The sequence below is a fragment of the Lycium ferocissimum genome, chromosome 8 (assembly GCF_029784015.1).
Source record: "Lycium ferocissimum isolate CSIRO_LF1 chromosome 8, AGI_CSIRO_Lferr_CH_V1, whole genome shotgun sequence".
NCBI classification, from domain to species: Eukaryota; Viridiplantae; Streptophyta; class Magnoliopsida; order Solanales; family Solanaceae; genus Lycium; species Lycium ferocissimum.
Genome location: NC_081349.1, coordinates 11,625,569 through 11,697,657, shown reverse-complemented (window position 1 = coordinate 11,697,657; position 72,089 = coordinate 11,625,569). Strand labels below are relative to the sequence as shown.

General features: G+C 36.1%; 4 protein-coding genes across 5 annotated transcripts; 2 read left to right on the top strand and 2 right to left on the bottom strand.

The window, feature by feature from the left end:
• The first annotated feature begins 5,870 nt into the window (after window positions 1-5,870).
• Window positions 5,871-9,863, top strand: LOC132066020 (uncharacterized). Its single transcript, XM_059459426.1, has 2 exons — window positions 5,871-5,995; window positions 9,497-9,863. The coding sequence occupies exons 1-2, from the start codon at window positions 5,871-5,873 to the stop codon at window positions 9,861-9,863; spliced, it is 492 nt and encodes a 163-aa protein (XP_059315409.1).
• Window positions 9,864-28,575: 18,712 nt separating this feature from the next.
• Window positions 28,576-38,735, top strand: LOC132067237 (serine/threonine protein phosphatase 2A 57 kDa regulatory subunit B' theta isoform-like). 2 transcript variants are annotated; one of them, XR_009417094.1, is made up of 3 exons: window positions 28,576-30,610; window positions 32,754-32,904; window positions 38,160-38,297. XR_009417094.1 is itself a non-coding variant. In XM_059460399.1 (2 exons), the coding sequence occupies exons 1-2, from the start codon at window positions 29,417-29,419 to the stop codon at window positions 38,508-38,510; spliced, it is 1,545 nt and encodes a 514-aa protein (XP_059316382.1). In that variant the 5' UTR covers window positions 28,591-29,416; the 3' UTR covers window positions 38,511-38,735. The 2 variants fall into 2 exon arrangements, 1 of the variants encoding a protein (XP_059316382.1); XM_059460399.1 differs by lacking the exon at window positions 32,754-32,904 and having other exon boundaries at window positions 28,591-30,610; window positions 38,160-38,735.
• A 1,615-nt stretch (window positions 38,736-40,350) lies between these two features.
• On the bottom strand, window positions 40,351-41,885 carry LOC132066618 (stemmadenine O-acetyltransferase-like). Its single transcript, XM_059459890.1, has one exon. It carries the CDS (start codon window positions 41,741-41,743, stop codon window positions 40,454-40,456), a length of 1,290 nt encoding a protein of 429 aa, XP_059315873.1. The 5' UTR covers window positions 41,744-41,885; the 3' UTR covers window positions 40,351-40,453.
• Window positions 41,886-67,140: 25,255 nt separating this feature from the next.
• On the bottom strand, window positions 67,141-68,578 carry LOC132066617 (small heat shock protein, chloroplastic-like). The gene is made up of 3 exons (XM_059459889.1): window positions 68,230-68,578; window positions 67,686-67,790; window positions 67,141-67,511 (listed from the first exon to the last, which is right to left on the bottom strand). Exons 1-3 carry the CDS (start codon window positions 68,462-68,464, stop codon window positions 67,156-67,158), a joined length of 696 nt encoding a protein of 231 aa, XP_059315872.1. The 5' UTR covers window positions 68,465-68,578; the 3' UTR covers window positions 67,141-67,155.
• Between the last annotated feature and the right edge of the window lie 3,511 nt (window positions 68,579-72,089).

The following is a 72,089-nucleotide window of genomic DNA, read 5'->3' as shown; positions in this document are numbered from 1 at the left end:
CGGCCATGGGGTAATGACTAAATGAGGTGGTTCTGCAGGCTAATGTATTGCAGATGCATATGCTTGACATTCTTTGCATCGCCGTACAAAGTTTTGTGAATCTTTACCCATTGTGTTCCAATAATAACCTGTACGCTGCAAACATCAAGCTAATGATCTCCTACCGGAGTGGTTTCCACAATATCCACTATGCACTTGTTGCATAGCGGGTTCTGTGTCTGTTGGGCCTAAATACTTGGCGAGTAGCCCTCCAAAGGTTCTCCGATATAGCTTTCCGTAAACCAAGCAATATCTAGCCGCTTTTACTCATGATTTTTGTGTTTCTTTCTTATTTGCGGGTAGAGTCCCTTGTTGCAAATAATCAAGTATCTCATCTCCAATCATGTGTTGATCTCGTTTCACGTACTTCAATTTTGCAACCAATTGGATGTAATAAATGGATCACATTTGTGCTTCCTGGTTCAGCGGGATCAGCAGTTGATGCTAATTTTTCTAAATCGTCGGCCTCGGCGTTGCTTTCCCTTGGAACCTGCTCTAATCCCCAATCTTTGAATTTTGCAAAGAGGTCTGATATCTACGTTTGATATTTTTGCATTCGTGTTTCTTTTATACTGAAAGTTCCATTCACTTGGTTAACTACCAATTGCGAATCACAATGTACCTTGATGCTTTCTGCTCCATATTCCAAGGCAAGCTTTAAACCTGCAACAACAACCTCATACTCGGCTTCATTGTTAGCAATTTTTAGGCATTTAATGGCTTGGCGGACAATTTCTCCCCTAGGTACTTTTAACACTAATCCTAATCCCGACCCACCTTCATTAGATGCCCCATCAGTGTATAGGGTCCATATCCCGGAGGATGACCCTGAAGTTGCGATGGTTCTTTTTCCACTTCTAAAGTTAATTTTGAACTGAAGTCTGCTACAAAATCGGCAAGAATTTGTGATTTTACAGCATTTCTAGGTTGATAAGTAATATCAAATTCACTAAGTTCAATCGCCCATTCGGTCAATCTGCCTGACAATTCTGGCCTACGGAGAATACTCCGCAGGGGGAATGTCATTACCACGACAATTGGATGGCTTTGAAACTAATGCTTTAATTTTCTAGCAGCATGTATTAAAGCTAGAGCCAATTTTCTAAATGTGGATATCTTGTTTCGGCATCTAAAAGTGTTTTACTAACATAATAAATCGGTGACTGTTTACCTTCTTCTTCCCGTACCAGAATTGCGCTTATCGATACCTCTAAAACAGCAAGGTATAGAAATAGCTTCTCCTCGGGGTTAGGTTTTGACAGCAACGACGGACTTGAAAGATACCTTTTGAGCTCTTGCAATGCTTGTTTACATTCTGGCGTCCACTCAAAATCTTGCTGCTTTTTTAGTACAGTGAAGAATTTGTGGCACCTCTCCGATGATCTTGAAATAAATCGAGATAGTTCTGCTACTTGACCAGTCAAACTTTGAACCTCCTTTTTGCTGTTGAGATCATCGAGAATGTTTTTTATCGCCTTTATCTAGTCTAGATTTATCTCTATTCCTCGCTTTGAGACCATGAATGCCAAGAATTTTCTGGATGACACGCCAAATGCGCATTTTTCGGGATTCAGCTTTATGTTGAATTGCCTTAATATTGCAAAGGCTTCTTTTAAATGAATCAAGTGATCCTCAGCTTTTTCTGACTTCACAACAATATCATCAATGTACACCTACATCGTTTTCAAGTTGATCTTTGAACATTGTTGTCACTAATCGCTGATATGTTGCACCGGCATTCTTGAGTCCAAAAGGCATCACATTATACAATGCAAAACCCTCGGCGTTATGAATGTTATTTTTGTTTGATCTGCAGGATTCATCTTGATTTGATTGTATCCTGAATATGCATCAAGAAAACTCAACAACTCATGACCGGCTGTTGCATCGATCATTTGATCTATATGAGGGAGTGGAAATGGGTCCTTTGGACATGCTTTGTTTAGATCTGTGAAATCTACACACATTCGCATCTTTCCATTTTTCTTTGGTACCACTACTACATTCGACACCCACTCCGTATGCTCTACCGGTCTTATGGATCCAGTGTCTAATAATCCTTGTACATCTTCTTATATGAATTTACTTCTATCATCAGGAAAACTTCTTCGGGATTGTTTTACGGGTTTGTGATAAGGATGAATATGCAATTTATGCGTTGCTACCTCTGGTGCTATTCCTATCATGTCAGCATGGCAAAAGGCAAAAATATCTATATTGTCACGTAAAAATGAAATGTACTTACTTGGTTGGTGTAATTTGCATCCAATTAATGTGCGCTTTTTTGGAGTTGCATCATCAAACGGCATTGGGTCGAGATCCTCAACTACTGTCGTTGATTGCTCCTCTATCAAAGGATCTTGTATAGTTTCTCTTTCAGCATCGTTGATGCTTGATTTTATTTATTACAGTATTCGGTAGACTTGTTTATCCTTTTTACCTTCGCTTTCCGGTTTGAAATGTTCTACCTTTGGCACGCCTTACTTTATCATCACGGCATAATAGTCCCTGGAATTCTTTGCTCTCTACGAACTTCGCCTACGCCCCACGGCATTAGAAATTTGACCACTTGGTGTTATGTTGATGGTACTGCTTTCATGGTGTGAATCTAGGGATGTCCAACTATCATGTTGTAAGCTATCGCAGAGGACATGATTGAAAAGGTAGTTTGCAGTTCCACTCCACCCGCTACTACTAGTAAAATGATTTCACCCGGAGTTCTTTTTGTTGAATTATTGAACCTAGGGAGCATGATGGATTTGTGGATTATTTTGCTCGTCAATTTCATCTCCTCTATGACCCTGATGTTTATGATGTTGGCAGCACTTCCCTGATCAACAAAAACATGTTTAATATCAGTATCTAAGATGCGCAAAGTAATTACTAACCCATCATTATGCGAAAATTGCATATTATCGGCGTCGGCTTTGTCGAAGGTGATACAATCTTCGACGAGAGCTACCCTACCCCTCTTTTCACTTCTGGTCGTTATTCTTTTGAACTTCACGCCTGAGGTGTAAGTGACTTTGTTGATGTCTAGCCCTCCTGTAATGTTGATATCTGCTCCACCTGTGATAAAATTAACTACTCGTTTTGGCTCGGGAAGTGGTGACGGCGCTCCTTGCTCCCTGTTCCGATAATATGCTTGCTTGTCTTTCTCCGAAAGCAACTCCATCAAATGTCCTTGCTCTAAGAGATCAGCAACTTCCACGCAATGCATGGCAATCCTCAGTCTTGTGACCATGCCTTTTGTGAAATTCATAAAAATGTTTTGGATTTCTTTTGCTTAGATCTGATTTCATTTTCCCGGGCCATTTGACCCTATTACCCAATTTATCCAATGCTGCAACTACTTCTGATGTCGAAACACAGAAATTATAGTTCGTGAGTTTTCGAGCTGCGATGTTGTAATTTCCTCGGGAAGTCTTTGTTGTCGGTGGTGATCTATGCCGATATTGATTATTTCTTCGTGTACCTTCATGGCTTCCTCGTGGATAATATGGATCATAACGTTCTCTTCTATGCGTTCTATCTCCATCGCTTTTTCTGGAATTGCCTCTACTTGATGTATCCCTAGTTGATGGTGATGACTTCCTCATGATCGAATTGATGATATCCTACTCTATCCGAATTTTTGAACAATATTGATAATATATATCGTCCTATGTCTTCTCTGGGTACTCAATTAAGTGTTTGGTAAGATCCTTTGTCGCCGGCGTTCCATCGGGATGTAATGCATGTTGAAATGCAATCCCAGTCCATTTGCCTTCAATTTGCAGCAAGGTGTTGCAGTGTTTCTGGAAGCGATGTACAAATTCTTGTAGGGTTTCATCCCTCCTTTGTTTGATGTTGAATATATCTTCCATTCTTTTCTCTGCTTTCGTTGCTCCAGTGTGTGCCTTTTTGAATTTATCTACCGAATCCGCAAAGGATTCAAGTGAATTTGGGGGCAATTTTGCATACCAATCCAGCGTTCCTCCTGTCAATACTTGCCTAAACCGTTTAATCATAACAGACCGAGTCATCTTTGGCCCAAGATCACAGGCCCGAATAGCGAATGTATAGGCAGTGATGTGATCTTGAGGGTCGGTAGTTTCGTCATATTTTTTGATTTTTGGTAATTTGAAACTTTCCGGAACGTGTTCGAAATCGGCAGAATCTTTCCATGGATGATATATGTAGTCACTATGATCCTTCTTTTTTATGGCTGGTGGTACCCCAGCTATTTTATTGATTCTTTCCTCATGTTCTTTGAATTTTTTCATATGCTCCTCGAACCACTGCAATAATGGAACAGGTATGATTGGGTTGATATCAGTATCGCCATGACCTGTTGCTTCTGCTGTTACGCCGAGATCATCAACATTGGTCGGCTCTCCATTTAAGTTTCTTTGCTCAAGGGGTACTAACCGACTGGAACCAGCAATCCCATTCAATGGAGGTGGTCGCGTGGGATTTTGTCGTATTTCAACCATCATTTATTTCATCACCTCCGCCATCTCTCCTTTTAGGAACTCCCGCAAATCTTCTATTGGGATTGAAGCTTGATCTTGGTCCGCCACTGATGTGTTTCCTGTTGTCCCGTTAGTTGGATCAGCCAGTGCTTCCTCATTGACATTTCTATTTCCATCAATGGGTGGTGTAGGTGTAACTCCTGTCATATCTGAATGCAAAAACAAAAGAAAATACCAAAGTAATAACGCTTGCGTAAAAGGAGACAAAATAGAGATCAAAAAGCCAACTGTAGAATTCCCACAAATGGTGCCAAACTGTTTGAGTGAAAATTCGTATTTTACCCAAATAGTTAAAATAGTTTTAAGGTTAACCATAGTTGGTAGTAATTTGATACAAATGCAAGAGTTAACACATGCAAATTATGTAAAGATCGATAATGAATAAGTAAATAAAAGGAAAAAGTAAACTTATGTCAATTGTAGATGAACAACAGTGATGGACTTCTTCGTTCCCACAGAATTAGTAAGAACTTGATGATAAAAGAACAATGATAATAGTAACAAGCAGAGAATAATCAATAATCGTCTCTCTTTTAGTCAGTCTTGGATCCTTAGATATACAAGTGAAAGTCCTATTTATAGGTATCTGGTCCTATTTGGTGCCCTTCCTGTTATATGTCTGTAACGACAATCATTAATTGCTGAATTAATGATTGTCATTAAATTCCTTGATTCTGGTTGTTAGAAACCGTTTTGCTGTTACTGTATCAATGTTATTTAATGCGCAATCAAGAGGGTTTTGTGCGTTGGTTTCGTTGACCATATTGTCGGTATCAACTACCTTTCCGTAAATGCTTTACTTGGCATTACCATCTGATTTCTCTACGTCATTGTATAAACTGACACGTGTTGACTACACGTTGATCCACGTGTTAGCTGTGATTTTTGCCCATACAGTACTAAAAGAATTTTTTTGATATAATATTAACAGCTGATGAAAGTTATTGACTGGCACAGATCAATCCATAATACTTAATAAAGTTAAGCACTTTCTTATTGGCAATTATTTTGCTTAAAAAAAAAAATACTTAAAGTTTACAATTAGTGGCTTGGAGTATATGTAGACAAGAAAATTGTAAATCATATACATTTGCACCTTGTAATTTTCAAGGCGACTAAACTCAATGATTCACGAATATCATAATTTCTTCATTGGAAAATAACAAACCAACAAAATGAAAACCAATCTTTTTTTAAAAAAAAGAATCAAAAGTAACCATTGGATTTTTTTCCCACAAATAAGAGACTTCTTTCTCCTTCGAGGCTTTTGAAAATGCAAAGGAGATACAATTAGAAGAAGAAGAAGAAGGAAAAAAAATGGAAGTATTTCGGTCTGAGGGGCTCTCTTGGGCTGATCAATGGGATCCTGAATCTCCCCCTCCTCCTCGTGAAGATGACAAGAAGAAACGCAAAGATGCTTCCAAAAACAAGTTTCTCAAATGGTTTAAGAGCCTTGGCAAGAAATCTAATAATAGTAAAAAATAGAGAAGCCAGCAATGTTTATTCTAAGAACTTCTTGAAGGTTTGAGAAATTCTCCTAAATGTCTCTTCGTCTATATAATCTCATCAAGAATAAGGCAACTTCCACAACTATGTATGTCATATGTAGACATATACATCATTTCCCTATGTTATGTATTTGTTAATCTATACTACTGCATAGATTGGTTGATTCATAAAATTAAAGGAACTGAATAATCTTTCACATGATTGTGATCATGCTTGTTATTGAATAAACTGAGTCATAGTATATTTTGTTAAAATGTCTGGATGTATTTTTATCCCATGAAGTAATGTAGATAGTAGATATGAATCGGGTCACGAATCCAAAATTCAGAGTTACATCAGTTTAATCTTTATGGTTTTAAATATTGAATTTCTTTTAATTAAAATTATGAGTCAAAATTTTAATATTTAGGATTTTTAGTAATTTTAATTCTATATTAGGTTCAACCAAACCCATGGATCCAAAGTTCCATTCGCCTCGGATATAGTTAATTGATGTAAAGGGTATGTAGATGATAAAAAGTACTTGATCATGATTCATTCGATTTGAGAAATTTACTTCTAATTTAGCTTATGATGATATATCCAACTTTAGTAATTAAGGAATATACTTTACTTCAATATCTACCCTCACCCCACCCCTAACCTCATCTCGGGTCCTTCGCCCTCGTCCTCGCCCCTGCCACACACCAACCCACCCCTAAACCTACCCCCAACTCGACGCCTTACTCCCATCCCCATTGTGTCACAAAGTACATTTGATTAGGGTGTTCATTGAAAATCGAAAATCGAACCAAACCAAAAAGCGAAAAGAAAAATAATAGATTTTTTGGTTTTTTATTTTTAGAATCGACCCGATTTGATTTTGGTTTGGTTTTAAGCAAAAAATAACTTAATATCAAACCAAACTGACTATATAAATACGTATAAAAAAAATGTAATTGCACATATATTTGTGTATTTTTAGATCAAAAATTAAATTTTTACAGTAGATAGTAATATGTTTGCCTCTTGGTTTGTAGTCTAGTTGTTTAATTTGTCTTCGGATTCTAGTTTGATCCCAACATTTTACGTTCACAAGTGGTTTCTAAGTTTTAGATGATTTGCATAGTCACTCGGTGCTAAAAAATGGCAGTAACAACCTAGCTCCAACCTAGTCAAGATATGGGCAACCCTCAAGATCACAAATTTTAAAATAGCATCGAATATCACAAAGTTAAAGTAACATAAACATGCTTAGTGTACAATTAAGCTAGTATGTCCATAAAGAAATTTGAATAATGTGTGCCTTGTACATAAGGTCGTTCAGACCATTTCTGAGCATTCTTATTCTCCTATTGTTTAGAAGGTCTGAAGACTGTAGGATTTGAGGAAATAATATCAACATCAGAGAAAAATAGAGTGAAGTCTTGCGCATAGGTTTCACTCTACTAAATTTCAGAGCACTTTAGAACTGAACAACATTCCGCTTTCAAAAATGAAGTGTAACATCAGAAGATCTGCTAAATCTCAAAGACTTCCATATCAGAGATTAGTGGATACTCCTAACAAGGGAAATTTTCAAATTTGCAGAAATTATATAAACAATACAACATTGTCTTGAGCTCTAAAATAGAACATAAGTAAAAAACAAAAAAACTCCAGTTAACCGCAAGATTTTTCAAGGGTTAGACGATCCTACATAGACATAAGTAAGGAAAACGACACATGTAAATAGAGAAGAAGCCTTTATAGATCCTCAAATTTTCAATGACAATCATCATCTGCAAAATTCCTTGACAACATAAACCATATTCTCCTTTACTTTCAAAAGCTGAAACTGAACTATTCTTCCATTCTCTACTTCTTTAGCATACTTCTTGTTGTTTCTGCAAAAGAAAGAAAGAAATATCAAGTGCTAGCAGCTAAATTAGCAACTTCAGTAATCGATAAATGATGTATTATATCCATGAAACTTATTAAGTTTAACTAAAAGATACACAAACATTTCATTGGAGAAGCAAGCAATAAAGGAAGAAAAAGGAAAGTGTCAAAACTGAACCGAGAATGCAATATCAAGAAAAAAGGTGACTTTCTGAGATAAACTATTAGTTCAGTGACCATAAGATAAATCAACCAAGGAGTGACCTAGGACCTCAATCAATCACTAACAATGTTCCTAATAAAAATTTACATATCATGAGTGGAGTTTCTGAAGAAGATTTACACATCATGAGCCCAGTTCTTCAATAGAAGAGGAATGAGATATTTATGGATGGATTAGCAAAATTTCACATTGAAATTCTGAGGACAGAGCATAAATAACATTCTTAAATATATCTTGCCTATACAGAGTTTGAAATAGTATTATACATTTAAGGAAATCTTTGAAATAGGATATGGTATGTGCTTGTATTGAAATACAAAGTGTAATTATCAATAAACAAAATAATGATGTATTTCAACAGTTTTTCTGTTAGAATACACACCAAAGGCATCACTTAATTTTAATTCTGTACTCATTCATTTATTTTGTATTGGGCTAGGCCTACAATTATTTGTATCTCAGTCGGGTCAGTATACATAGGATGGCCCATTCTATTTGTAAGGGACCAATTCATTTTTCTGAAGTACATAAGATCTTACACTTTCTCTCTCTACAAACCGACTCAAGTTCTCTTCATCTTATCAATCTTGTCACAGATTTGAGCAAGTTAACATGGTATCAGAGCCAGATCCTTATGGATTTGGTTATTATTCATCTAGCGGTGCTAACCTCGATGTGATTCATCGAAGTTTTCATCAATTTTTATGATTTTTCCACATCAAAATTGTTCGAATTTGTAATTTTGTGGTTTACATATCAATTTCTAGGATAGACTTCATTGATTCTCATAGTTTTCTTTAGTTTTGAAGTTTTAAAGTTTGAAGTTTTTGGTTTGTTTCCCCAGAAATTGGTTCGTTCTTAGCTAGGGTTTCATTGACGGCGCAATTTGGTATTTGTTCTGTGGTGTTGATTCTGTTAGGGTTTCGATTCGATATTCGTGGCTCGGCCAAAGTTTGTTCGATTGATTATGTGTTCGTGACTCGGCTAGGGTTTTGATCTTCCATCGATTTGAGGATTTCTATACTCAAGGCCGTTATTTCTTCCGATTGCGAAGAACCTGGTATTTTCGTTCCAATTTAGTTATTCTTTGTATACAAATTGTGTGATAGTTTTGGTTTTGCTACGAAAATGCCTACTGATAACAACTTGAATGAAAATACTAACCCTGCTCTTTCCACAACATCTGAGGGCACGTCTCGTACTGCCTTTCACCCAGATGACTACACTCACCCTTGTCACCTCTCTATGTCCATCCTTTTAATGTGCTTGGGGCTTCTTTGGTCCCTGTGCCCTTCGATGGAACTGGATATGGGAGTTGAAGATGAAATATCTTAGTGGCCTTGTCTGTTAGGAATAAATTGGACCTTATTGATGGAACATCTCAAAAACCTGATGAAGGTTCTCCTTTGACAAGACAATGGCAGAGGTGTAATGACTTAGTAGTGTCTTGGCTAACTAACTCACTTTCCAAAGACTTAGCTCGTACTGTTGAGTATTCTGAATTTGCTAGGGATATTTGGAGTGAATTAGAGGAGAGATATGGAAATACAAATGGTGCTAGAGTTTTTGAACTTAAGAAGGATTTAGCCCACATAGCCCAAGGTGCTCCTGATGTAGCTTCTTATTTTAACAAAATCAAACAACATTGGGATGAAATTGATGCTCTCTCTGTAACTCGTGTGAACTCTTGCACTTATGGGGCTAAATCTGAGTATTAGAAGGACAAGGATGTTCAGAGGGTCTACCAGTTCTTAATGGGCTTGAATGACACTTATGTCCAAACTAGAAGCAATATCCTCATGCTTAAACCTTTTCCATCAGTCAGCACTGTTTACAGTATATTGTTATCCGATGAAAAACAGAGACAAGTGTCTACTATATCTCAGTTTTCATCTATATCTGCATCTTTCAATGTTGGATCCTCTAGGCAGACCTTGCCATCTACAACTTTTAATGGTGGGACTTCTAGACAATCTTTCCCTTCTAAGGTAAACTTTGATAAAAAATCTGGGTTGTTCTACAAATATTGTAAGAAAACAAACCACACCATTGAAAAGTGCTACAAATTACATGGATATCCTTCTGATTATAAGTTCACAAAGGGTTCAGGACCTAGGACTAAAACAACTACTCGTGCTACCTTTGATCAGCATCCTGAATCTTCATTTGATCCTCAAAGCTCTCCAATACTCGGTCTCACCAAAGACCAACATTCCCAGCTGATGATGCTTTTCAAGCATTCTCCTCTCACTGTGGATTCATCTGGGAACCCAAGTTTCTCAGCATCCGCTAACTTTACTGGTAAGTTGATCATGGAAAGTATGTCTCATAAGTCATATATGATGTCTAAAGTAGATAGTTTTACTTGGATTATAGATTCTGGAGCAACAGACCATATGACCTCACACAGATTTACTTTTCAATCTACATACATTACCCATTCCTTGCCTTGTTTCACTTCCAAATGGCTACAAATTCCAAGTCATATATGTAGGTTCTTTAAATCTGGTTCCTAATTTTACTATTTATCATGTACTCTACATCCCTTCCTTTCAACACAATCTTATTTCTGTACATAAACTACTAGAACAGCTTGATGGATTTATTCTTTTTACCAAGATTCTTTGTACCATACAGGGCCCTTCTTTGAAGATGCCTCTGGTTCTTGGTAAACTGGATAATGGTCTATACAAGTTGTTGCTTCCTCCTGTTCCTGCAACACATGCTTCCAACTCTACATCTGTTCATCCAACTTCTGCTTATGGTTTACCTACTAGTGTTGCTCATGTGTCTGCTACTAATGCCTCTGTTCCTAGTCTAAGTAGTGATGTTGTGTAATATGTAATGCAATCTTTTGATGTTCCTACTAGTTTCTCTTCTAATTTTGACATTGTTGACAATGATACCTCTAGTTTGAATAGTGTTAATGTCACACCTTCTGTAAAATGCTTCTTTGAGTGATATAAATAAGATGGATGTGATTTGGCATTATAGACTTAGGAACATTCCATTTTCTAAAATGAAAACCATCCCTGCCCTTGCTGATCATTTCAAATTTTCCCTTAAACAGTCATTTCCTTGTCTTGTCTATCTCTTGGCTAGGCAAAATAGGTTGCCCTTCCCTGATAGTAGCATTCAGACCACCCAGCCTTTCCAGTTGATACACATTGATACCTGGGGGCCTTACCATTCCCCAACTTACATTGGTTCCAAATATTTCCTAACAATAGTTGATGATTTCTCTAGGTCCTCTTAGACTCATCTATTGGGTGCCAAAAGTAATGCTTTTGACATTCTCAAATCCTTTATTGCTATGATTGAAACTCAGCATGACTTGAAAATTCAAACCATCAGAAGTGACAATGCCTTTGAGTTAGGCTATAGTGTTGCTGGTGCTCAATTTTTTTTTCTGAAAAGGGCGTTGTACACCAAACTACTTGTTCCCACACTCCACAACATAGACATCTATTAGAAACTGCCAGGACTCTCTTTTTTCAATCCCAACTTCCTATCAAGTTTTTGGGGGATTATATTCTGATTGCTACTTACCTAATAAATAGATTTTCTTCTCCCCTTTTACACAATAAATGTCCTTATGAAATCTTAGACCACAAGCCACCTTCTTACTCACACCTTAGGGCTTTTGGTTGTTTATGTTACTCCACAGTACCTAAAACTCAGAGGGACAAGTTTTAACCCAAGGCTAACCCTTATGTCTTTATAGGATACCCTTTTGGAAAGAAGGGATACAAATTATACAACCTAGTCTCATATTCTTGTTTTGTTTCCAGAGATGTCTTTTTTCATAAGCATCTCTTTCCTTTTGATAAGAACTTTCCCTCTCAACCTTGTGTCCTTCATTTCCCTACTTCTGCCTTGTTTGATGATCCACCACTTACTCCTCCTCTATTTTCCCAGTTCTCCTCTCCTCCTCCTGCTTCTCCAGCTGACCCTTCCATTTATGCTTCTCCCTTACTACCCCCACCCTTTCCTCAACAACATTCTTCTCCAATTACTCATTCACCTTCTCCTCTTGTTCAATCACCTCCACCCATTTCTACTAAACACTCCACCAAACTCAAGAGACAACCTGTTCACCTTGATCAATACATCTGCAATTCTTTCTTAGTTTTCTCCAAGTCTGTCCATTCCTCTATTACTTCTACTTGTGGTCAGCCTACTACTTTTGAGTCTCATACTTACATCCAAGCAGCTTCACTTCCTGAATGGCAAGCTGCCATGAGGGATGAATTTACTGCCTTGGATGCCAACTAGACATGGGAAATTATTTCCTTACCTTTAGGCAAGAAACCCATTGGCTGTAAATGGGTCTACAAAATCAAGCATAAGGCTGATGGTTCCTTGGAAAGATATAAAGCTAGACTTGTAGTTAGGGGGGACACTCAGGTTGAGGGTATAGATTTTCATGAGACTTTCTCCCCGGTGGTCAAGATGTCCACTGTTAAGGCATTAATTGTTGTTGCTGTTAAGAAACAATGGCCTTTGTTCCAACTTGATGTCAACAATGCCTTTCTGCATGGGGATTTGGATGAAGAGGTTTATATGAAGCTTCCTTCTGTCCTGGTTGTTGATCCTCTTCCTTCCACCTCAGTTCCATAGCAGGCTACAAAAATCCCTTAATGGGCTGAGACAAGCTTCTAGGCAGTGGTATGCCAAGCTGTCTCAGGCCTTATGTTCAAGTGGCTACTCTTCCTCTCTTAATGACTATTCCCTTTTTACAAAGGGTTCTGGTGACTCTCTTGTTCTGCTGGTTGTGTATGTGGATGACATTATATTGACTGGGACTGATTTAGCTGAAATATCTGCACTTAAAGATTCCTTCCATTCTCAGTTCAAAATCAAAGATTTGGGTTCCCTGCACTATTTTTTGGGCATTGAGGTTTTGCATACTCCTCAGGGTGTTCTGTTGCATCAGAAAAAAATTATCCATGACTTGTTGGTTCAGTTTAACTCCTCTGATTGCTCTCCTGTTATGTGCCCTTTGGAGTTACATGAAAAGCTTTTGACTGATATGGGGGAACTCCTCCCCAACCCAGAGGAATATAAATGCTTAGTAGGAAAGTTAAACTTCCTCACACATACTAGGCCAGATCTCTATTTTGCTATTCAACATCTAAGCCAATTTATGCAAAGACCTTGCATCCCTCATATGAAGTCTGCCCTGCACCTACTTAGATACCTAAAAGGAACTTCTGATGTTGGTGTGTTCTTCAACAACTCTCCTGATTTCTCACTTGATGTGTACTGTGACAGTGATTGGGGTGCATGTCCTAATAGCAGGAAGTCAGTTACTAGTTTCTGTGTGCTTTTAGGTAGGAGTTTAGTAGGATGGAAATCTAAGAAGCAACCTGTTGTGTCTCTATCATCTGCTGAAGCTAAGTATAGGTTTATGAGCAAAGCTGTTGTTGAACTTTCTTGGCTTGTTAGACTAATATCAGATTTTGGGGTTCAAGTGTCATTACCCGTTCCCTTATTTTGTGATAACCAATCTGCTATTCACATTGCCAGGAATCCTGTCTTCCATGAAAGGACCAAGCATATTGAATTGGATTGTCATTTTGTTAGGAACAAGTTGTCTGAAAGCCTCATTGATCTTTCCCACACTGCCAGTGCTTCCCAGTTTGCTGATATGTTCACCAAGCCTATTGTTGGTGTTGTCCATCATCTTCATTTACGCAAGTTGGGAGCTGTTCCCCCTCCAACTTGAGGGGGGCTATAAGAATACACACCAAAGGCATCACTTAATTTTAATTATGTACTCATTCATTTATTTTGTATTGGGCTAGGCCCACAATTATTTGTATATCAATCGTGTCAGTACACATAGGATGGCCCATTCTATTTGTAAGGGACCAATTCATTTTTCTGAAGTAAATAAGATCTTACACTTTCTCTCTCTACAAACTGACTCAAGTTCTCTTCATCTTATCAATCTTGTCACAGATTTGAGAAAGTTAACATCTTCAGATTAAGAAGATGATGCTTCTAAGTGGACCCAATCCAATACTGATGCAAGGGCAACACATTGACATATCCTTTACATCCAAAAAACCGTAAAAAAAAATAAAAAAAATTCATAACAGTTCAACTGAGATAAAATTGGTCAAATGACTGTCAAATATTATATTTCATGATGGCTAAAAAATATTTAGGGGCTTAGGAAATCGAAATCTAGACTTCATTACGATTTTTCGTTAAAAAAATTGTGTCATACAATCTACAATTTCTTCATTTCTAAATTGCTAACTACTAGAAGTTAAACATTGAGGGCAAAAGTCAGTACTGTCATGGGAACTTTGCATGCATACCTAAGGATCTTAATAGTTGATATCTTCCCATTAGAATTAATTAGCCCCAGCAAAGCATTCATAGATATCTCTACTCATTACTCCAATGTTTCAGCCACACCTAAAAACTCCTCTTGTTGTTCTAGTTCTTTCTCAACTTTTACACCCTCAAGGGCATGTACTGCTCTTGTCTTGCATTAGTGTCTAGGAAAATACTTTTCCATACACTTGTAATATAATCCTTATTCTTTCAATGCTTCTAGGTTTAGTGGTGAGTTGTTTGGTTTGAATGGAGCTCTGGTTGGTGCTTGAACAGTAGATTAAGAAAGTTGGGATCCTTATCCTTGATACAGCATTCTGGAAAGTGAAGATAGCCTTTAATATTTTCCATATTTTGAGGACTCGCTTCCACAGCTTTTCCTAAGTATCCTTTAATTTTTGTCACTTCTATTTTTGGTCCATCTAGATTCAGTCCCTCCATTAATAGTGTCTAGTGAATGAGGCATGACATATGAAATACTATCGCAATTGAGAAGAAGGATGTCTGAGGGAGCTAGTGTCGTAAGCAGTAGTTTAGCACTAGTTCATTTTTAAAGAGGAGGAGTCCTCTCATATATGACATGCATTTTTCGTTACATATATGCTGGCTTAGCTGGATATAATAGGTAGGTTGCATATAAATTGTGTAGAGTAAGTCAGTGTTCAACGCTCATGGAATTAGGGAGTAAGTTTTATGTCCCCTCCCTCATTGTATATAGGTATTTTGGAATTATTAAAAATTTCCACCGGACATTCGAGTTTGCAAGCTGAGGCGATTCCTGATTTTGCTAAATTTTTTTCTTTTATAGAAAATATTCTCAAGGGCGGCTCATTAAAGTCCGGGACCTAAAGTCAAATTTTAGTAAAATGCTTTTTCTTCATACTTGTTATTTGTAATGTAGTATTCGTAAATGACATAAAGTATTTATCACATAATACTATTATTATTTATAATGATAACAATTAATTCAACTAATAATAAGATGTTAGCCATGTGTTTGCAATACATTAACATGGATATTTATTGTAAAAACTTTATTTACTAATATTAAGATTTAAGTAATTTAATTTAAAGATTTGAAGTATTTCTAATGTTAAAAAGTAATGAGACCTTTTTTTTTTTTCTTATGAGGATTTTTTCACCTGTTCATTATTTCTTCAAAATTTAATACTATCTAAAAAAGCTTGGGGCCTCAAATCTTTGGGGCCTTATACAAAGGCTTTACTAACCTCTTCTTTGAGCTGCTTCTCCTGATATAGAATTGGTGAAACTGATTATAAATAGTTAGTGTATTTGTTGAAAATATATTGGTAAGCACTTTTTATGTTTAAATGATTAAAAAGACAGGAAGTTATTTACCAAAAAAAATTATTTCAATCTCAAAAAATATATTATAATTTTACAAGTATTTTTACCTAAAAAGGGATGAATGACGTTTAATCTTAGTTGTCAATGGATAATCTAATTAATTATTGAATTCCCAAGATTCAATCATACTCAGAAATGAACGTCGTTCAACAAAAGTATAACTTTAAGAAATAGTCTTGCACCTATATTGTGAGCTGCCTTTGTTTGTCTCATTGTTGATTGTCATTCGTTGTTCTATTCACGAATGTTTCGTGAGCAATTTACTTATATACTTATCATTACATTATTCGTGGTATATAAGTGTATAACCATTTCATTGTAAAGAACTATTTTCCCAAATAGCATTTGTTTATTAAAAACATCAGTTAAATTTATTTGTTTGAGGTCTTTAACAACAACATTAATTCAAGTTAGTTTTGAAAATCAATGATATGGAGTTTGAACAAGAACGTATGAAAGATATTAAACAAAATAATTATAATAATAGAAATAACAAAGTAAAAGAGATAAGAAAGCTTATTCAATCTCCAAATGATGAAACTGAATGCCTTCAAGAATCAAAACAACAAATACGAAAATAATGAGCCGATCGTAATGAGAGTAAGAATATAGTGTTACTGCATTGCTTAGTTTGCCCGTGCGATGCACGGGGCCCAACATGATTAATTTGATTACTCACTTTAGTTAGTCTTTATGGTTTATATATTTTGCAAAGGATACCGCGATTCTCCTTCGTGAGTCTCCATATTTGTTTTCTTTTCCTTTTATCTTTCCCCTTAATTTCTCAATTGTTTTTAAAATTTGTCTTATTTTGGTTATGTCCGCCTCTTTTTATACTTAGTAAGCTGACAATTCAAATATCCTACATGTCATGTTTATAATCACAAGATTCAAAGGACATTTTATCATATTATACACATTTTTAATTTAGAACTACAAGACTTGAAAGTCTAGCTTTATTTCTTAAACTCCGTGTCTAGTCAATCGCAGACACTTAAATTGAGACAGAGGGAATATATGCCAAATGAAGGAAATGAAAGGGCAATTGAGACACTGTGGACCCATGGAGACTTTAAAAGTAAAGACACGAGAAGTAGAATTAATGTTCAACTTCTGAAATGTACACACGTTAGTCCCTGCTTAGAGTACAATTTTAGTTTCTTTTTGTACAACTTATTGTTGTTGTGTTCGTCCACCTTGGGCGTTTATATAATATAAGAAAAATATAGAATAGAAAAATAGACATATATTTTTGATAATGTGGCGAAGTAATATGGGACGAAAAGAGTACTTCATTTATTAATTCTTAAAGAACGTGAAAAGTCAAAAGTGAACAAGTAAAAGTGCACGGAGGAAATAAATATATGTCGGAGAATTATAATTGAAATACATACATGTATACATGAGAAGAGAATAAATATTCAGTAAGAACGTAAAAAGTCAAAAGTGAACAAGTAAAAGTGCACGGAGGAATTAAATGTGTGTCCAGAATTAAAATTGAAATGTATACGTGCATACATGAGAAGAGAATAAATATTTAGTACTATGACATATGTCCATGTGGGATTTATTAATTCTTAAAGAACGTGAAAAGTCAAAAGTGAACAAGTAAAAGTGCACGGAGGAAATAAATTTGTGTAGGAGAATTAAAATTGAACTGCATATGTCTATACATGAGAAGAGAATAAATATTCAGCAAGAACACGAAAAGTGAACAAGTAAAAGTGTACGGAGAAAATAAATGTGTCAGACAATTAAAATTGAAGTGCATACGTCTATACATGAGAAGGGAATAAATATTAAGTACTATGACATACGTAAATATTCAGCAAGAACGTGAAAAGTCAAAAGTGAACAAGTAAAAGTGCATGGAGGAAATAACTATGTGTCGGAGAATTAAAATTGAAGTGCATACGTGTATACATGAGAAGAGAATAAATATTCAGTACTATGACATATGTCCAATTGAGATTTATTAATTCTTAAAGAACGTAAAAAGTCAAAAGTGAACAAGTAAAAGTGCATGGAGGAAATAAATTTGTGTAGGAGAATTAAAATTGAACTGCATACGTCTATACATAATAAATATTCAGCAAGAGCGTGAAAAGTCAAAAGTGAACAAGTAAAAGTGCACGGAGGAAATAAATTTGTGTAGGAGAATTAAAATTGAACTGCATACGCCTATACATGAGAAGAGAATAAATATCCAGCAAGAACGTGAAAAGTCAAAAATGAACAAGTAAAAGTGCACGGAGGAAATAAATGTGTCGAAGAATTAAAATTGAAGTGCATACGTCTATACATAAGAAGGGAATAAATATAATGTACTATGACATATGTCCACGTGAGATAAAAAAGCAGTTGGTTAAAGTGTACAAGTTATATAGCTTTTGATACAAGCATTCATTGCGTGTACAATTTGTAAAGCATTGAGTACAAGTAGGTATTCTTTGTGTTGGTCTTCCTTAGCCACTTATATATAATAAAAAAAATAAGATTTGTAGTTTTTATTTTGATAAGCCCATGAATCTATTTCGTATTAAAAACAACTTGTTTTTAATTGAGTTCTTTCATCAATATTTAATTTAATTATCATCAAGATATCTTGATAAATGACATATTTTATAAAGAGTAATTGACTTGGTAGTGTTATCCTCGGAGATGTGTATGTCACCATTATAATAAAAAAGGACAAAAGCATGAAAAACCGATAATATAGGACCAATGAAAAATCGATTTGATAGGTTTGATTTTAATATTTGAAAAACTGATTTAAATGGTTTGGTTTCCTTTTAGGAGAAATCGACTCAAACCAAACCATGAACACCTTGTCTTTTGAGATAATATTTTTGCTACTTACTAAACACAAGAATTTAAGTAAGAAAAATATTTATTTTATAGGAATTTTTTTTGATAGTGAATATTTTTCTTCCTACCAAATACACCTTTAGGTTGCATATTTTTATCATCGCCTATTGTTTGGGATATTGAGATATGAACATTATAAAAAAAATGTATTTTTCATGTAAGGTACTCGGTTCTTGAAAGAAGAATGTATCTTTGTACATTATTCATATTGAGTGTATTGCTTCATTTCATTAAGTTAAAATTCGAAAGGCAATCATAAAGTTAGAAAATGCATTCGATATAATTGAGCGTGTTATGTAGTATGAACTTAAACATTTGTCAAATTTTGGTGGTGAAAACAATCTAAGAATTATGTCCATTAATCGCATGTCAAGTACTGTTTTTACTATTACTTGAGATACATGATATTTTGACCATCATGCATTCTTAATTGACTTTCATGAAGCATTTATCTAGATTGGGTCAAGAGGATGTAATCCGATATAAAACATAAAGGTAAAATATCAATCGTCACCACAAACAAACTGTGTTTCGCTCGTCGCAACAAAAATTGGAATACCACCTCGAACATAGATTAGGCAAGACTTGCAACTGTACTAGTAAATGGAGCTGTACAAAGGCAGTAAATAATGAGCCACAAGAATGCAGTAAGATCACCAACTCGCACACAGTCATGCTCCTTGGAGAAAGTCATTAAAATAAATACATGTGTGAACAAGATAATGCAGACATAGCTCAATTTACGACAACAGATATAAATCTGGACAAGCAACACAATATGCAGAATTCATAATCACATCATGGGCACTCGTGATGGAACCACTAAGCTTAAACTGTGTACCCTATGATAACATTCAAATCCACTCTGTTAAATAGAAGTGTACACGACCATATGCAATGTAATTTACCCAACTATAAGTCGGGGTCAAATCCTACGGAGAACAATGTAAAGGCGATCAAGCAAGTAAGAGATTATCACTTTCTAAACTAAATCAAACACTTTATAGGAGTATATTTAGATTTTGAGAAATTACCACTAACGTGAAAATGTAAACTAACTTAGAAAGCAAGTAAAATGACCAATCGTCATATGCATAGTTACAAGAGAAATTACTCTCAAATTACGATCCAATGTATTTCACGATTTTACAAATAAGAGCGAGTGTATGTTAATTAGCCTCAAGGATTCTATATTAGTTCCTCTAGGACACTAACAAGACTATTTAATTGACTATCTCTACCTAATTAAGAGCATTAACACCTGAATATGGCTACAAGTGATTCTCCTATCTCTAGCTCGAATTATTAGATGAGGGTTAACGGCCCGAACTCTTGTTAATTAATCTTTTTCAATCTCGATTTTTCTCTCTCAAGCTCAAATTGAAGTAAATGGGTGAGTAACGGGGTTAGCTAATCCCTTAAGAAATATTAAATAACAAGAATAGTTAAAGAAACAATTAACTCACTTCATTAACAATGAAAATCATTCAATGCATAGGCAAAACAAGAGATTCAATCCAAAACTTAATAATGTATACTTCTATAAACAAGTCTCAAGTATTAGAATGAAATACAACACACTTAAATATTCAATACAAAACAAGGAATTGAAGAAATGTTTAAGAAATATCTCTTTAAAGTGCTCCAATCGTCTTCTCCAATTGTGTGGTTGATGAACCCTAGCTTCCAAGGCTTGGAAATATGACCATAGATGAAAGATATTTCCCCCAAGTCTTACTTTTATAGATCCCCAATCTTTCCAAGTCAAAATATGATAAATAAGTCCCAGATTTGCAGATTTACAATGCTGGCCACTTTTTGCGCCTATGGCCAATTTTCTCACTTTTTTCCTTTTAGCTCTTGTATGACTTGTTTTCGGGATAATAGTCAAAATATCCCCCAACGTTTGACCAAAATGCCAACTACACACCGAACCTTTGCGGGGGTCCTATTACCCCCCTGGACAAATTTTCGATAAATGGGTCTTTTTGCGATGTGGCGAAGCGTGAATACACCGCCCGGTGGCGCGTGGCCGGCCTTTAAAAATACACGTCCCCGGCACTGTTTTGGACGCCAACTAAGCTGCCACATATGATGCCAAGTAGATAAAATTTGAACTCCCTCCATTTTTAGGCTACTTCATCTTCATCTTCACCCTATTTAATATGGCAAAATACATCAAAACCCCCCTGAACTATACACGAAAAGTCGATATCACACCTAAACTATACGGACGACCTATTACACACCTGAAATATAAAAAAGTGATATTATTTACCCCTCACGGACATTTAACCGGATCTCGTGTGTGAGGTGTTCCGCGCGCGCGCGACACGTCGTACGCGTCAACATTTATTTGCTTTTTTCTCTTATTTATTTGTGGGCCCCACGTTTTAAAAAAAAATTTCCCTTTTCATTGTGTCTTCTTATTGTGCCTTCCTGTTTGTTTCTTCACTTCATCTCCCATGGAGATGAAGTTTTAAAAAGTTTTTCCTTTTCACTTCATCTCCATTAGCACACATGACCCCCATCGCCTCTTTTTCATCTTCATTTCCTCCACTCCCATTCCACCACCACCACGACTTCTTCTCCTCTAACGCCACTCCCAAAATCCTTGTCTTCTTTCTCCATTTCACCGAATTGAACAAATCCAGTATTTTCGTCCCCTTACACTCAAATTTATCCAAGATTAAGAAACAATGCATAACTACAATGAAGAAATTTTTACGAATTGCCCTTCAAATGAACTTTTAACAACAATGAAGATATTTACTAAGCGCCCTTCAAATGGGAAATTTTCATTGCCGCATCGCCCTTCAAATGGAAAATTTTCTTCATTGTTTAACAACAATGAAGAAATTACGAACCCTTCAAATGGAGTGAAGAAGGGTTGCACGAATCCCCTTCAAAGAATTTCAAAAAAAAAAAAAAAAAAACACCACAATGGGGCGGCGGCGTGGTGGCATGAACGGAGGAGAGAGAATAAAAAAAAAAATATCATTTCAATCACTAGAAAATTCAAGCTATACAAATTAAATTCAAAATGCTCTCTTGCATCCAACTGCTCATATATTTAAATATTCACCCAAATAACCAATAATCTACACAAAGAGAGAGACAAGCATTATGAAAGAGAGCTCTCGGAAGTGACGGGGAGGACGGCAATGGTCCTTGCCATTTTTTCTTTGAAAATAGCTTGATGAAATTTGTTCTTTTCTTTTTGGCTTGTTTTCATGTACTGATGCAAAAAAATTGAAATTGGATATTTTGTTTAGGTCTGGCATTGGTTGTGGATTTGGGGTAGGATGGGGTTTTGGAGGTTTGCTTCTTTCTTTTTTGAACTTTCCATTTTGGGTTATGGAGAAATGAGGGGAAGAGAAAAACGGGATGGGTGGGGTTGGAAGAAAGGGACGGGTGGGGGAAGGGGTGGGGAAATGAAGAAGAAAGGGAGGGTTGGGGGTGAGGGTGGGATAAAAAAATATAAATTTGGTATTAAAAAAAAGAAAAATGAATTAATTTTAATTAAAACGCGCTTATTTTTTAGTTATTTTTACATTTTATGCCACATCAGCTCTCAGGGAGCAAATAATATCACTTTTTCATATATTAGGTGTGTAATGGGTCGCCACGATAGTTTAAGTGTGAAAATGACTTTTCGGGTATAGTTTAGGGGGGTTTTGATGTATTTTGCCTATTTAATATCCATCCCCATTTTTTGTTGTCAAAATAATATCCATTATAAACGAAAATCTCAACTGAAGAAAATCCACATATGATTCCGAACAACTTGTTAAAGAACAACTTTCCACCATAAACGAAAATCAAAAAAAAATGAAAAATCAAGAAAGAAAAAGGAAAAAAATGGAAAAAAAATAAGGATGAAAAATCTAATCTTGTTAAAGAAAATGACGATTGGAAGTTGCTTGTTTGGAGTTGCTACTTGTTGCTTGGTTGGAGTTATTTAAGCACTAATTCTTTGAGTTGATTTGGGGAGAAAAATTAAACTCCATTCTTAGGAATTTGGAAAGCTATAAGAACACCAAATGGGTTTCTCTAAATTCTTGATCGTTTAATCAAATTAATGGATGAACTTTGTTCTATTTGGTGTTAGGAAGCTTTCTTTCACATTTGGGTTTGTTTGGATTAGATTTGAGCAAGTTGGTGTGATTTTTTTTCAACTCTAGTGAAGATGATGATGATGATGATGATAATGTTGATGAAGATGAAGGAGAATTGGGTATGGGTTTTCGAGATCCTTAATAAAAATGGAGTATGGAAAATTGAGAGATTTTTTTTTTTTTTTGAAGAAGAAGAGTAGATGGATGGAGGAAGGGAAATTAATAAAAAATAGCGGCAAGAAATTAAACACGTGGCACGTGGGCCGGTGCGCGTGTGGACAACGCCATTTAATGTTTGGGGGTTGGCGATTGGGCTTGCCACATCGGCAAAAAAGGGTCATTTTGCTACTGAAAAAATTTGTGTGGGGTAATAGGACCCCAAGGTTCGGTGTGTAGTTGGCATTTTGTCAAACAGCGTGGGGGGTATTTTGACTATTATCTCACTTGTTTTCACTTGGTTTCTTTCCTGATCACTCACATAAACTTGTAAAATGGGAGTTAAACCACAGTAATGCTCTATTTTTTTTTTTTAAACATAGCAAACATATAAGATTAAAGAAGAGATAAATGAGTAAAATATCTAACTTATATAGAATTGCTAGACCTAAATATTTGACCTCACAATTGTGGATGGGGATTTGGCACTGTGTACATTTTGGTACATGAAATTGGCATATATTAACCAAGTTTTAAGAATGTGGCACAAGACGATCCATTTCCACGTTTTGAGTTAAAAAAATTGGCATATATGACTCATAAAGTCTTTGAGTAAAAATAGGGATTTTGTACATTCTCTCTTCTAGAAGGTTAAATTTTTGTATACGTATACTTGTTCTCTTTCCTATATTTCTCTAACTTCTTCCTCAAAATTATCTCCATTAGAACACTAGAATAATTAATATTCTTTAAATTCTTCATTAGAGGGTTATTTGTAGTTGGGTTTGTTGATTTTTAATTGGGTATATGTATTTTGGTTTTTGAATAATAAATTATCCTATTATTCGGAAATCTCTCTCCCTTAACTATATATGTGTAGACATTTGAAAATCTCATTTGGGTTTTATTTGCAACTTCATTCAAGATACATCTATTGTATTCACTTGTTGGTTTGTTGATTAAGATGTATACAACTTAATGTATACACATGTTTTTTTATTTTCAATTTGGTTTTTGTACACATCTATTGTTATTTGTATACATATATTGTATAAACTTGCTGGTTTGTTGAACGAATTGTACCTAAAGTTTACATATATTGATTGAGATGTATACACATGTTTTTATATTTTTCAACTTGGTTTTTGTATACATATATTGTTAATTGTATACATCTATTGTATACACTTGCTGGTTTGTTGAATGTGTTTTATACACCTAATGTATACATAAATTGATATACATTTGTTTGCATTAGTATCCGTATAATTTTGCCTTTGGTATACATACTAAATATGTGGTTTGAATTTATTATTTTTCAATTTTTCTTATATTTCACTGGGATTATTATAGTTATACATATGGAAAATATGTTTACTAAGAGATATGAGAGTTTGAAGGAGATCACGCTTTTTTTGCGACCTTTATAAACTTAACAAATACAGTTTTAATTATACGAAAATGATAGAAGATATGGTGACATTTGTATCCATAATTTTAGGGATATCTAGTAAGTGAATAAACGAGATATGGAATCCCTAGTTTTAGTGATATTCAACGTGGATTAAGAGAAATAATTAATGAGATTCCTAATTTAGCTCCACATCCCTATTATTAAGCCACGTCTTTAGTTGATTGGCTATATAATGTCAATTATTTTAGGCCTAAAACATGCTAACATGTTTTGAGTTAAAAATATGCTCATATTATGTATTACTTGTATTAAAATGGCAATTTCTCATTGTGAATTCTAGACCTAGAAGAATGGGGCCTCATGGATAAACTGTTAGACCCAAATAGCACCATGATACCAACTCAATATTGCGAACTCGATATCTACACTAGCACTGGAAAAAAATTACACGCTTCCAAGTGTATTTTCCTTTTCTCCCGGCAAAAGAGAATGTCAATTATGTTTTTTTCTTTTTCCTTCTCCATCTTCCCAATAATAAACTTGCCGTAATCAAAGAGACTCAAAGTATAATATTTGACCTAAATTTAGTCACACTTATGTAAAAATCACCATAACCTCTATTGTACAATTTTAAATTAAAATAAACTTTGAGAAGGAAAGATAGAAATGACATTAAGTAAGCATAAATTATTAAATTTGACCTAAATAGTCATATGAATTTATCCCATTGTGGCCAAAATAGTATGGTAAAAAAATCTTATTGAATAATTAATAACGATAGCGAACTAATAAAACTAAGACATTAGTGAATTGATTTCTTAAAAAAGGACTCCCCACGTACATTTTAGGATCATTTTAACTGAAAACAAGAAAAATTATTCCATCATAAGGTTTTACCACATCGTTACCATAATCAATTCCAACAAAGAGGTGAATGATTTCTCTTCTAACTTTGCGATTCTTTTAGATTTCTAATTGGCACGTTCCTTTCTTGAATTGTCTTTGTTTGAAATCGTTTTCTGTCCCTATAAGTATTGTTATCGTGTTAGACAATTTTAATTGTACATTGATCAAGATACCTTAACTAAATCTAAAACATGTATGATTGGACGAGGTTAGCTTTATTAGTTGTTTGATCAACAATTTGATTAGAAAAAAATATTACTATGTAAATTCCAGAAAGTGTTTTCATAAGACCGTTTGAAGCGCGCGAGTAAATTCACTAATCTATCTATAATTGGCGTAGGCAAAGATGATGTGGCGATATACATAGTTATTAGTATTTATTTTTTTTCTCCTTTTTTTGAATTTTTCTTCTCATTTTGCTCCAAAAATGTCCACTTAATTAAATTCTTTTTTACTATCCCTTATTAATTAAAATTAAAGTCTCCTTTATAAGATCTTAAATTTGTCAATTAAGTGATGAAGACAAAGGTTCAGGATGATAGTGGTTAATTAAGGAGAATAAGTAATTATATACACTCATTACAATTATTCAATATAGTTATGTAAACTCATTACACTTATTATAATTATTCAATATACCTTATTTCTATTACAACTTCTCACGTTATTCTTTATTCTTTTTTTTTTTTTTTAACGTCGACTATTTACATTCATCTAGGCCACCGTTGGTTTTTATCTTTTTTTAGTCAAATTTTTGACATTTTTCTCTTATATTTCTCTCAAAATATTTGATTGAAATTAAAATTACTTTGTCAATAAGGCTAAAATTATCCACATTCTTGCTCAATTAAATTGAAAAGCCATTTAAGAAAATTGGAATTAGAATATTTGCTTTTTTTTTTTTTTTATACTTCCTCTTATTCTTGCTTGAGATATGCATTCTTGCCAGTTTTAAAATATACTTTTATCACAATTAATGCATTTAATACTAACTTTGTTACAAATTAAAGGTATATGGACGTTTGTTCCTACTGCCATAACTTCAAGCAATAGTTAAGTGAAATAGTTGAGGTTTCATTTGTTCCTCTATTTTTTTTCGCCATTTCCTTTTACTTCCTCTTATTCGTACTTGAGTTATCTATTCTTTCGTTGAAAAAAGAACTATTCTTTCTAGTTTTAAGAAATACTTTTATGACAATTAATCATGAACTTAATACTAATTTTATTACAATCACTCAACATAAGTTACTCTTTCTATTTGTATTGCTCATAAGCTACAAATTGTATTGGTTACTATAACTAATAAACCATATCCTATTCATTGCATTTTCCTATATTCATCATTTAGCATTATCAGTTCTTTCCTCACATGTCAAAATTTCTGCACAGGAAGATTCTTCTCTTTTTTTTTTTTTTTTTTTTTTTGCTATTGTTGTTAGTTTTGCCCTTCATTTTCTTCTTTGTATTTCTATAGTTAACTTATCTACAATCGATATTATAGTGAGTTTTTTCATATAGGAATTGATTTCATTTTTGAAAATACAAAATTTAAGTACTTTTTTTTATGTGAATGAAGATGGTTGTAGATAGGTCGGAGGATAAATCACAGGAGAGAGTAAACGTTTATAAATTGAAGGTAAGAGTCTTTTGAGGTAGTTATTTTTTTTTTTGTGATGTACATTTTGGTAGAATCTCTTTTGATTGTAGGTTAAATCGGAGGGTAAATCACACGTGATACAGTGAAAATTTGCAAAATGGAGGTAACTCTTTCGAGTTAATTTTTATGATGCACATGATTGTAGAATCTTTCAAGTTTGTTTTTTGTAATGCACGTTGGTGTAGAATCTCTTTTTATCATTTTTGCTTTTAAGATGACATTGAGTTTTCAATAGATGTAGGCAATATGAGACGGGAAAGAAATTAAGGTCTCAAGATCTCGACAGGAAAAAAGATAAAAACTGTATGTATTTAATTTGTTGTTACTCTTTTAGTCTATTTCAGGCTTTTAGTTATAGTGTTATTTCATATTTAATGACTTTGATTTTTGCTAGGCCTAATTTAAATGCCTATTTTGAAATTTAGAAGTTGTTCTATGAGTTCTCATTGAATTTGGTTATTTTTTCATTGTTTAAGTAAAAAAGAAGAGAGAAAGAGAATTGCAAAAATATAATTATCTCCACATGCTTCCAAAACAAACTATAACATTTGAAATTGTGATTATTTGTCTCATTACTGGAAAAAAAAATTGAAATTGTTTGTATATACAAAAAAAAAAAAAAAAAAAAAACCGCAAAAAGGACTCAACTCCCTCAAATCTATTAAGTGGGATTTGAAAGGTTTTAAAGAGGTTATTCCAGCAAAATTTTCAAAGTTGCTATACTTCACACTATGGTAGCGGCTATGTATTTCTCAGGTTATATTTTCTCTTGATTTCTCTCAATCGAATTTATACATAAAATAATATATCCTAATGATAGGAGGAATTAACCAAAATAGTGATTCTTGGTATTTTCAATAAGATTATTAGTAGAAGGAGAACAAGGAGTTGATTTGGTTAATCAATGAATGGTACCAATTGTTGATTTTCTAGAGAACTTAAGTGTATGAATATGAAGAAAAAAGAAAAGGTTTTTTTTTTCTTGAGAAAAATGTGTATTATGATTTACGGCATGTGAAAGAAATTCAAAAATGCCAAAAATGCCATCTTTTTTATTCTCTTTATTTTAAAAATTAGAAAAGATAATATTTTTTTACACAAGGAGATGTAAAACAACACTTGGATACAAATTTATTAAATTTCTAAACTGCTGAAAACATACGTTTTTAACTTAATATTTACAAAAAAAGTAAAAAACAACTGAGACGAGAGAATCAAAATTAGACATTTACAACTATTCCTTTTTAGGTGAAACTGTGTAATTTTGAAGGAAGACTATTAAATAAAAATAACTATGAAACAAATGTGACTAAAACAATAGAAGTATAATTTTTAAAAAATTTCAGTATTAGAAAAACGACCAAGGCTATGTCATTAATATTACCGTATTAACTAGTTATAATATAAGTTGAGTGACCTTTCTGTAATTAAGTACATTAGGTTGCAATCTTGTGAATCGATAAAATCAAGATATCTAATATTTTTATTTTTGCAAATAATACCATCAAATATTCTGAATATTTTGAACATTTCAATATAATTGCATATGTTAGTTGCTTTCAATCCTGTTAGGTCATTTGACTTATACAGAGAATTAGAGGATTAGACCAAATTCTTTTGGTCGTTTGGTCCTTAGTCAGAATATTATTGCTGCACACGCTAAAATACATTTCCAAGAACAATTTACCCAGTCAACAAACAACACCAAAAATAAATTTAAAAATAAAATAAAAATCAAGAACCCAAAATTGATTCACCAAAATTCCTTCTTCCTCTGTAAAAGTATCCCCACAAAAAAAAAGAAAAAAGAAAAAAGAGCAATTCTTTTCTCTTCTATTGGATTTCAATTTCTATTAAAAATTCAATCTTTATTTTAGTGATTCTTGAAAAAGTGTAGAGAGCGTGTGGGGATATTACTTTATTTGTAAACCCCATTTGGTATGATTGTTTAATGGAAGAGCAAAGTTGAAAAAGGTGGGGTTTTTTTTTTTTTGAATTTAATATACTGAAGTTTTTATTGATATAATTTTCTGTTTCAAGTGGCTTTGCACATGTATACATCTGGGTTTTAAGTCAAAAGGCTTAAACTTTACACATGGGGTTTTGATAAAGTTCTTGAATTTTGAAGAACTGAGGCTTTTTCTTTAGATTGATTAAGGTAGTGCTCTATTCTTGATCTGTAGTTGTGAATGGTGTTGGAATTTCTTTGAGGCCTTTGTTTCTTGTAGTTGAAAAAAGTGTTCTTTTTAACCCCTTTCTTGGAATAAGGGGGGTAAGAATAGGTATTTCTTGAAATAATCATCATTTTGTGCTGACCCTTTTGGAAGTTTCAGCTGAGGAGGAAAAATTGACTTTAGTTTGATGACTTTATTGAGTTTCTGTTGAATATTTACTTGTTTTTGCAAAGTTGCAATTTTGAGTGGCTGAAGAGAAAATATGATTAAGTTATTTGGTAAGAAGAACCCTAAGAAGCAGTCAAAGACGGCTGGTGGTGGTACGTCTAGTTCTAGTTCTTCGACGAGTTCAAAGAAAAGTGATGGAGGAAACAAAAAGGTTGTTGGGGTATCAGCTAACAGTACTGTTATTTCAGCTCCTTATTCTGTTTCAGCTTCAACGGGGGATAAATTTGTTGGAGATGGGAGTTTAAAGCTGAATGGGAATCTTGTTTTAGCTTCTTATGATGCATTGCCAAGTTTTAGGGATGTTCCTAATTCTGAGAAGCAGAACTTGTTTATTAGGAAGGTCAACATGTGTTGTGTTTTGTTTGACTTCACTGATCCTACAAAGAGCCTTAAAGAAAAGGAGATCAAGCGACAGACGTTATTGGAGCTTGTGGAGTACGTAACGTCTGCAAATGTAAAGTTTACAGAAGTGGTGATGCAAGTTGTAGTAAAGATGGTGTCTACAAATTTGTTCAGGGAACTCATGCCCCAGCCTCGAGAGAATAAGATGGTGGCCTTTGATGTGGAAGAGGACGAACCTGCAATGGATCCGTCATGGCCACATCTGCAGATTGTATATGAGTTTCTTCTGAGGTTTGTTGCATCACCCGAAACTGATGCAAAAATTGCCAAAAGATATATAGATCATTCCTTTGTTCTCAGATTGCTTGATCTTTTTGACTCTGAGGATCCTAGGGAAAGGGAGTACTTGAAAATAATACTGCACCGTGTCTATGGGAAGTTCATGGTACACCGACCTTACATTAGGAAGGCTATTAATAACATATTTTATCGTTTTGTTTTTGAGACTGAAAAACATAATGGGATTGCAGAGCTTCTGGAAATTCTGGGCAGCATAATCAATGGGTTTGCTTTGCCACTAAAAGAAGAACACAAGCTTTTTCTTGTCCGGACATTGATTCCTCTGCATAAACCCAAATGCTTGGCCATGTACCATCAACAGTTAACGTATTGTATGACACAGTTTGTGGAGAAAGACTGCAAGCTTGCTGATACAGTTATTAGGGGATTGTTAAAGTATTGGCCAGTAACAAATAGCTCAAAAGAGGTCATGTTCCTTGGTGAGTTGGAGGAAATCTTGGAAGCTACTCAACCATCAGATTTCCAAAGGTGTATGGTGCCGATGTTTCGTCGAATTGCTCATTGTTTGACTAGCTTGCATTTCCAGGTATGTCGAGATATGCTTCTTCTATTTATTAGTATTTGCATGTATGATATGCATTATAGAATAGCACTAATTTCCTATCTTTGTAGGCAGTGTTGGTTTATATGTGTACAGCGGTAGCTTAGTGCATTGGGCTGCCCTTTTTTTCTTTCTTCTTCTTCTTCTTTTTTTTTTTTTTTTTTTTTTTGATGTGTGTGTGTGTGTACAGTATGCTTATGTTTCATAACTTGCACTGACCATGTGCTGTCTATTGGAAAATGGAAAAATGGAAAACAATTGAAGCTAGAAAAATTGACTGATATGCAATTTTTCTATTTCATTTTCTTCTTTTTTCTTACCTGCCAAAGCTTGTTTCTTCTTCAAGTAGAAAATTCCCTTTTCAAGAGACTGAATTTCTTGTAGCTAGCCACAATTAGTCTTCTTGTTTTGGTTTAGGATGATCTGCAAGTTCCTTTACTGTTTTGCCCCCTCCCCTTCCTTTGGATGAGGCATTTATATTCTGTGCTTGTTTGAGGGCACAATTTTGTGATAGTCATAGTTTTGTTTGTATTTCCAATTGGTGAACGTGCAACATGTCTTATGGTGTTCAGAGATGAGTCACGATTTATGCCGTAGTGAATTTGTTGGTTATGGTAAACGAAGCTTTCATTGTGCAGTGACAGGTTTCTTAAATATTCAAAAAATTATGAAATAGCATTAGTATGTGTCAGATATTATGGAGCTGCTACTCTTTGAGTTTGAGATGCCCATTCATTTTTCCTTAGCATGAGAACCCAAATTGTGTAATGTAATTTAGTTCCATCATAAGAAGGTGAATAGAATTGTCTAGACTAGTTGAATAGAATTGTCTAGACTAGTTCTGTTATTCTGTACTGCTGAGTATTGACGCAATCGGTGGATGTTTATACAGTAAGATGGCAAGCAATCACAATGTTTATACAGTAAGATGGCAAGCAAACACTATGTTTATACAGTAAGATGGCAAGCAAACACTATGGTTCTTGAACAACTAAAAACATAAAAAATGTCAAAACTTTCTAGCATATTTTTCTTTGTTTTAATGATAATTACGTAACTAACTTTAGCATAAAAGCCATATGTAGAGGAGCTTTAAAGGCTCTTGGTGAGGACGTACTTTATTCAGCATCTTCTGGATGCGTATTAATATAATGCATTACTTCCATTAAAAAGATACAAACTTGAGCCAAAAAAATCGATCTGATTGGCTGTAATTCGGTTCTGCAATAGAATAATCAAATTGAAGTATCAAAAATGAAAGCTGTAATTCGGTTCTGCAATAGAACAAGCAAATGGGTGGCCCAGTTGGTTGAGCATGCGGCTTTCATAATGGAGGTCTTAGGTTCGAAACCCCTGCCTACGACAGCAGGGGATTTGCCTTCTGGGTCGAGCTCGTCGCACGGGGCTTGCCTAGTGCGGGTTACCTCTCCTGTGTGGTTTGCAAGCTATTGCACAGGAGCTGGGTTTACCCTGTGCGCACCCAAAGGGTAGCGGCTACGGGTTCCCATGTCATCGAAAAAAAAAAAATGAAATACAGTTCTGGTTCTTTAAAATAGAGAAAAAAATCAGCAAAAAAGAGAAATTGGGCAGGAAGAAAAGGGCTTCTGTAATTTCTTGAGCTTGTGCTCTTATTGATTTCGATCCTGCTAATTGCAGAGAGTTTTTCCCCTTGTTACTATTTTGTGCTGAGATGTGTTGTACCTTTATGTGTTTAAACCATTTTATCAACTGCTGATCAGTGGCGGTCACATGTAAGGAATTGAATCCCCTTCATCTGAAAGTTGCACTGTGCAGTACAGTAAAAGCAAATTCTTTTTGAATATATATATATATTTACATAAAAATTTTAATCTCCTTGAAATGAAACAAACATTTAGTGTAGTAGCGAAAATGGCTCAAACTTACTATATTTGTGTTTTTCATTTTCCTGAATCCCTTGTTAGAATTGCCATGCTGATGATGGTGGAATTTACTATTGCTCGTAAAGGGCTTATTGAAGAAGGAACATGAACATTTCCAATAAAAGATGACAATTAAAGATCTCGAAATACTGCAACCGCATTCACTTTTAATGGGGATATTGGATGAATCAATTAATGGTTTTTCTGCACTTGTAAAACTGTAACAGATCCCAGAGAGTTCTGCTTTACCAGTGCTACTGCTTCAGTGCAGCTGCTTGGGCAGATGTTAATGATGTATGTCTTCAATTCCATCATTTACGGATTGAGGTTAAAGTTGGGCTCTAGCATGTTCCGATGTTGGATCTTCGGATTTTAGCTGTAAGACGTGATTATTAGATTGAAAAAGTTAGTCCCTTTTGGTTGTACTAACTATGTCAGTGCTGAGGAATAGCATGAAGACCTGAAGTTGTGGTTTATCATTTATTTGAGGTGCTTGCACTTTTGGAGTCTTGTAGTATGACCAGTCTTGTTGTTATTCCTCTGAAATGCGGTCATTGAAGCAACTATTTTTGGCTGGTTTGGATTCGAATTTTTTTTTTCAAGTAAAATAATACGGATAATTTTATTTTTATTTTTTGGAAAAATTTTATGAAAAAAATAGCGGATTGAGTTAAAAGTAAAAAATTATTTGAGGGTCTAATTTGGTGCATCTGATACTGATAATCAAGTACTCTCTCCTGTTCATTTTGTTTGGCACTATTTTTGAAGACCCTTTTAATTAAGTAAATAAAAGTGTGTTCCCTGTAACAACTTAAGTTTTTAGATGAGAGTGCCACACATTTCAACATGGTATCAGAGCATGCAGAGGTAGGTCCTGGATATGAGTCTCACCAAGATGTGTTATAAAAAAGGAATTTCCACGTGCTTAGCCCATGAAAAAGAATTAGGCTCGCATGTGATGGGGGCGCGCTGAAGACATAATTAACTAAATAAAACTGTGCTGTCTCTACTAACAATTTAAGCTGTTAGATGAGATGGTCTCACATTTCAACAAACACAATCTTCTTATTAGTCCATCCAAAAAGAGTGACACATAAGGTTTTATAGCCACACACGCATTCAGACTGCTGCTCAAAGATTTTTTTTTTCCCCAATCAAAAAGTATTTTCCTACCTACCTCTAATCTCTTGTAACAACCAAAGGATGTCTTATACCTATTCTATCTTAATTCCTCTGCAGTATTGATTGTATAATACCAAGCATAGTAATATTGCTTGGAAAAGAATTAGAGGAATTTCTTATCATGTAGTCGTATAAACCTCTATTCGCCTAATCATGCGAATGCATGGTCCGCTAGGATCTTTGGTCTTGGTTCACTTGATTTCAAACACATGGTTGACTTTTGTGCTTGCTACCTCATTCATGTGAGAGCGGTGCTGGAAAAAGTAGGGGAAAATTACGCTGTACAAAGTCGTAATGCAGCTTGTTTCTCTTGACTAGGATTGCTCTACTCTGTACAAGTGCCTGGTGTGTGTAGGCTAGTGAGACAAAGCAATTTCAAAATCATATTTTCTTTTATTTGAGGCCTTCAATCTAAGCAGTTAGACGGTTAAGCTAGAATAGGAGTGCAGCAGAATTGACTGGAAGAAGAGGGTGTAAGATGCGAACTGAACCTCTTATTTGTTAGTCTGATAATTGGAGTGACCAATGGAAGCTGAAAGGAGGAGACAAATTACTTTGTTAAAAAGATTTCTGTACTAATACTTCAACAAATTAGGTAATAATCGATTAGTAAGACAAATTTTACTTGTGGCAAAGAAGAAATAGTTCCTCTATATAACAAAAAGAAGAAGGGATAATTCAGATTACGTGGCTACAGTTTGGGTCATATCTGGGTTTACATGCTATCTACTTCGTTGCTGCCACTAATAATACTGCTATACTGAGTTGTCAAACTTAAATTTAGCTTCTATTTGTGATTTTGATAGTACAGCCAAATTGGACTGTCATGATCCATGTAATTGCTATTTGACAGGGTAAGCTAATAGAACATTAGTTACCCTGTTAAACCTATTGTCCAGCCAATACACTCTTCATGCTAAACCTGTTTGTCAAATAAATAGCCTACATGTTCATTTTGATGAGTGAAATATGGCAGTTTGTGGCACCAAGGGTGTGGCCTAGTTGTCAATGAAGTGGGTTGTGAACCATGAGGTTTTAGGTTTAAATCCCAGCAGAGATAAAAAACAGTAGGTGATTTCTTCCCATCTGTCCTCCTAGCCTTGATGGATAGAGTTACTTGGTACTTGTTGCTGGTGGGAGGTGGCAGGTATCCCATGGCATTAGTCGAGGTGCGCGCAAGCTGGCAGCACAACACGGTTATCAAAAAAAAAAAAATTATATATATGGCAGTTGGTGTGCTGAGCAGTAACTGAGATTAATGTACAATATTACTTGGGTGAGCTAAATATCCAAACATTATTACTTGGGCTAACTTGGGGAGCATTTGAAGTTGTGGCAGGAGAGGAGAGGATACAGAGTGGTTGCTTGTATCTCAGAGAACATTGGTTATGATATTTTAATGGACATATTGCAAATGTAGGTTTATTTTCACTTGAAACTTCAAATTCATGACAACATTCCTTATCTAAAATTCTTGATAGAAATAAAAACATACCTTATGTAAGTGACTTTGAGAAAACCATGTTGTAACCCGTTTTCTCTGTAAATGAAATCATTTTGATAGAGAGAGGCAGGGAACTATAAGAGAAGAACACTTTTTCTTGGGAAATGGGCCTCCTCCTAAACTCACTTCTCTTTCTTTCCTTGTAAACTTCTTTTGCGGTGATTTCTCACTCCCATTTTGGCGATGGAACAGAGGATCTTTTTTGTTTCCGGGGAAAAATCTTTCAAGTTAATTAATATTAGTGAGTGCACCAAGAGATCGACTAGAAGAATTAAAATAAATGAAGAAAGTGCTCGATAGGTTTGCGATGCTCTTACATAAGCATCACAGGGGGTGGGGGTCGTTGCAGGAGATGGGGAAGGACGATATAAGCATACACATAGATAGTATTTCAAAACTAAAACAGCTATGGTCGTTTTGTGAGAATTGAAGCTTGGTTGTTGGACAGGGAATCTGCGGTGATTATCCTAGAATCAAAATACAACAGGGGATGGGGAGACATTGCTGACAAAGTCGTAAGCTTCCTAGGAAAATCACACAATCCCAGGTTCAATCTCGCTTCACATCAGACAGAATTATCCGAAAACGATTAAGATCCTTCGATTGCTAGAAATGGTAGCGAAAACAACTCCTAATGGAATTCAGAGAAGCAGAAAATGACAAGCAAATATTCTTGTTAAAATGTGTATCAGGTTGTTTCAATGGCCATTCAATCATAGCCCAAACCAGGAGGTGATAAAAAAATGCTTTATCAATAGATGGAAACTGTGTGGTGGCCTTAAAGTAACCCCAGTAAGTCACAACCAATTCCTGTTTGACCTTCCATCGGATCAAGAAGCAATACAAGTTAAGGCAGGTGATTGGTTTTGGAATGGTAGGCAGTTTATCACTGGATTGGTGGATTCCGACATTTGGGTCAGTGCTAACCAATGGGAAATGCTGGGTCAAAGCTTTCGGTATTCCTTTACATGCATGGTCATTTGATACTTTCTGCATCATCAAAGAAGCTCCGTGATGGCTATATTGGAATCGACGAAGATACCAGGAACAAAAAACATCTCCTTTTGGGCTCATATTTTCGTCAACAGCTTCAATGGTGGAGCATACGTTAAAATTAAAAGTATAAGTGGGTGATAGGATTTTGAGATTCGATTTTGCCAGATTCTCACATGAAACTTAGGCCGATTGGAAAAGACAAAGCCGGCAGAAGGCGATCCTTGAGCTTTCGAAAGTTTGTATATGCCAGTAGTGGGTGAGCCCATGTGGCTATTTCAAATTCAAACAAACAGCCAGACCGGATTATAAAATTATGGGTCGAAGATTGAATCAACATTGTTATTCGAAAAGCCCAAACAAAAGGGACTAGCATGTTTTGGCGAGTGGTTGGACCTGATTTTGACACTTGGTAGGCTCGATTTTTAACGTTGGAGCCCAGACATGACCCTTTCTTAGATGAACTACAAGTCCACTATAAACTTACCTCACCACCTCACTTGATAAAAAAAAAAAAACTTACCTCACCACTTAGAAGCAGATGACAAAGCCGAACCAACAATGCATTTTTTATTCTTTGCTTCAAAATTTTCAACCGAAACCAGAGATGCCATAGAGTTTTGATGATGACACTGAAGCGCTCGTGAAGCGAGGCAAAGCGCTCAACTTGTTGCACGCATTGCTTCAGGGCTTAAGTGTGCTTTAAGCATGCCTTTGACAACACTGCATGTTTGATTCAAGACAATCTAAGCAGAAGGAACACACATATTGTCAACAGATGCTACAAGCCTATATGTATCAACAAAGTATAGAAAGTTAGAAACCAACAGACACTTCCTACTACACTATACAATTGTTGCAAATATTTGGAACATGGTAATTTTAGTTGTTGGACTTAGTTGGGTCATGCCTGTGGACGTGTGAATATTAAGGATGCCTATATATGCTGGAGTTCCTGGAAAGTTGGTAAGTCCACGAGGAAAATATGGAAAGAGTTCTCGTGCTTCTATATTTGTGGTGTGTCTAGATAGAAAGAAACTGTAGGCGTTTTGATGGAATATCAGCTCAAACTCACTCAAGGCTAAATGTCTTTTATGTTTATATAGTTAGAGTAATTTTTGTCCTTATAAACTCACGTGACCCCTTTTTTGGACTTTCTGTAATAGATCTTGCAAATTCACTTTTGTCCTTATTATCTTTTGTACTGTTTGCATTTTCTTGACGCCATCAATGGTCTCACTTCATAAAAAAAAGAAGTGAAAACCATGCTGTCGTTTAACCTTAAGGGTGGTCAAACCCTGATAATTGATTGTGATAAGAATGTAGAGATCTTTGTCTATGCTTGAATAATCTTAAAGTTGTGTTACAACAAGAATGATCAACTTTTCAGTCAAGTGGAACTGAAGCCAGGCAGTTCGGCTGCATGTTGATGCATGTTGCTTTATGTTGTGCGACATGTTGATTGGAGCTAGCTCACCTTTTGGTCCCTCAACTAACAGACCCAAAAATTTGTGTCAGTTATTTGAAGGTAAGTATGCTTAGTGGGATTTAGGATGTCAGTATTGAAATTTTGTGTAAGTTGAGGAACTAAAAGTGCAATTTCCTCTTCTTGTTCTTTAATTTTTTTAATTTTTAATTTTTACAGTTATTGATTCTAAACATCATATAACTAATTGCTATGTTGGAAAACTAAAGATTGCTGTAGAACAGTAGTTCCCTTACATTTATATTGGATGTTTTCCACAATGATTGACGGATATCGTTCTTGTGAACTCATAGAATGTTTAGAATGAGAAAATCATGACCTTGTGTCGTGTTTATCATGTTGCTGCAGGAGCTTATTTGTAAAACAAAAACTTGTATATAAGCCTTTCAAATATTTTTTTTTTCGCTTGCTCTGCTTAATTTTCAGATTTGCCAATTTGGATGACTTAGTGTTTGTGTTTCACTATAGGTGGCGGAAAGGGCTTTGTTCCTGTGGAACAACGATCACATAGAGAATTTAATAAAGCAGAATCGGAAGGTGATACTGCCTATCATCTTTCCTGCATTGGAGAGAAATGCCAGACACCATTGGAATCAGGCTGTTCACAGTTTGTCACTCAATATTCGGAAGATCTTCTACGATCTTGATCCTGAGCTATTCAAGGAGTGCTTGCACAAGTTTCAGGAAGACGAATTGAAGGAAGATGAGATTAAATCAAGGCGTGAAGCTACATGGAAACGATTAGAAGAAGTTGCTGCCAAAAATACTACAAGTAATGAAGCTGTGCTTGTGCCATCCACTGGGCATTCTCGAACTTAATGTTAAGATATGCTTGTTCTTCCTTGTTCTTAATTTTCATAATTCTGGTTAATTTACATTTTGGAAGCAATGAATTTATCATGGGAAAAGGGATTTTGTGTGTCATTGGCTTTTTTCCCTTGGTCAGTTTCATCCTGATAGCTGTAGTTGTAACCTATAATTTGTTTATATGTGTTAACTTTGGCAATTTGGAAATGATATGGAAGCAAGTTTTTATTTATTAAACATTATACTTCGTTGAACATCTCTACATACATTGTTTTGGTAAACCTTTGGCAGATACCACTCTACAACAAATGCTTATAATTCTTAAGATGAGGTATACATTATAAGATGTAGTTTGTCATTTTGCTCAAGAGTCAAGAGAATCTTCGCATATAAAAGAAGCTACAGAAGCTGGTGAGATAGTAGATTAATCACTTATGTTTAGTTTAACTGGAAAATCACAAAGCTAAAATTGATTATGAAAGAATGCCAGTTATTTCTAGAATGAGCATTGCTGGCTGCAGCCTGCAGTTAATCATTTAGCAAGGCCTTAACTTATGGCATTAAGGTTTTATTTATCTGTTTGTTTGTTTGTTTCTGATTTGGCTTTCGGTGAGACTGAAGGATCCAAGCAAATGGTTGTGAACAAAGAGGTTCTGGATGTGGCAGCTCTCGTATTTTCTTCGTGTACTCAGGAACTAAACTTTGTCAGGGTAGTCCATTTGTAAGCATTAGCTGGCTTATAGGAGAAATGAACCAAAAGCTTCATGATGCTTCAATACAATAATATACATACTACTAAGTACTAACTCCAGAAGAACAAAAAATAAAAAAATTGAAGGTAAAATCAAGATTTTATCTTTATAGTCCAATTGATTGAAGTATCCCCTTTTAATTAGCTGATAATAAGCACATTCTCCACCCACCCCACCCCCCCCCCCCCACCCCAATTTAAAGCTTTCCTGTTGAATTCATTAGAAAAAAGGGAAGTTTTTTTAGGAAGTCTTAAACATTATTTTTAAGGGAATTACAGCAAACTTTTCAACAGGTTGAGCTATTTAACTTTTCTGTCTTGAGAGTATAGATGACTTGTAACTATATCCATCTCTTGGGAGATGGACCTATTTATATCTTACCCTTGTGATTCTCGTGAGTGATTAACTAACTAACATTAATAGAGTGAGAATTTTGTATTGTTGGGGAAATATCTTGTGAAAGTTGCAAAAGAAGGTGAATAGCTTTTTGAGAGGTGAAAAAGGCTGTAGAAGTGGTTTGGTTTGCAAAAGGTCAAGAAAGTTCCAAATTCTATAGTAACAGCTTTTAGGTGATAAATACAAATTTTATCACTGAGTGCACTGTTATGTATGTTTTTCTTGTACTCTCTCATTCTCCTTTTTCAAATATTCAATATTCTGTTTCTTTCTAGTTAATTATTAAACTGTTTATCCTCCATCTCGGACATAATTGACAGAAATTATATATTGTTCTGTTTGAAGGAGTTTCTAGTCGGGTAGTCTACCTTTATTAGATTTATCAGACTGCTAATTACAATTGATTATGTGTGTGAAGTTTGTTTGAGTGAAACCTGTTCCTTTTCATCAATATGTCTCTTCAAGTCCATTTAAAGTTACTTTGAGGAATATGTTTTTAAAAAAAGGACCATCTTAGCTTTAAGTGTGTGTACAACCTAGTTCGCCATCCTCTTAATTTGGTCTTACTTGTTGCAAAGCCTTTGGCCACGTGGATAGAGGGTCTTTTGGCGTCTTTATGGCCTTTTAGAGCTTAATTTCATGGTAGACGTAGGAGTTGGATGGTTGTGTTCATCAATATATACGGAATAGTTTCCAAAAGGATTGAAGGAATATAAGAAACAAACTTTTGAGATTATAACATATCAAGGGACTAAAAGCAGCAGTATGTGTAAACGTCTATATAATACCACCCTATAAATTTTAGGATCACTCATTACACCAAGAAAGCAACTCCTTGTCAGCTTCAAATATAGCCATGTCTTCTTCTTTGAGATTTACCCAGGCTTCTATACCGTTACCTGATTTTGTGTCTAGAAAACCGATAACATCCTTGAGAACAAGGCTAGCTGATCCCACCCATATGGGTTTTCCCCAACCAAAATCAGCTTTGTATAGAGGCAATCTACACAAACTAGTGAAGTTGAACAAGACTAAGCTACCTTTCCTCTGCTCACTTGCTTTCTCTTTGATAAAACTCAAGTGCTTGTCATCAGTCTTCTGAAGATCCGATACGAATTCACTATTTATGTTCTCTATACCTTCTCTCACTTTTTTCACTAGCTCAAAACCTTGTTCCTCAACAGTACTATTATTAACCATAGCTGGTATTGTAACGACTACTTGCATTACATTCCCGAATAAATATTCAGGCAATCGAGGACTACTTCTGTTGCGTAAGTTCACTGTATGGACTATACCGTAAATCTTGTTTTCATCCCTTTTCTCATGAATACTAGCCATCAAACGAGTCCATAAGAAAGCTGATAAAGCTTCGATCCTCGAGGGAGGTCTCGTATTTTCGGTGCCCTTTTCAGTATACTTATCCCTAAGTGCTGATACTTTAGAAGCAGAGAATACAAACCTTTTAGTCACAATGTTGTCCTTCCCAATTGTGATGCTTGATTTTAACTCTGATGTATCTCTTGGAGGAAATAGTATTGAAGAATTGAACATTGGACTAGGAACATTGGTTTTCCCTCTAGCAATAGCTCCCCAAGTATTGATAAACATGAAAGTTGATAATGCATCAGCTATCTTATGAGAAATGGCTATACCAATAGCCATTCCTCCACACTGAAAGAAATTTGCTTGGACTAGTAAGCAGATATCTTTAACATCATGTAAATCACAAGGGATGAAGTTGTTAAGTTCATTAGGAACTGGATCAAGAAGGAACTCAGAGAGATTGCATTTGGCTATAGCTTCTACATATGGTATGCCCTCGTCGTTGCAATTGACATGGGAGTTGGCCACTAGACGTCCGCTAAGAGGGTAGAATTTGGTTAAGACATGTGATAGAGATTTCTTGAGTTGATCTGATCTGTGTGTGTTAGTGATGTTATCGTTAACGGCTGCTGGATAGAAAAAAACTAGGGGCATCAAAATATTAGGAGTAATTTGGTCAAGATATGAAAGTTGGTAATGGTGAAGGTCATTTGGTGTTGGTGAAGATGGTTTGATTGACACTTTGGAGATGATTTCTATTTCAACTTTCATTCTTTCTTGTAAAGTGTTATAATGTAACAGAAGCAAAATTTACTAATAGTCTTTTTGTCCTTGGTAAAATGACACTGGTTCTTGACGTCAATAAATAGACCAAGCACTAATAAGGTTTCTGCAAGTATAAAATGATTATTTGAAAAAATCAAAGCAGGGTTTCTTCAAGTATTTAGAATTTAGCTCATAACCAATTATGGCCGTCGTGGCACTAAAGACATGATTATGACTTGAATAGGAAATTAATACTTCAAGTTAGTATGAAAACCTTATCTTACTACAGTAAAATATACTCGGCGGCCAAAAAATACACCAGAATTAACTTGATAACAGTCTAAATTATGAAATGCCAGCATAAAAAACATAGCAGGCAAACTATGAGAGGAAATGAGTGAACATAGCTTTTCTACAATTTGAATAGAAGAAAATAATCCTGTAAAGATTTTCTATGTGTTATTTTCAGATCTCTTGTGTGTAAAATAAAGATCTTTTATAAAAAATATATAAAATTAAAACCAAATTCATAAAAGACTACAAAATCAATTAAATGTGATACAGTGATAAAAATAAATGTGAAGCAGTGAAGACATGTATTTTCTATTTATTGAATTCGTGAAAAATACAAAGCCTGAGTAAGCTTTTTCGGTGGTAAACCACTGTGCACTATCCAATAATCCAAAAGGCACATTTTGCTTCTTTTTTTTATTTTTTTAAAGCCAAACAGAAAATTAATCATGCGGTGCATTAATCTTATATTTCCATTAAAATACTTAATGGTATCTCCGGTTACTGATGGAATTCTAAAATCTTTGTACGTCGTTTCCTAGGATCAAGGAAGAATTATCCAACCGGCTATTTTGACCTTTAACGCATCTAATTGGATAATGTTGAGGTGAATATTGAATTAATACTATTTTGGAACATATTAGAGAAAAAAAAAAGTCAGAAATCCACATATTTAGTTACTATGGGAAATTTGTGCTTATAATCTCTCAAAGATATCGGCAGATTCTGATTTTAATTTTTGTCAAACGCATCTAATCTTCAATTAGTTGATATGTGTACTTTAATTTCTTTGGCCATTAATCATCACGAATATATCAAATTAAATCATTTAATTGTCGATGTCATATGTTAAATTCGTATAATTACTTCATATTTGAGGTAATAGCTCTACAAATAGCTTAAATATAATGTATTTCTTCTATGAAAAAAGGATCACAGTTAATTACATATGAAATGTGTTTAACCAAATATTATAACGATTAAAATCAGAATTTATCGGTAATTGGACGAGAAGTGCAACGATGGATGTGTTTCGTTCATTATTTTCTTTCTTTCATCACTCTAACACATGTTAATTTCTCATCAATAGGTCACACTGCTTATTTTTACGTGGAGAGAAAGGACAAACGTCTGGACACTTCATGAGGGATGATATTGCAAGTGAAACATATTAACAATAACACAACCCGAAATATTATAAGACTTCCATTTCATGATTCATTGTTGATTCTTAGCTTGAGTAGCTATGGCAGATGATCAGAGCTATATATATCAAGACTCGAGTAGTAGTTCTTCGGATAGTGATCCATGTTGGTGGATGGTGGTTCTTGGAATGCAACAGGGTCTTAATAGAACTCTAAAGTCTGTTATTTATTACTAGTATCTGAAGTCGTTTGGTTTAGAAACATGTTATATTTATAACAGAAAAGGACCACAAATTTCCCTAACGTATGAAAAATAGTTCATAAACACCCTTCTTTTACCTTTTGGTCTAAGAATATTCTTAACCCTTGTTTTTCAGTTCAAGGATACCACCAAATTGACCTTTGATTGTTCGGTTTTTTTGGTAAATAATTTGACTGGCCAATGATCCCTGCTGAAAACGAAAAATCTTGTTCTTTAGGTTCAAAGTGATAGGGCCCACAACGTAACTGTCATATTTAGAGATGCATCCAAAGTTGAAACTTAATAGGTAACCTTTATATGTTTAAGTTGAACACATTGCAATTTTGAAATTACAGGTACACAATCAATTGTATACGGTAAAAATCGGATATATGCAAGACCAGTGAGACCGGGGGCCGAGGGTATGATCAAATGAGCATGAGTATGATCGGTCTTTCTTCAGACCGGCAGGATTGCACCGAATGTGGCTGATCCGAGAAAAGAAAAGTAAATCTGTTGATCCGGTGTCTCCGGATCAAACTCAGCGTTGCCGTTAGTCCGGTTTCCCCAAGTCAAGTTCTCATGGCCGTTAGTTCGGTTTCTTCATGTCCGAAATGAACGTGGCCGTTGATCCGGTTAACACTGCGAATCGCCACGCGCGCAAGACCGTTCGTCATTTTGTGCACCTAAGCAACATACGGGTGTTAAACCGTATGGCCCTACCTTATCCTTTAGGTTTTTCTATTCTAAAAGGGCTTTGTATCGTATGTAAGACCCATGAGTAAGCAAAGCTATAAATAGGTGATTTACTACTTTTTAAGGGTTGACTTTTTGAGATCTATAACATTGTAATAAGCTTATAGGAAACTCCTTCTCCGATATCGGGTCCGGATCTACGGTCAATGTTCTTATATATTTACATATATACTTTAGCTAATATATATATATATATATATATATATATATATATATATATATATATATATATATATACATATATACATTATAGGCGAAAACTCACATATCCATATATATTATTACAAATAAGCTCATATTAATTTCATATCAATCGAATAACAGATTAAAAATCATCCATATATCCTATACCCCACTTATAAATTCAATTGTTACCGAAATTCGGGGTAAACGGGTTAAGCGCCCGCGTGGGGCTAGGATAATACCGGTTTTTTAATCTTTGCTTTATCTCCCACCCGTTTGGTTAAGAAATCGTCACTAACTCGAAAAAAAAACGAACTTAAATGGCGAACAATGGACGGTCGTCATGTCAACAACAACGAAATTGTGGTCGAAAACAAGAACGTGATGGGTTACGAAACCTACCTGCGGATCCAGCCGACCCTAATGCCGTGAACTCGAGAGAGGGCCTCGATCGGCAGAATACTGTCGACCGATCCCCTGAATACTCATAACTCAATTACTTTGTTCAGGGCTCAAGGCGGGAAAGTACCAGATGCTCCTGATGAGATTAACTTACGTTTAATATTTGAAATGTTGCAGGAACAAGGGACTGCCATAGCCGAAACAGGATTGCAATAGCTCACCGCAGCAGAAAAAACAACAAGGCAGCCCCGGTAAGGTCAAAAGGAGTCACTGAACCAAGGAGGGATGAAACACGAATAGTCGAGAGTAACGGATCCGGAGCCGGATCGTCCACCGAAGTTCTGAAGATGCTCGAAACCTTGGCAAAGCGGGTAGATTCAACAGAGAAGAGGGTGGAAACGTATAACTCTCGGGTGGATCAGATACCGGGGGCTCCGCCTATTCTGAAAGGGCCGGATTCAAAGAGGTACATTCAAAGGCCTTTCCCCAAGCGCGGCTCGAAGTTGATCCCGAAGAGGTTCAAAATGCGGGATATCCGAAAATACGACGGCAAGACAACGGACCCACGGTGAGCACGTGACTTCGTACACTTGTGCCATAAAAGGCAATGACATCGAAGAGGACGAAATTGAGTCTCGTGTTGTTGAAAAAGTTTAGGGAAACCCTATCGAAAGGAAAGCATTGGACGGTACCACCATATTCCCGAGCATTTGATCACTTCTTTTTGAGACGCTCGCAACGCGTTCATAAAAGCCCATGCCGGGAGCCAAAAAGCACAGTTCCTGGAAGGCGGACATCTTCCGTATAGCCCAAAGGGATGATGAGTTGTTACAAGAATTTGCGAACCGTTGTGCGGGGAACGGATGGAGCTCCCCCGGTTCCGAAGGAATGGGCCGCACAAGCTTTTACCTAAGGGCTTAATCCTCGGAGCTCGACGGCCTCATTCAAACTGAAAGAGAATTTGCTGGAGTACGAGGCTGTGACCTGGGCAGATGTTCATAACAGGTACGAATCAAAGATTCGGGTAGAGGATGACCAACTCGAGCTTCCCCCGGGACCCATAAATATAAGCAAAAGCTCTGAAAGGTCGAGGAAAGTTTACGAGCCGGAGGCGCGATCATTGAGGGAAAGATACCGGCCATACTCTCATTCGAAAAAACCAAGCTTCAGATCAGAAAGATCAAGGGTCGCCCTACCAACTCTCCGAGGTCGGGGGTGATAAACGGCCGAGCGCCCGTCGAACAAGCCGAGGCCTATCATTTAAACGATGCCGGGAGTTCGGCTAGCAACAAAGACTTACCAAAGATATCGGAGTACAACTTCAACATCAATACTTCGGATCTAGTCTCGGCTATTGACCGTATCGCAGAAGCAAGATGGCCGAGACCACTAAGATCAGACCCGGGTCAACGGGATCCGAGCATGATGTGTGAGTATCATGGAACCTATGGGCACAGAACTGAGGACTGTCGCCAACTAAGAGAGGAGGTGGCTCGCTTATTGAAGAATGGTCGCCTTCGAGAATTCTTGAGTGAATGAGCTAAAAGCCACTACAAGGAAAGGGAATCTCACAGACGGGTCGAACCGGTGGAACCTCAGCATGTAATCAATATGATAATCGGGGGAACAAATGCTCCTCGAGGGCCGGTGATGAAACAAACGAAGGTTTCCGTTGTTCGTGAGAAGCGCAGCCGGGATTACGTACCCGAGGGTTCCATCTCCTTCAGCAACGAGGATGCAGAAGGCATCATTCAATCGCATAACGATGCACTGGTAATTTCTATTCTTATTTTTAAATCACAAGTTAAACGTATTTTGATTGACCCAGGTAGCTCGGCCAACATCATCCGATGGAGAGTGGTTGAACAGCTAAGGCTACTCGACCGTATCGTGCTTGGCCGCCCGAGTACTCGGTCGGTTAATATGGCAGTGAAACCACGATGGGGGAGATTTCTTTGCCAAGAACATTGATCGGCACCATTCAACAAACGGTGTTCTATGTCATCGAAGGAGATATGAAGTATAATGCTTTGTCGGGCAGATCGTGGATTCATAGCATGAGAGCAGATCACCATCGACATCTACATCTTTAAATACCCGACACCGGAGGGGATAAAAGCCATCCGAGCCGAATGACCGGCCCCGCCTGCAAGGGAGATGTTCGCGGTCGAGAAACACCACTCTTCCCCAAAAAATCGGATCAAAGAGATAATGAATTAGTCGGAGGCAAGGACACCAATAAGTAATTCAAAGTGGCACGGGTTCGACAGCGGAGCAAAAAGGGGTCGACCGATGACGAAGAGGACGATTTCGGCGTACCCGATCGTTCGTAGACACGGATGACTCTGATGCAACCAAATCTACCGTGGAGGAGCTGGAGCAAGTCATTTTTTTTCGAATATCTACCAGATAGAAAGGTATACCTAGGCACGGGGTTAACTTCGGAGCTTAAGAACAAGTTAATTAAATTTCTTCAAGCTAATGCCGATTGTTTCGTACGGTCCCATATAGACATGTGGTGTGTGCCACCGGAGGTGACGACTCATAATTTCGCCCTCGATGGGATATATCCCCGGTGAAAGCAGCAAAGGAGGCCCACGGGCAGCCAAAACACACGCATTAGTAAAAGATGAGGTAACAAAGCTTTTAAAAATAGGCTCTATCCGGGAGGTAAAAAATACCTGATCGGCTAGCGAATGTAGTGTTTTGTGCCGAAGAAAGGTAATAAATTTAAAATGTGTGTTGATTATAAGGATTTAAACAAAGCATGCCCAAGGATTCATTTTCGATGCCTCACATCGATCGGATAATCAATGAACGGCAGCCGTACGAGATGTTAAGTTTTTCGATGCCTACTGGTACAACCAAATCGTGACGCACCCGGAGGATCAAGAGAAAACATCCTTTATTACCCGATACGGACTCCCCATCGTTATAACATCATGCCCTTCGGATTAAAAAAATGCCTAGCAACTTCAACGCCTAGTTAACGGAATGTTCGAAGAACAAATAGGGAAAACAATGGAAGTTTATATCGATGACATGGTGGTCAAGTCCCCGGAAACGAGAGGACCATTTAAAACATTTGCAGAAACCTTGATGTACTCCGTAAATACAACATAAAGCTTAACCCAAAAAAATGCGCCTTCGGTGTCCAATCTGGCAAATTTTTGGGTTTCATGGTGTCGAACCGGGGAATTGAAATTAACTCCGGACAAGATCAAAGCCATCGAGGATATTCGAGGTGGTGAATAACATCAAAGAGTGCGTAGGCTCACCGAAGGATACGGAATCGAGCCGTTTCATTTCGAGGTCTCTTGATAAAAAGTCACCGTTTCTTCTCATTATTGAGGTTAAGAATGATCGAAACCCTCGGACATTTAATGTAAAAAGCTTTGCAAGAGTTAAAAAGATACTTATCAAGTCCGCCTCTGCTGTACACACCGAAGGCAGACGAACAGTTATTCCTATACCTTGCCGTATCCGAGGTAGCGGTAAGCGGTGTTTTGGTCCGAGAAGAAGCAGGTACGCAATTTCCAATATATTATGTGTGAGTAGAACTCTGGTGGATGCGGAGACTCGTTATCCCCCCACCTCGAAAAGTTGGCTTTGGCATTGGTAAGTGCTTCAAGAAAGCTGAAACCTTACTTTCAATGCCATCCGATATCCGTAATAACTACTTACCCGCTAAAGAATGTCATGCATAAATCGGAATTATCGGGTAGATTGACCAAATGGGCCGTAGAGTTTAGCGGATATGACATCGAATATAAGCGTAGGACGTACCATTAAGTCCCAAATCTTAGCCGATTTTGTGGCAGATTTTACCCCGGCCATAATTCTTGAGGTCGAAAAAGAATTATTGCTAACCTCAGGAAAGGCTTCGGGTATCTAGTCTTTACACACGGACGGGGCCTCGAACCTGAAAGGTTCAGGCTAGGCATCGTCCTTAAAACCCCCTCCGGAGATGCCATTAGGCAGTCGATTAGAACTATCAAATTGACTAACAATGAAGCCGAGTATGAGGCTATGATTGCAGGTTTGGAATTAGCTCAGAGTCTGGGGGCCGAGATAGTCGAAGCAAAATGCGACTCGCTCTTGGTCGTTAACCAAGTGAATGGCGTCTTCGAGGTTAAGGATGAGCGAATGCAAAGGTATTTGGAGAAAACTCAGGTGATACTGCACCGGTTTAAAGAGTGGACCATGCAGCATATACCCAGGGAGCAGAATAACGAAGCCGACGCACTGGCCAATTTGGGCTCTTCAGTCGAAGGGGAAGAAATCAACCCCGGTACCATAGTGCAGTTGATGAATTCGGCGGTCGAAAACGGGCATGCTGAGATAAACACGATGGGTCTAACTTGGGATTGGCGCAACAAGTACATCGACTACTTGCAAGACGGAAAGCTCCCGAGTGACCCAAAAGAATCATGGTCACTAAGGACCAAAACAGCACGGTTCTGCTTAATAGATGGTCAATTATATCGACGGTCTTTCTTCGAACCCCTGGCCAGATGTCTGGGTCCCAGAGAAACTGATTATGTCATAAAAGAAGTCCACGAGAGTACCTGCGATAATCACTTCGGTGCAGAAGCCTTGGTCCGAAAAATTATTAGAGCCGGTTATTACTAGAACCAGATGGAGGAGGACTCAAAGAATTTTGTCTGGAAATGCGATGGGTGTCAAAGGCATGCCCCGATGATCCATCAGCCCGGGGAGTTACTACACCTGGTGATCTCATCTTGGCCTTTCATGAAGTGGGGAATGGACATTGTTGGTCCTTTGCCATGGGCACTAGGTAAGGCCCGTTTTATTTTATTTATGACTGACTATTTCTCCAAATAGGTTGAAGCGCAGGCTTTCGAAAAGGTTAGAGAAAAGGAGGTTATTGACTTCATATGGGACGACATTATTTGTCGTTTCGGCGATCCCGACCGAGATAACTTGGATAACGGTCCTCGGTTGTTCGACGAAGGTCAATCATTTCCTCGAAGGATTGAAGATCAAGAAAATTCTATCAACTCCGTATCACCCAAGTGCAAACGGACGGCGGAATCCACGAACAAAATAATAATTCAAAATCTAAGGAAAAGGCTTGAAACATCGAAGCATCGGAGGGGAAGTTCTCGGGAGGTATTGTGGGCTTACGTAACCACATCAAAATCAAGCACGGGTGAAACGCCTTTCTCGTTGGTCTACGGGGGGGGGGGGGGGGGGGGGGGGGGGGGGGGGGGGGGGGGGGGGGGGGGGGGGGGGGGGGGGGGGGGGGGGGGGGGCCGAAGCCCTCATCCCAAGCAGGGGGGCGAACCGAGCCTCCGATTCAGATACGCCTCCGATAGGTCAAACGAGGAGGCCATGGCCATAAAACTCGACCTCACGGACGAACTTCGTGAAAATGCGTTGGTCCGTATTGTAGCCCAAAAACAGAGAATGGAAAGGTACTACAACCGGAGGGCTAATTTTCGACATTTTCAAGTTGGGGACTTGGTGCTTCGGAAAGTTACTTTGAACACCAAGCATCCCAACGACGGAAAGTTGGGTTCGAACTGGGAAGGGTCGTACAAGATAACATGAAAAACGGGCAAAGGGTCGCACCAGCTGGAATCTATGGATGGACAATGGTTGCGCAATAACCGGAATGTGGCTCATTTGAAGAGATTCTACTGCTAATGTATGGATGCCAACCCTTGTGATCATTTTTATTGTTTATCCGTTTTCTTTTTTGCAGAAAGTCGAGTTCCGGACTAAGTTAGGTCTGAAAACATGTGTTGCACTCTATTCCTTAGTACGATTTTGTCCCGAAGTGGATTTTCCGACAAGGTTTTTAATGAGGCAACAAGTACAACATGTTACTTGATGAAAACGAGCCAAAGTATCCGGGACCTCGGGGTATACCCCTCGAGTGGGGACTTGATAGTGCTTACCCGATCGTGCAAATTTCGATAAACACTTTGGGGACTATCATACCCACATCAAGGCTTACCCCGAAAGTTAAAATGAGTTCGGCCCCTCAACAAAGCGCATTTAACGTCGTTATTACCCCCGGAGAAGTCCTCGAAATTTTATATTTCCCATCTTTGTCTAATCCCGAACCTTCTGTGTTAGGTTTCGATGTAAGGACCAAACAATCAGAACGAATCGTGTCCACTTAGCATTTGCTACGGCAAAAGCAGAAGGAAACGGATAAAGTCTTCATGTTATGTACGTGTAAATACTTGCAATATAAAGAAAATTATGAAAAATTCATCTCGGACGTGTCTCCTCATTAAGATACCCTACACCGGGGACTACTGTCGGAATTCGGCATCATTTTATCAAAATACCCCATACCGAGGACTACCATCGAAATTCGACAAAGGCAACAAAGTCGCGTTGAACCAAGCCAAAATCTTTTAACACCCTCGAATGGGGACTGCCATATCAAAATTTGACAAGGCAGGGATTCAGGTGTCCGAACCTAATCTATGATAAGCAAGTGGACGGAAAATATCGGCCCTAAAATGCCTAACGTGATTCGGAGACGTCTGAATTCACAAAGCATAAATAAGTCTCGCGGGCAAATCACTCAATCAAATCCTCCGACCAAAATGTACCGAACGAAGAGAAAAGCCAACACTTAGGCACAAATCAACATTTGACTATTTCTAAACGGGATAAGTGATAAAGGCAAATATCATAACAAGTATTCGGATAAAATGATGAAGAGAGTCAAAGGAGAAATGCTCATTTCATATACGAAGAGTTTTTACATTTGAACTTTTCACAAGTCAAAAGGCAAAAACAAAATAAAGGCTAATGCCGGTCTCCCGATCTGTCACAACCGGGAGCCGGTGTTCTCGAAAACCGTTCGCTCGAATCCCGCACTCCGAGTCAAGGGCTTAGCCTCCTCTCGATTGTTTCGGGGCCTCGGTATCGAGAGCCGGAGGTCCCCTAATCCTTGTTGAGCTCGTTCCGGGTAACCCTCCGGGATTTCCACCGTTCATATTCGACCCAATCGTGGTCGCGAGCCGCAAAGCGACCTCCACATCCCAAGAGATTTCTTCTGTCGGCCTCACTTTTGGCCAATTTAGCCGCCAATTCTGATCCCTCTTCGTCGAGAATTCTTTGAACTTAAATAGCCGACTCAAGCTCGGCCTTAAGAATGTCATTGGCCTTGGCTGCCTCCTCGAATTTACTTTTGAGCTCGTCATAAATCCGAGCTCGATCCTCGACTTTCTGTTCAATTACCCTCAACTTCTCCTTATCCTCAGCATTCTCGGATTCAAGCAGCCGATGCCTCTCTGCCAGCCTCACGGCATCGGCCTTGACCGAATCAAGTTCACCTTGAAGTTGAGTGATAGTGGCCTCGAGTTACTGAAGCCTCGATGAAAAACAGGTATTGTCCTGGCTAAGGTCGGCCTTATCCGCTTCCAGGAGCCGGTTCTTTTCAACCATTCCGGCCAACTCGGCCTTCAAATGAAGGTTTTCGGCTTTCGCCGCTTCGAGCTCGAGTTGAAGGTTGGAAAGGGCAGCGGCCCGGCTCAACTGATCTTTCTTTTCTTGCAGAAGGTGCTGGAACTTCTCCGTTTCACGACCCTGGGCATCCGGTCGGCCCTTTGGGTCGTCAACCTCGTGGCCGAGTACCTGATAAAGGCCTCATTGACGAGCACAACACTCTGCAGAAGAAATAAATAAAGGTGAACTTAGATAAAGCTAGAGCTGAGGGTCACATTGAATTATGGAAAGATTGGATCGTAAGCTTACGCGGTTGCTGTCGCGTCGCGTGCCGCTCATTGATGAGGCAATCGCCGTGGGACTCGGCCATTTTTCTCTTATCCGAGTCCGACCGAGAGGCCCTCGAGGGCTTGCTACTCCACGGGGACGGGACAAAAAGCCGCAATCCCAGACCGTGACCACGGCCGACCTTATCCTCCTCGATTCCACACTAGGGGCCGAAAAAAGATACGTACTGGGCGACCGTCCTTGAACCCGTTTCAAGGGCCCGATTAGCCGCCCTCGTGGCTCGAGGAATCGGAGATGTCCCTAAAACCCGGCAGCCTTCGCCGGCTGGGGAGGAGTATCCGAGAACATGTCATCGAGGTTATCGACCCCGAAGCGGTGATTAGAGAAGCCCGGGAACAGCCTCCGGTGGCCTCGGTAGGAGGAGTGCGTGCCTCGGATACGTGGTAGCTTGTTCACCACCGGCAAGGTGGGTCGGTTTCATTGGAGCCCGGTGATGGGGCCGACTCGGGCTCTTTGTTCGGCTTCAGCGGTTAGCCCCGATCTTCTAGGCCTTTCAGAGGGGAGTCTCTTCGGATGAAGCTTCACCTGAAATGTCAACGTATTCAACTGACCTTAGAGGAGTTGGGTAAAGAACTTCTTCCCCACCTGTGTGCAGAGACAAGGCGGAAGGTCCTTCCTCATCAGTAGGAAAGGGAGGAATGCTGGCTTCCTCCCCAGAACAGAGGCGACGCAGCGGCCCTTGCCGACCCTTCGAATAAGAATGTCGGGCTCAGATTCATCCCTCAGAGTCCGAACAACCCTCCTTGCCCTTTTCTTTAGTTTCTGCCCTTTGTCCGAGGGCTTTCTCCGTCTCTTTACGGGCGGCAGAAGAATGAGCCGAGATGACCCCCGTCAGTATCGAACTCAGAATGCCGGTAAGGCAGGCCCGCTAAGCTGGCTGTTCCGATCTCGGCTCCACCGAGCCTCGGGTAAACTCGACGACCGAAGGGGTTATAAAAGGAAAAGGAAAAAAGGAGAGGATGCAATATATACCGAATCAAGGAGAGGATTACCGTGGTTTAACAGCTCGGCCGTCGACCGGGACAGTCCCCCCATGTCCGTTTTTCATGAATATGTTGACCGATGATTGCTCCAACCCATTCGGTCATGTTCCGGACGGCCAGAGGTATCCATGCCACGGCTGATGATAAAAAAATAAATCAAAATCACGTGGATACAAGGGAGCAAGTGTCGGTAAAGCACGGAGGAAGAATAATTATCGAAGGGAGAACTGAGAAACTTACGCTTATCGTTCCACCTCTCCGAAAAAGGCATGTACTCAGTCGAAATAACGTCCGCGATCCGTACCCGGACAAAGCGTTCTAACCACCCTCGGTCTCTGTCTTCGTCCATTTTGAAAACGATCGGGTTCCAACCTCGCTTGGCGAGCTTTATCACGCCCCCTAGGAAGAGCCTCGAGGAATATAGCCGGATGAAATGCGCCATCGTGAATTCCCTCTTGATATTGTTGGCCAATAATCGGAGGCAGGCCACGGTCCTCCAGATAATTGGACTAATTTGGGCCAAGGTCACATCGTATGTCCGGCACATCTCCAAGATAACTAGGTCAATTGCAGGGTCGAGTTTGAGCATAAATGGATAGGTGTAAACATACAAGAAACCTTCCCTGTGATCGGTGATAGACTCGTCGAGCCCGGGGGCGAACACCTGCACCGGACGGTTATCCCATCCGCAGTCGGCCCGGACCTAGTCAAGTTTATCCTCTGTAATAGACGAAGGATATCGCCTTACGTCGAAACCCCTATCCGCGACCGAGGATGGCTTCTTGAATTCAAATTCTTTGTTGTAGTTGGGTTTGGACGGCACTATGTCCAAAGCGGTAGGTTCAACGAAGGTTTTTCCCTTGGGTCGTGAGGTTGGCTCTGCTCCCTGAGAAGAAACCGAGGGAACATCCTAGGAAGTAGTTTCGGTGTTGACAGACATTTGGAGAACGTGAAAGAGAAGATTTGAACGAGATGGAGAGTCAAAATGCAGAAAAGAAAACAATGGAGGGAATGTAACAAGGATGAAAGAGGTAGTGGATGCAAAGTGACGAATGAAAAAAGGTTGCAAAGGTGCACTTTCGATCAAAATGGCAGATGAAGTTGACAAGTTGATTTCTAAATGATCAAATGATCAAACAAAAGAAGTGTAGAAACAACCAGACGAGCAGAAAAATGAAATGACGAAGTGAGAATGTTGAAGGAATGAAAATGGCAAAGTGAAAGGGTTAAGGGCCTTATATAGGCATGGGAACAGTAAGGCGATAAGGCGGCCAATCGGGTGGCGCCACGTGTCCCACAATTAATGAGACGTGATACGAGGCGACGTGCGTTACGGCGGCCGATTCCCGAGGCTCACCATTCGGACTAGACACGTGAGCCGATGTCGAGGGACGTGACACAATCTTGCTTCCCGCCAAATTCAAAAGATAAGAACGGGTTTATGAAACCACCGATTTTGCGACTCATCCACTTTCCATTACTCCGGTAAAACTACATACGGAAAGTGGGGACTATGCGTATACGGTGAAAATCGATATATGCAAGACCCGTGAGACCGGGGGCCATGGTAGGATCAAACGAGCACGAGTATGATACGACGGTCTCTTGATCGAACGTGGCCGATCCGAGAAAAGAGAAGTCTGCTTAGGCTCAAACCCGGCCGTTAGGATTTCCAAGTCAAGTTCTCATGGTCGTTAGTCTGATGTCCGAGAAAAGAGTAACCGCATGTGTGTCAAACGGTGATCCTTTTAGGATTTTGTCTCGGGTTTTATATTGTATGTAACTCAAGGGCATTTCCCTACGGGTTGGCTTTTCGAGATCTATAACATTAGTTATATTTCCCCAAGTCAAGTTCTCTATATATATTATTACAAACGGATCATATCAATTTCATATCAATCGAATAATAGATTAAAAATCATCCACATATTCTATACCTCACTTATAAATTCAATTGTTACCGAAATTCGGGTTAAACATCAATATTTATAGAATGGAGGCGGCCTAAAATACCTCGGTTGGAATTGGTGCAAAAATACCCTCCATCTACCTCGAGCCTCCAAATATCGTCATCCACCTTTGAGCGCCATCCACCTATGGGGTTACCGTTATTTTTGTACCAATGTTGACACCCTCCAATTTTGTCCATCCTTTCGTCCAATTTACATCGTTGTCTATTTTATTAGATTATTAATTATATTTTTTTTATCACAACTTGTAGTCAAATTTCTTGATAATCTCTATTACTATTATTACTTTTATTATTACTATTATTACTACTACTACTACTACTACTACTACTACTACTATTATTATTATTATTATTATCATCATTATTATTAATAATAATAATAATAATCTTGAACTTGGACGTATTTTTCAAATAGATTCGGGTCCAAACTTTTGTCATTTTGTTCTTGGCATATTAGATAAAGTTTCCGATTTCGCAATTAAGGCGGATATTAAGCTATGATTTTTATGATTACTAGTAAGAAATTAAGGTGAATGAATTAAGGAAAGAAAGTACTGAAAAAAGAAGAGAAGAGAAAATCAAACTTAAGGGAATATAAACGGCACTAGGATTTGTAGCCGTGGAATTTCGACGAGAATCGGGAATGTTTGATTTTAAGTGAAATTTAGAGATGACGGGGTCTTAGGAATTTTCGAAACTCGAGTTATGGATATTTTGTTTTTGGGGGTAACTCCGATGAAAGGATTACGTGGGTCGGGTAGAAACTTTAGAAAACGGGTGAAAATTTTTATTTGGTTTATTTGGGAATATAGTATCAAATAGACTCAATAATGATAATAACATAGAGGGACAAAAATATATATATATATATATATATATATACATATATACGTTAATACAAAAAATATGTTTAAATAAATATATATATATATATACACATTATAGTGATTTTTTTCTAGTAAAACTAAAAAGGTAGTACTAATAATAATATATATATAATAATAATAGTAATAGAGATCATCAAGAAATTTAACTATAGGTTGTGATAAAAAAATATAATTAATATTCTAATAAAATAGAAGCTTAAATAAATTGGACGAAAGGATGGACAAAATTGGATCAACACGTTAGGAAATAAAGGTATATTCTATGGACCTCATTTGGGGGATCAAAGGGAATGACGGGGGTATTTTCAAAGGTGGATGGGTATTTTTGCACCAAAAATTCGAGAATATTTTAGGCATCAATCCGTTTATAGAAACTTTAGTGATTTCTTATGCATATACCTATGTTCCATGTCGAAAATGATAGGTTATCATCCATCCTCTGTCTGTATATCGTGACCATAATCCTTTAAGATCATTGTTAGACACGTATAATCTTTAGATTACTATGGAGCATGATCATGCTGTATGGTATACTAGAAATTTAAGGATTTGCTAATTGATCAATTTACCTAATAGGTAAGTATCGGGGGGTTTAAGAGTTAAAGGAAACGCGTCAGGATTATTAGGAGATGATCGGGTTTAAAAATGAGTGAGTTTTAACTTAATTCTGAATTAAAAAATGACAAGAGAGTTTAAAAATGAGTGAATTTTAACTTAATTCTGAATTAAAAAATAACAAATCATAATAGGTCACATGACTATTTTAAAGAGCCAAATTAGATTTAAATTTAAGACGTTGACTATTTTAAAGAGCCAAATTAGATTTAAATTTAAGACCACCCAATCATTTAGCCACAAAAAAAAAAAGAAAAAGAAAAAAAAAAGATACTTTTAGATCAAAAGGTGAAAAAAAATATATTTATAAATCATTTTTCATACGTTAGGAGTATTTTTAGACATTTTCCCTATTTACAAAATAGGATGATTTAGTTTGAATAAGAGTGAGCAGCTCTAAGCGATTCCGTGTTGATTCAGGGTTCAGGTTAGGGCCGGTTTGATGATGTAGGATTACATGCATCATCATCATCATCTTCTTCGATGAAAAAGGAAGAAGATGATTCAGAGTTGAGTTAAAGAGAAAGAGATGATTGAAGGAAGAAGGAAGAAGTCAACATCGGATATGAGCCAATTCGGTTAAATGAAACAATGGGCCAAATGCTGAATAAAGAATGTTTTGGGCCTGATGAATTTGGGCCTATTGGATTTGGTCCAATACTGAAAGAGTATACACGGTTGTATACAATGAATACCAAGAATATCAAAGATGGCCATCAGATGAACAAAACTTGATCAACAAGAACATGTCATTATCATTTACATTGTAAAGGAATAAGTTAGTTACACTTGAGACAAAATGTACAGGGACAAGAACAATTAATTGAGACAAAATGTAAAGGAATAAGTTTTATTCTTTTATTTCATAAATAGTACACTTGTATATATAGGTGCTCTTTCTTCCGAGAATGAATACGTAAAAATTCGAAAATATTCAGTGTCCAATTTCTCAAAATATTAGATGGTATCGAGCATTTGAAGTTCGGGCCGATCCAAATCATCATCTTCATCAAATCAATATGCCTGAAACAACAAATATGGAATCAGCCAGTGTTGAGAAGGCAATCACATATGAAAACAATCACCTTTATCACCTTAGCAATTCAGACTCACCTGGTATGTCCCTAGTCAATACTATATTTGATGGAAGGGGGTACCCAGGCTGGAGGAGATCCATTCTCCTATCCTTATCAGCCAAAAGGAAACTTGGTTTCATCAATGGGGCCTGTAAAGCTCCAGATCCCAAGTCCACAGATTATGAACAATGGAGTTGTGTCAATGATATGGCGATATGCTGGATTACAAATGCACTTACAAAAAATATTGCTGACAGTGTAATGAGCTCCAAAACAGCTAAGGAACTTTGGGAGAGTCTAGAACAAAGGTTTGGTAAGTCCAATGGTGCCAAACTATATCACTTACAAAAGGAGTTAACAGGTTTAGTGCAAGGTAATAATGACATTGCAGGATACTTCACTAAACTCAAAAGACTTTGGGATGAACTAGATGCTATTAATGTCATTACCTGCTGCTCATGTGTATGTGTGTGTGAAGGAAAGGAAAGGTTAACAAAGTCACTAGAGGATCAGAGGTTAATCCAGTTTTTAATGGGTTTGAATGATGTTTATACACAAGCTAGAGGAAACATTATTATGATGAACCCACTACCTAGTATGGACACTGCATATTCTCTTCTTCTACAAGATGAGAATCAAAGAGAGATATATGCAAATGCCCAGATTTCCTCAGATTCTGCATCCTTTATGGCTACTGGACAGAGTACCATACAAGGAAACCAAACCAATGATCAACTAATGTCTGAATTCAGGGCTTTCATGTTAGCAGCACAGGGAAAGGGACCACAGAAATACAAAAATCAACCAGTCAAAACAGGAAATCCAGGACCTAAATTTCACAATTCTTTTCAGAGGTTTGTTAAACCTCTGAAGAAGAAATACAATCCCAATGTAAGTTGTACTCATTGTGGAAAGACAGGACACACAATAGATGATTGTTATAGGTTGCATGGATTCCGCATGATTTTGAGTTCACTAAAGGAGAAGCTAAAGGCAATGCAGCAGTAATGTATGAAGAGGGGGAATACACAACTGCTGATAACTCTGAGATCAACAACAATCTTTTACAGCAATTCAGCAAGGAACAAATCTCAGAGATGATGACCTTATACAAACATGCAAAATCAGGAAAAACAAGCATTAATGCTAATGCTATAGCTGGTACTATTCTAAAATACTCTGATCAGGTTTTAGGTAAATTAGAAACCAGTACTTGGATTATTGATTCAGGGGCTACAGATCACATGTGCTTTAATCCTGATTCTTTCATATTTCTCATTCCACTCCCTGTGCCTCTAAACATAAGCTTACCTAACTCTTTCAAGGTAAATGTGACTCACACAGGGTGTGTACCTATTCTGCCAAACCTTATTTTGACTAATGTCCTCCATGTACCAAATTTTAAATATAACTTATTATCTGTGCATAAGTTATGTGTTCAACTCAACTGTGACCTTAAGTTTACATCTGCTGGATGTCTAATGCAGGACCATTTAATGAAGAGTCCACAAGTTTTTGGTGAAGCTAGGAGAGGACTCTATCTACTGCAATCTACTATCACTAAGTCTAGGAGTTCAGTCAATGCATTCTCTATTTCAACAGCAAGAAATTCTAGTTCTAAGTCTGTTTCTATTCCTATTTCTACAAATGTTAAAGCTTTGTCTGATATAAAACTTTGGCATGTAAGGTTGGGGCATCTCCCCTTTTCAGCAATGAAACATTTAAATTTCCTTCATTGTGACTCTATTCCTGATCTTGTTTGTGATGTTTGTCCTAAAGCAAAACAGACTAAACTACCCTTTCCACTCAGTACCATTAAGACTAAAGGGATGTTTGAACTCATACATATAGATACATGGGGTCCTTACAAGTCTAGCACATATAATGGTTACAGATACTTTCTAACAATAGTGGATGATTATACTAGAGGCACCTGGACTTTTCTATTAAGTACTAAATGTAATGCATTTCCAGTACTTAAAAGTTTTCTTGTCATGGTTGAGAGACAATTTAATGTAAAAGTCAAGCAGATAAGGTCTGATAATGCTTTAGAATTGGGGAAGGGCACACAAGAAGCAGCATTCCTTGATTCTCAGGGTATCATTCATCAGCTTTCTTGTGTTGGAACACCCCAACAAAATGGGATTGTTGAAAGAAAACATAGACATCTCTTGGAAATTGCAAGAGGTCTAATGTTTCATTCCAACATTCCCATTTCTTACTGGGGTGAGTGCATATTGACAGCAACTTATATCATAAACAGGATACCATCTAAGGTTCTCCAAGGAAAAACTCCTTATGAACTGCTTTTCCATAGAGAACCTGACTATAGACACTTGAAAAGTTTTGGTTGTTTGTGTTATGTTTCTACTCTTTTACAAGGAAGAAGCAAATTTGATGAAAGGGCTAGGGCCTGTGTCTTACTGGGATATCCTCTACATCAAAAGGGATACAAAGTCTTAGATTTGCAAACCAAGAGGATAGTGATATCTAAGGATGTGAGATTTCATGAAACACATTTCCCCTTTGCTTCAAAACAGCATCAGATCCCAATTTTCTCAGAATATCCCTTTTCCTCAGATGATCCTACCCAAATTCCACTCAATGAATCTCAACCCAGTACTTCTATTTCCACTCCCAACACCTCACCATCTCCATCTATCAACTCTAGTGACATATCTACTCCATCATCTCCTCTTACCCACTTTCCACCTACTGAGACTCCATCCAGTCCTGCCACTACATATTCATCCTCACCACCTCTTCCTTCCTCACCCAACATTATAACACACCAAGAACCTACAAGGAAATCTGAAAGGGCTAATAAAGGAGTGCTTCCTGCACACCTCCATGATTACTTTTGTAGTAACATCTTCCTCAGTGATGTGACAGAATCCTGCTTTGCTAACCCAACCAATCCTACCACCCTTTCTTTCCATGCCCTATCCAAGCCTAACCAAACCATTATTCATGCTACTTCAAACATCACAGAGCCTAAGGGGTTTTCTCAAGCTTGTAAGCATCCAGGTTGGATAAAAGCTATGGAGGATGAAATAGAAGCATTACAAGTGAATCACACTTGGGATGTGGTTCCTCTTCCAGAAGGAAGAAGTGCACTTCCTTGTAAATGGGTTTACAAGGTGAAGCAACATGCAGATGGAACCATTGAAAGACTAAAAGCAAGATTAGTCATTAGAGGAGATATTCAAAAGGAAGGGGTTGATTTCAATGAAACCTTTTCCCCAGTGGTGAAGATGACCACTATCAGGTGTTTGTTGACCATTGCAGTCAAGAAAGGGTGGGAAGTCTTACAGTTTGATGTTAACAATGCATTCTTGCAAGGTGATTTGCAAGAAGAAGTGTACATGAAATTCCCTACTGGTCTGATTCCTCCTAAGTCTAATTTAGTGTGCAAACTCAAGAAATCCCTATATGGATTAAAGCAGGCCTCTAGGCAATGGTATGCCAAGCTTGCAGGGGCATTGAGTTTTAAAGGATATTCAGCATCTTTAAATGATTATTCCTTATTCTTTAAGCATACAGGTTCACTGATCTCTATAGTGGCAGTCTATGTGGATGACATTCTTATTACAGGAAATGATCATACAGAAATTGGTACTCTCAAGGTCTTTCTTAACTCAAAGTTCAAAATTAAGGATCTTGGGGCAATTCATTATTTTCTAGGCATGGAAATTCTAAGAGAAGATCAAGGAATGATAATCAGTCAAAAGAAATATACCTTGGAACTTCTAGAAGAGTTTGATGTCTCTCATTTGGGATCAGTTTCTTCACCAATGGATCCATCAGTCAAATTATCTGCAGATTCAGGGGAACCATTATCAGATCCTACAATCTATAGACATCTGGTCGGAAAATTAAACTATTTGACCAACACTAGGCCTGATTTGTCATTTGCTGTATTAAATTTGAGTCAATTTATGCAGCAGCCTAGTGTGGATCATTTCAATGCTGGTTTAAGAGTTATAAGGTACCTGAAAAAGTTTCCTTCACAAGGTATCTTCCTCAATGCTTCTCCGACCTTTTCCTTGTCTGCATTTTGCGACGCGGATTGGGCTACTTGTCGAGACACGCGGCGCTCTGTAAGTGGGTTCTTTGTTAGCTTGGGTGGATCTCCCATCTCTTGGAAATCCAAGAAACAAGATTCAGTCTCACTTTCCTCCGCCGAAGCGGAATACCGGTCGATGAGGAGATTGGTTGCAGAACTCACTTGGTTAACCCGGCTACTCTCAGATCTGTCGATTCCCCCACCTATTCCGATTCCAGTTCACTCGGATAGCAAAGCAGCCATCGACATTGCACGAAACCCCGTCTTCCATGAACGGACCAAGCATGTTGAGCTTGATTGCCATTTTGTCAGGCAACAATACTTGGCTGGCTTGATCTCCCTTTCTTTTGTTCCATCCAAAGATCAATTAGCCGACATTTTCACAAAATCGTTGTCTGGTCCCTCTCACCATCACCTTCTTTGCAAATTGGGGGTCACTTCTATCCCCTCCAATTTGAAGGGGGGTGTAGGATTACATGCATCATCATCATCATCTTCTTCGATGAAAAAGGAAGAAGATGATTCAGAGTTGAGTTTCAATGAAGGATTGAAAGAGAAAGAGATGATTGAAGAAAGAAGGAAGAAGTCAACATCGAATATGAGCCAAATCGGTTAAATGAAACAATGGACCAAATGCTGAATAAAGAATGTTTTGGGCCTGATGAATCTGAGCCTGTTAAATCTGATCCAATGCTGAAAGAGTATACACGGTTGTAGACAATAAATACCAAGAATATCAAAGATGGCCATCAGATGAACAAATCTTGATCAACAAGAACATGTCATTATCATTTACATTGTAAAAGAATAAGTTAGTTACACTTGAGACAAAACAAAATACACAGGAACAGCAGCCAATAGAATTGAGACAAAATGTATAGGAATAAATTTTATTCTTTTATTTCATAAATAGTACACTTGTATATATAGGTGCTCTTTCTTTGAGAATGAATACACAGAAAATTCTAGAAATATTCAGTGTCCAATTTCTCAAAATATTACAGATGATGGGAATGGGGCATCTGAACTTACCACCTAACCTAGTTATGAGTTTCCCGAACTTATGTGAATCGGGCTAGTTGGGGGTAAGGGTGTCAACCTGTCGGCTAATGAACTGCTTAATCCAGAATCGGATCGTTAAACCGGAACCGGAACCGAACCGTAGAACTGTTAACCGGTTCCGGATTAACCGTTTAATTGTATACCGGTCCGGTTCCAATATTTTAGGAACCGGAATCCGTTAAACCGTAGAAACCGAACCGACCGGTTAAACCGGCATTAACCGGTGAAAATTAAAAAAAAAAAAAAATAGCCGTGGGACAGCTCGTTAATGGACCGTTGGCAACGGTCCATTTGCACAAAAATGGCCGTTGCCAAACGGCCATTTTGTTAATTTTTGGCCCCCAAATTTTTTTTTTTTTTAACACTTTAACCCATCCCCCACCCCTATATAAACCCTTCTTCATTTTCATTTTAATTCACACCAATTCACTCTTCTTCATCTTTCTCTCAAATCTCAATCTCTCAATTATAATTATTTTGCAATAACTAGCCACAAAGTCTTATTATAGTTTCAACTTTCAATTATTAATTTTGCAATTATAATATTGTTGGTGGAGTTGGTGATTTTGCAACAATCCGAAGTAGCTTTGGTGGATTTGCAATTCTAGCCGCCTTGACTTTGCTGGAAATTAATCCGGCAATTTGGTACCTTCGTTCCAACTCTATCTTTATTTTTCGCAATTTAATTTACGCAATTTAATTTACGCAATTTAATTTGTTGTAATTTATTTTCTTGTGATTTATTTGATTGTGATTTAAATTAATTCTATTTAATAATGTCAAAGAGATTAAGACGTGGTGCGGTAGTAGTAGTCGTATTGTTAGAGGTGCGCTTAATGAGGAAACATTTGTGGAAGAAACACCTAATGTAGGTATTGATGTTGGTGGAAATAATCCACTTTTAGGTCATGAGGCAATGCAACAACATTTTACCGACACTTTTAATGAAGACTTAAATGATGATGATGAAACACAACCCCCTGAAAATCCCATAGGAGATACATGTCCCGCACAATCACATACACAAGACAAACCGCCTAGAACTCGTAAGCCAACAAATGCCTAAAATTTGGAAATTTATGACTAAGAATAGGAAAGCCAATCGGCTACATGTAACATATGTGGACAAGTATTTAGTTTTAAGCAAGGAAGCTGTAAGGATGGTGGAACGGGTACACTAAATTCTCATATGAGAACCAAACATATGGATGCTTGGGGAGAGCAAACGGGTTCAAATGTGGGGGGATTCAAATGACGATAGACCCACGAACCAAGTAGAAATTTTAAGTATGACAAGAAAAAAGAACGCGTAGAAATAGCTAAAATGGTAGCTTATGATGAGTTTAGAAAAGTTTTTACTCATTATTCTAGTTTGGAAGAACGTGCAGCACCCGTTGCTCCACGCCCTACTATTTCTCAAAGTAGCAAAAGGCTTGTCGGTTTAAAAGTTTTACATTCACACCAACTTCTTCTTCTATCGCAAACTTTGATGAATATAATTTTTATTTGATGCACCCAAATGTAGATATCAACCAACTTGGATGAGGTGGACGTCTTAGCATGGTGGAAGAAGTACAAGGCAAGCTATCCTAAGTACTTTCAAGAATGGCTCGAGATATCCTTACGGTTCAAGTATCAACCGTGGCTTCGGAGAGCGCATTTTCAAGGAAGACAAGAAATTGGAGACCATAGACATTCATTATCCGATTTTAGCTTGCAAGTACTAGTGTGCATTCGAGATTGGATTAGATCGGAGCGACGCAACCAAAACTCGAAGCGGAGGAAGGCGAAGAGGAAGAAATTGAAGATTTGATAGCTAGTGGACCGGACCAAATGGAAGACTTTGAAGATATTTCCACGACCGAATATGATGTGGGGGAAATTAACGAAATGGTTCAAAATTGGTGATTTTATTATTCTACTATTTTTGTACAACTCATGTATTATTTGCAAGTTAAAAAAAAATACAACTTGCAAATAAATGTTATCCAAGAATGAATAAAAATATGGCTCATTGAGCTTACTTCTATTTACTTGTGTTCATATTTTTACTTTTATTAAGTTAGGAATATACCTAAAATATACTAAGAATATACTTATAAGTATATTAAGTTATATAGTATACTTAAACATATATAAGTATATATAGTATATACTATATATAAGTATATATAGTATATAAGTAAGTATATATAGTATATATATTAAGTTATACATATATTTAGTATATATATTAAGTATATATAGTATATATGTATATATAGTATATATATTAAGTTATACATATATATAAGTATATGTAAGTTATACATATATATGTATAACTTAATATATATACTATATATATATATTAAGTTATACATATATTTAGTATATATATTAAGTATATATAGTTATACACATATTTAGTATATATATTAAGTATATATAGTATATATAGTATATATAGTATATATGTATATATATTAAGTTATACATATATATAGTATATATATTAAGTTATACATATATATAAGTATATATAGTATATAAGTATATATATATATATTAAGTTATACATATATATAAGTATATGTAAGTTATACATATATATGTATAACTTAATATATATATAGTATACATATTAAGTTATACATATATTTAGTATATATAGTATATATAGTATATATGTATATATAGTATATATATTAAGTTATACCTATATATAAGTATATATAGTATATATAGTATATATATTAAGTTATCCACATATTTAGTATATATATTAAGTTATACATATATTTAGTATATATATTAAGTATATATAGTTATACACATATTTAGTATATATATAGTATATATAGTATATATAGTATATATGTATATATATTAAGTTATACATATATTTAGTATATATATTAAGTTATACATATATATAGTATATATATTAAGTTATACATATATATAAGTATATATAGTATATAATATATATATATTAAGTTATATATATATATAAGTATATGTAAGTTATACATATATATGTATAACTTAATATATATACTATATATATATTAAGTTATACATATATTTAGTATATATATTAAGTATATATAGTATATATAGTATATATGTATGTATAGTATATATATTAAGTTATACCTATATATAAGTATATATAGTATATAGTACATATATATAGTATATATATTAAGTTATCCACATATTTAGTATATATATTAAGTATATATAGTATATATGTATATATATTAAGTTATACATATATTTAGTATATATATTAAGTTATACATATATATAGTATATATATTAAGTTATACATATATATAAGTATATGTAGTATATAAGTATATATACTATATATATTAAGTTATACATATATATGTATACGAAAAACACTATTCGTATTCTTTGACTTCTATTGTTAAAATATCATAGTCGATAAATATTTAAACTTTAATTATAAAGTTGTATAACATATGTAAATATACCTACAATATACAAATAAATACTATAATATATATATATAATACAAAAAACAAAAAAAAAAACATATTTTAAACACTCCAAACCGGACCGATTCCGGTTTGGAGTTTAAAACCGGTAAACCGGAACCGTTAAACCGGAACCGGTTAAGCGGTTCGGTTTTTAACGAACCGGCCGGTTCCTTAATCGGTTCCATAACCGGTTCCGGTTGGAACCGGTTGACACCCTTAGTTGGGGGTCAGGTAACTTTTTAAACATTTAATTATTATTTCAATATATAATTAAATTTTGTAAGTGGGCAGAAATCCGAAAAGAAAATCAAAAGCAGAATGAGCCTTTACATAACGGTCAAATTCTAAACTTACTAGTTCCGAAAAATAAATTTTTCTAAATCTATATACGTAAATTAAAAAGAGATTTCAATTTTACAATAGGAGAGTGAACTTGGGATCAACATTAAACAGACATCAAAATTTATCATTCAACATTAATGTCAAAAATTTTGGGATTAGAACTAGCCTTTGGTATAGTAATATACAAGACACCATCTCTAACCTCAGCCTTAATTTTCTCAAAGTCAACATTCTCAGGCAAAGCAATTCTTGTACTATATTTTCCATAGCTCTTAGCAGACCATTCTTCCTCCTCTTCCTCTTTCCTATTCTTGGCCACTTTCTCAGCTTTCACAACCAACATTGTTTCTTCTACCCAAACCTTCACATCTTCTTTAGTCATACCTGGCATGTCAAATCTCATTTTGTATTCTCCTTTACTTTCTTTTATCTCCCATGGTGTCCTTCCCCTTCTGTACCCAACTTCCTCAGTTGATGGCCCTGCAATCGGACACAATTAATCAGTTCAACTGAATTAATATTTTTGATACAGAGTATAGTTATATAGTAAGTAAAATATCAATAAATATGACATCTAAAACCATCAATTTTAAAAATAGTGTTAAGAGTTTAAAAATCGAACACATCAAATTAAAATTCTAAATCCGACAATACCTGCAACCCAACCTCCATTAAAAGCAACAGGGTCCTCCATGATTCTGTCCATTGTCTCCATCATTTGTTGGACTGTTCTTGCTGTTGGGAACCTATCCCATAACCCTGCCGCAAATATTCAAGAAGGCTCAAGTTCTCTATTGAATCAACTCGATCATCAAATAAATTGAAAAAAAAGGATCAAATTAAAAATGTGAACTATAGCATTGGTAGTGCCTAGATCTAGATTACTAAATATGTGAACTTAAAAGTGGCCCATAAATGAAATAAGTACCAATATAGGAAAAAAAAAAATTAAATTGTACACTGATGGATCAAATCAAAGATAATTAGTGGCAAGTCAAAGATAAGTGGAGATAATTAGTAGCAAGTCAAAGATCAAGATTACTAAAATGATTGGTGCATACTTCCCCTTAACCAGTTTAGCCCATACCCCTTAGCCAAATTCATCATCAAGCACTTTGACACCATGCATTATATATGCACAAAAAAAAAAAAATAGAAAAAGAAAAAAAATATTCAAAAGGGATGTGTTGATTCTTACCAACAGGGGCCACTTGGGGTGATCTCTTTTTGAGTTGAGGAGATTGATGCTTGTTCTGTCTTTGCAAGTGATCAAGATTGTGTCTTTCATCAACTGCCATGACCTTCACTATGTTATTACCATTTCTGCTAGAAATTGGAACAGAGTAGCTACAGTGGGAATATTTTGGGTTGTGACGATTGATTGAAAATGAAAAAGGGTGAGAAATTGGAAATCTTGATAAGCAGTGAGCCATGTTATCTTTGTAATTTCAGACAGATAAAATTGGGGGAATGTGATAATATAAAGGGGAAAGGAGATTGTTCTGGAAGCATGGGATGGTGCACTGAGAGCTAATATCTGGCTTGTTTCTGGAGTTCTCTGGAAGTTCCGTTTATTCAGATTTTGGTTCCCAACAAATATTTCATACATATATTACTATCATGCAATGCTATTAATCTTAAAATTTCCGTTTAAATTTTAAATGTCACTCCCTCCGTCTCAAAAAGATTATTCTCTTTTGATTTGATATAAAATTTAAGAAATAAAGGAAAACTTTTAAAATGTGTGATTCAAAATAAGCCTTAGATATTTATGTGGCTGTAAATTATCTCATAAAGTTAAATTGTTTCAAATATAGAATAGAAATAATATTTTGGGATAAATTAAAAAAAAAAAAAAAAGAACAATCTTTTTGGTACAGAGAAAATATCTCCAATTAGGAGTAAAACTTTCTCAACAAATTGATAATTTATCTACTAAAGTGATTTGCTTTATTTTTTTAACTATATAGAAACATGAGTTTCTATATAGTTAAAATATAGGATCTAGTCAGTCACCACATATAAGCATGAGTTTGGAGGTCCACCTCCAACTCATGTAAAAAAAAAAAAAATATATGAACTTCATATTAAAAAATAAGCAATATTAAAAAAAAGTGGACTCCATATTTTAAAAAATCAAGCAATATAAAAAAATATGGACCCCATATTAAAAAATAAGTAATATAAAAAAAATAAAAAATCAAGTAATATTCATGTAATTCTCAAAGTATTCCCATTAAGTCAATAATGGTAGATTCATTCAGTTGGATTTCTATACCACGCGCTGCATTTGCAGCATTTTTGAAAGATTGTCCAAAAAAAGTGCCCCAATTAAACTTTAATATGGCAGTCTCTTACTTACCTCTCCCTCCAATCTCCATATCTTTTTTTGTACTCCTGTAGTACTAATATTCAATAGACAGAGAAAGTACAGGTAAGGATTAATTTTTCAAAAGTAGTTCTAAATATAGTATTATCAAGCTTCATTTTTAAAAAGTTACCATTACAACTGATTACATTTTGTAATTCCATAAGTGATATTTTACCTCACCAACTATAATTCTATAATCAAATTAATTGAATATTGTTACAACTGATAAAATAAATTACTCGGATGTTTATTTAAAGATCGTTTAATATCCTAAAAAGAAACTAAGATGGGTATTACATTCTCAAAAGGCATTTTCCAATATCTTAAGTTTCTAATTATATACGGAGCACCATAATAACCAAAATAATTTATTAGTACATACTTATGATAGGTTAAGTAAAAAAAAAAAGATAGAAATCTTATACCGCATCTATGCCCGCCCATGTTATATAACACAATATACATAATCACCATATGTATAAAAAGTTTCCCGTTTTGGCCTAAGGGAATGGTAGTTCAAATGACGTTTCCGTAATTAGAAGTAGTTAAAAATTCAATAAGTTTTGAAATTCTGATTCAAATTTGATTAACGCATAGTTTAAAAAGTGTATATTAGCCTTTTTCTTAAATAAAGTCATATAAATAAAAACAAAGAAATAACATCATGGCACAAATTATTGAATCAGTGCTCCCAAAATTTCTATCTTTACATACATGACTTTCAAGAAATGTTGTAGAATATATCAATTCTTTTTATAATTGCATAAAAACAAAATTATAAATATACCCGCACGGGCTCTGCTATCTAGTTGTATCAATAAAAATAGCTTAATTATCTCTTTGTTTTCCGGCGTGTGTGATTTTGGAAAACAAAAGAATAGTTAAGTTATTTTGTTGACACAAAATAAGCAAGGTAACTTTAATATATAAATAAATTCATCAAGGTAACCATTTGGAAATTTACTGCTTCGGTGAGTGATGGAATTCTAGAATCTTTGTGTATCGTTTCCTAGGATCACAGTGAAGAATTATCCAACCGGCTATTTTGACCTTTAGGTATCCCAATTGGATAGTGTTAAGGACTTGAGGTGGATATTAAATTTATATTATTCAAAACATATATCTGAAATTTTAAAAAAGAATCAGGAATTGACATATTTTACTATTGCAGTTTTGTCTTTTAATCCCTCAAAATTCAAAAATAGGGTGAAAATCATTCATCCTCTCAGACTTTGTTTTAAAAATCAAAGTCTTCCCCCAACTTTGATGAAAAAATATTCTCTCCCCTTTATCCTAATTAACTTTTTAAAATGCCCATTGTACCTGACATTATCAACCTTTGTAATTTTTATTTTACTTCTTTAAAATCATGATATTTTTTTATTTTTTAATTTATGTTACAAATTTTCTATGAAAAAAATAGATAGTAGTACTATTTTTCAGACGAAAACATAAAAATGAGAAACACTAATTGAGTATACTTAATGACGTTCTATAATGAAATAAATGATCAGAATTAAAAAAAAATAGTTTTATTAATTATAATCAGAACTCTAATACCTATTTATGCAAGTGAAAAATAACATGTAATAATAACTCTATAAACATATTCAATGCAGGTAATACAAAAATAATTAACAAAAATAGAGATTTATATTATAACAAATTTCTAAAAGATTATCTATTTACATTGTAAATGGATTTTAAATTATAATCTAGAAAATATTCCATTATTAACAATGTTGTTAACCAAAACTCGCTTATCTATATAGATCACAATAGAGAATAAGAGAGAATTGAACATCCATCTATTAGAAAATATTCCATTTTTAACAACATTGTTAACCAGAACTTGCTTATATAGACAATAGAGAATAAGAGAGAATTGAACATCCATCTATATACATATATATACTTGATGAATGTGATATTAAAATAACAATCATAAAAAATAGGGACAAGGCATTATTACCCCCCCCTAAATTATACCCGAAATTGCTACGACACACCTTACCTTTTTCTGGATCCTATTACCCCCCAAAACTTATTTAAAACAGAATATTTACCCTCCTAAACGCTAATGCCCACTCTCATATGGGAAAGTGACATACACTCTCCTTGCCACATGTGTATTTATTTGTTTCTTTTCTTTTTTTAAAAAAAATTTCAGCTTACGTGTCAATATTTTTTTTTTAAAAAAATTGAATTTTCTTTTTTAAAAAATTATTTTTAAAATCCGTTTTTTTAAAAAAAAAAAATTAAAATTTGATTTTTATTAAAACCCATTTTTAAAAAAAAAAAATCAAAAACTGAATTTTCTTAACAAAAAATAAATTAAAACCCGTTTTAAAAAAAAAAAATTGAAAATTTGATTTTTTTTAAAACCCGTTTTTTTTTTTTTTTTTTTTTGAAAAAAAAAACAGCACTAAAAACATGAATTTTTTTAAAATATGGAAAACTTGATTATTTTTTTAAGATGTCTTAAAAAATCTTGATTTTCATGATTTCATTTTCTTAGGACACATTTATTTTTCAATTTCTTGTCACAATGCAAAAAAAACTGAATTTTTATAAAATTTTGGAAAAATTAATTATTTTTTTAAAATGTGGAAAACCCCTTTTTAAAACTAAATTTAGAAAACTAGATTTATTTTCATATATAGAAAAAAATAATCAGTTTTCCAAAT

Coding starts and splice junctions, on each gene's coding strand:
- LOC132066618 (XM_059459890.1), bottom strand. CDS start 41,743: ATGAAAGTTGAAATAGAAATCATCTCCAAAGTGTCAATCAAACCATCT.
- LOC132066617 (XM_059459889.1), bottom strand. CDS start 68,464: ATGGCTCACTGCTTATCAAGATTTCCAATTTCTCACCCTTTTTCATTT. Junction 67,791..68,229: donor ACCCCAAGTGGCCCCTGTTG/GTAAGAATCAAC, acceptor TATTTGCGGCAG/GGTTATGGGATAGGTTCCCA. Junction 67,512..67,685: donor TAATGGAGGTTGGGTTGCAG/GTATTGTCGGAT, acceptor GTCCGATTGCAG/GGCCATCAACTGAGGAAGTT.
- LOC132066020 (XM_059459426.1), top strand. CDS start 5,871: ATGGAAGTATTTCGGTCTGAGGGGCTCTCTTGGGCTGATCAATGGGAT. Junction 5,996..9,496: donor AAAAACAAGTTTCTCAAATG/GTTTAAGAGCCT, acceptor CTTGTCTGTTAG/GAATAAATTGGACCTTATTG.
- LOC132067237 (XM_059460399.1), top strand. CDS start 29,417: ATGATTAAGTTATTTGGTAAGAAGAACCCTAAGAAGCAGTCAAAGACG. Junction 30,611..38,159: donor TGACTAGCTTGCATTTCCAG/GTATGTCGAGAT, acceptor GTTTCACTATAG/GTGGCGGAAAGGGCTTTGTT.